This window comes from Arachis ipaensis, chromosome B9 (genome assembly GCF_059453495.1).
Source record: "Arachis ipaensis isolate K30076 ecotype BB chromosome B9, ASM5945349v1, whole genome shotgun sequence".
Lineage (NCBI taxonomy): Eukaryota > Viridiplantae > Streptophyta > Magnoliopsida > Fabales > Fabaceae > Arachis > Arachis ipaensis.
This window is the reverse complement of record NC_142444.1, coordinates 11,083,518-11,155,606: the sequence shown is the minus strand read 5'-3', so window position 1 is coordinate 11,155,606 and position 72,089 is coordinate 11,083,518. Positions and strand designations below refer to the sequence as shown.

The following is a 72,089-nucleotide window of genomic DNA, read 5'->3' as shown; positions in this document are numbered from 1 at the left end:
TGCAGACTGAGTTAGGAGCTTGTTATTTTGTACCTTTGGCTTTCTATTCCCACTTTTATTACCTTACGTTTGATAGTTATAGTTTGCCTCACACGCAAGTTGTTCCGTTTTCGGAGCGTGGCGCTTTTCATTTTGCGATTTTGTTTTACCCATTTTTCAAGCCTCCTAGTCTATTATATTCTTTCTACTATTAAAAGTATGTATTTTAATTTTTAGAAGTTGTAATACCTCGCCACCTCTATTTTACGACTTAAGCGTAAAGTTTTGGGTGGTAGGGTGTTACAAAAATCACAATAAAACTTAATAAATAAATAAAATCAAACAAAATATTTGTTTATAAATACAACTTTTATATTAAAAGAATGATAATTTAATCACAATTAAATAATTAAAATAAGTTAACTATTAATTTATTATAAAACCATCTCAACGGAAATAAATACATCACATGCTTAAAAAATTTTTTGAATTAATCCTATTAATTCACAAACTTTAAGAAAATAGGAATAAAAATTTAAACACAAAAGAGCCAAAGCTCTGATACCACTTGAAGGATTACCATGTGTTCATAACACGCAGCGGAAGAAAAGAAAGTAATTCTTAAAGATCTATTTTGTGCTTAAACTTTATTCCAATAAAATATTGATCAGATCTAAATACCTTTAGACGTTTTAGTAAAATCACTTTCTCCTTCGATGGTAAAAAGGCGCTATGCGTATCTACACCGAAATCAACCTTTACTGTCAACTCCTTGACCAATAGACATCTGATCTAAATTGAGAAACCTTTTGCAACTCTTTGCATGCCATAAAATTCTTCTCCAAGAATTAGGTTCACATACATTTATGTGTGTAGAGGCAAATGAATAAAACTCTTGTTATTCTCTCACCTTTTATTTCCTCTACTCTTGGCATACATATATATAGTATGAGATTTATTACTGATTTTAAATTTGATTCTCAATTCAAATTTAAATCATATCTTTAAATTCTAAATCTGAATCCTTTAAATTTTATGAATCATATCATAACAATTTAAAACATAAACGATTTGGATCTCATCCAAATTTATAATTCAAATTCAGAAATAGAATAACTAATTATCTCAAATCTCATTTAATATTCTCAATTATCATATTATTATTATATTCTTGGTGCTAGCAAAGAGTATAATAATATTCCATTTGAATTAATATAATTATTTATTTGATCAAATCAAAATAATAAATTAAATAATTCTATAACAAAGATTAGAACACTCGTTAGTGTGTGACTCCATAGGTTCAATACTAAGCGGGTAGTAAATTAGTCATACTAAATTTACTAATCAAGGTTGGCGTCTAGCAACACTCCTCAACAACCCGATAGTATGAAGTAATATATTTTTATTAAGAACCTCAGAAGAACAAAGTATAATTCTTTCCATCTTTCTAGCTCTTGGTTAACCCTTAGAGTATGGTTTAATTGTCAAACTCTAACTTGTTACCATTATTATAATGAACTATGAATGACTTAAGAAACTCATTTCTTCATTCATTCAATCCCCTTGGCCAAGGTTTTATTCATCTCAGTCATTATAATCATAGAGCTCAAACTCTTTACCGAGAGTTGATGGATTCCTTATTGACTAATCATTAATTCTACAAGTATTTAAATCATACCCAATATCCATTCAACTAGCACCCTAGGGTATTAGGTGTCCGGAATCAAAGTATAATAAATACATTGTTAATTACTATGACAGTTGCAGGTCAAAGGAAACTCTATTACTATGTTCATCTTGAGAATATTCTATTAACAAATATACGGTAATTATAACCATTAGGAATTCTCAAAGTGAGTCCGTTCAATGGTCATATCTCTATATGCACCATCTATATATATAATTTAATAAATGAGATCTATTAATCTTCATCTAATGAAGACCATTATATATATATTGATCTTTTTGGATTATTAATGTCCTTTTTAATAATCCTATTACCAAGAACAATTTAGATTAAATTATAAAAGATTTATCTCTCAATATTGTGATCACTATCACAATGATAAATATCTAAATTTAATCAAGAACATTTTAATATAATAACAATAACAAATTATTTGACACGTGATTGATTGGATTATGGCTATACTACTTATTTCCAACAATCTCCCACTTGCACGAGAGCCAACCATAATAGATTGGATTTTGGGCATACTATTATCACAATACTAAGGCTTAGCAATCAAAGAATTCAAGCTCAAGCTTAGTTTAACCTGCTATGACCTTCAGCTTATATACCCTGATGTTGATCAGTGGCTTAAGTTAGCTAGTGAATGTGATGTCCAGACCCTAAAGCTTTGCCTGCCTACTTTAAAAGAGGATGATCCGTGCCTATGTTATATCTTGCATCCAGGTGTCATTGAAGCAAGATCACTTAATAAGTTAGTGCTGAAGGGGAGAATCAGATTTGACAAAGAATTCCTGAATCCTTCAGTCAAGTTTTCCTCACTCTGTGTATTATCCTTGAGCTATGTCCATTTTGATGACGAAGGTGCTATCGAGCACGTTATTTCTCATTGTCTTTTAATTTAGAGGGATTACGGTAGAGAAGAGAATAATGATTAAATTTGGGGATTAAAATTTTTAATTTTAATTTAGAGACCAAATTGCACCATAAAAGTTTACTAATCCACGTTAGTTAGCCGTTACCTGGCCAGCGTGTCACAGAGGAGTCCAGATCAACTTTTCAGTGATGCCAGATGGACGGAATATGTCGGAAGGACGAATCTGAGTTCCGGAGTGCAACTTCAGGGACGAATATGGGTAACTTTTAAGTTCAGGGACTACTATGAGACTCGAGTGCAACTTTAGGGACCACTTTGAGACTTATCTCGCTAGAGAGAGGAGAGTCTCGCGAGGAGGGGGAGCTGGTACGCCTCCGCCGTTGTCGCAAGCTGCGCCACCACGCCTCTGGTCACCGGGAATCGCGCTGACATCGCTGGAAGCCGCCGTTGAAAACTCTGCAAGTTTGCCCTAGCTCAGCTTTGCTTCTGCCTATTCTGTCCTTGCCGATGGGGGATCATCGGAGTTGCTGATGCTCCATCCTCTTATTTCCTTTAGTAAGACTAAACTTGTTCTGCCTTGTCTTGCCATAAAACTCTATTATTGACGCTATCCTATCCTGTTTGATGTCCCTTTTTGTCTTTGCTTAGTTTTAAACCACCGTAGGCTTTTGGATTCGTTGCCATTGTTACTGTGGTTGTTCTATGTTATTGATACTAGGGTTGTTGTTGAGGTTGCTGCAGTGAGAAATCGAAGTTGTTGCTACTATCTCGGTCCAAATTTCATGCTCTTTCATTCCATTTTACTTCTACCTTCCTCACCTTTTATCTTGGCACTCTGGTTTAGTTTTTTTCGATCTCTTGGGATCAATTTGTGAGTAAGCTTTACATTTATAACTGTTAATTTTTTTGTTTATGCTATTCTGAGTTTCTAATTATATTTATAAAATTATTGTTGAAGAACTTTGATTTGATTAGAATAATTAATTTATTATAATTGAAAAAAATATTTTTATGAAGCTCATATCTTAGAAATTATTTTACATGAGACTATATATATGTTTGATGAAGTTTTATATTATCTTAGAATATTTGATTTTACTCGAATATATACTTTTGAAGCATTGAAGTATTTGTTAGTACTTACTGACTTTGAAATTGTGAAATGTGTTTGAAATTATTTATGATTGAAGAAGTTATGATTAGAAAAGATTTCTTATGAGAAAGTATTATTTGATTTGATTCAATACTGTATATATTTGAAAGATCGAAGATTTATTATATTTGAATTTATATGTTTTGAATTGGTTTGGGAGGCTCGTATTAGAAAACCGTAATTAACAGCGGTTATGACATTAACTTAGATGCATCTAACTTAGACTTCAGCTAGTAGGGGTGTTGCTAGCCTAACGTGTAGGCCACACGTTAGATCTGTTATTCTGTTAGGACACACAAGCGGAAAGTGCTATCCATAGGAGTGGAGCCGCCCAAGTATAGACTTTTGATTTGATTTCTGTATGAAAACTCCTTTATTGATTCACTTATTATGATCAATTACTATTTTCTAATTAAAAATCACTTCAATAATAATGTTTATATGGTCTCATGTGGATTATAAATGTATTGTCTAGTCACCGAATTACAAAACTCATTCCGTTTTCCTAAAAATATTTTTTCAGGAATAAATACTTGAATATGTGAGCCCTTCTATTCAAGAATTATGATTTGCAATGGGTATCTGTTTCTTGTTGAGTTCCTAGACGTTGTATGCTCCATATGTCATTATTAAAAATATATAAGTATTTATTTTAGAATTTGTAAATTATTCAAAATTTTTGTAACTTTCTTATTTAATTTATATTTAAGTCTGATAGGCTTGCTAGGGAACTGTTATCCTGAGTGCCGATCATGGTTCATTTTGGGCCGTGACAATTTTGCTTAAGTTGTTATTACTTAAATTTTAAGTTATCTGTTTAGGTTGTTACTTTTTTAATTTTGAGGTAAATACCAAATCGGTACTCGAAAGATTCTGGCGCTGACAAAATGGTACCTGACTTTTGTTATTGACAAAATAGTCCCTAAAAGATTTTAAAATTTGACAAGCGTGTCCCCGAGCTCGCCGGATCAAATCTCCGGTAAATACAATGCTGACATGGTCACCGTATTTTGGTGACATGGCAAACCACCCCCCAAACCCTAAGCCCTCCCTCCCAACGCAGACTCCCCCTCCATCTCCCTCCCCATCGCAGCCCTCCCCTACCCAACGCAGCCCCCTCCCCTCCCCCTCCATCCCCATCGCAGCCCCCAACACACTCTCCCCTTCTCTTTCTCTCCCCATTGCAGCCCCTTCCCTTTCCCTCTCCATCGTTCTCCCCTTCCCTCTCCCTCCCATCACAAATCATATAAAGGCACAGATAGAAGCATGCACAATAGAACACAATATCACAATTTAAATTACAATCTACCAATATCATCTGTGTTTCTTTCCAAATGTATTACACTATTCCACCAATTACATTAAAAGAAGAAGAAAAAGAAAAAATCCACCTACAAACCCCTCAAATTTCTTATCAAGATGATCATGTAAAGCACTCTTATCAATCCTTTGGTGATGGTAACTCTTGCAAACAGTAAAAAACGTTCTGCACCAACAATCCCACCAAATTCACAATGACCAACACACCCATAATAACCGTGAAAAACTGCAGAAACGAGTTCTGTGTATCAATTTATATAATAAGCAATACCAAGAAAATCACGAAGATAAAGTTACAGATGAACATCAAAAGCGTGACCTAGAGGTAAGTGATGAACAAACGCTTGAAGATTTTGGGGATTGCAGAGATGGTGGAGGAAAAAGAGACAGTTTTGTTGGTGTAGAGGAAAGCGACGGTAAAGACGGCGGCGGCAGTGGAGAGGACAGAGAAGGCGAAGAGGAAGAAAAGGTAACAGATTTTTGGGATGTTCAGGAATTGTAACTCCTCTATTGCTAGATCCATTATTCCTTTTTCTTCTTCTTCTTCTTAGATTCTTGTTCTGTTCTTCTCTAATCTGAGAGAGAGAATCGAAAGTTTTGGTTTGTAGTTGCTTTGAAAGGATGGAATTTTGAGATATTAGATTGTTATTCTTTTTTATTGCAGAAATAATGAGATAAGATGAGATGATATGAGAGGGAGGGAGAGGAAAGGGGGCTGCGATGGGAGGGAAAGAAAAAGGGAAAAGGGCTACGATGAGGGAGGGGGAGGGATTAGGGTTTAGAATAATATTTTTAATTACAAATTCCAACTCAAAATAAACTTCTCTTGTCAGCAAAAATCGGTGAACACGTAAGCATCTTATTCGCCGGAGCTATAGTCTGGCAAGCATGAGGACACGCTTGGCAAATTTTTAAAACATTCAAGTACTATTTTGTCAATAACAATAGTCAGGTACAAAAATATCAGCGTTTGAATATTTCGAGTACTGATTTGGTCATTACCTTTTTAATTTTTAAATATACTTTTTTAAGTGGTTAGATATTTAATTTTTAATGTTGTTGTATTAATTTAAAAAAAATTATTTATAAATTATTTACTTTTTTAATTTTTAAATTATAGTTATATTTTATTTTTATTATAATAATATTATTCTTTTATTTAAAAAAAACTAATAAAATATAATTTAACAAGAGTCGTTATCACACGTACGGCTTATTTGCTAAAACTAGTGTTTATCCATAAACAACTTTACCTTACTTTGTCTAGACTTAAGAGTTGCAATGGTCTCAATGTTCTAATTTTAAACAAAACGGCAATCCAAAGTTATCAACAACAAATGTCGTTTTCAAAGAGGTTTTTAATAATATTTAGGTAAGAAAAATAGTATTTTTATTTTAATAATATGTTATGATTTACACTTTTGTATAAATATTTACTGTAGATATAACTAATTTATCAATAATTTCACTTTTAGACTTGAAATAAAATGTGTAATAAGTAACATAACATCATATGCCAATTGCTTTTCGAATGAGGTTAGTAAAATACTAGGTTTTCGATAAATTTTTATTAGCCTTTTGATATAAAATTTAGTGTAAAATTGATATACTACTATTACAGTTATATACATTCTTATTTTTTTATGTCTCTTTTCTTATGATTCAAGAATATTAAAAAATTTTAAACTGTTCTATTTATATTTTACTTTGAATAAAAATAAAACAATATTTCCAGTACATTTATTATATAATAATGATAATAGTATTATACTAAACTCGAAAAATTTATAATTATAAAATATTATTTTTGATTTACTATATCAGATTAAAATGTGAATTTATATATCACACGAGTTTAACACTAATATATAATAAAGTGTCATTTTTTCGGTTTTTTAAATTTTACTGTTGTAATTATTTTTTGATATATCTTTGATACATTTTATTTAAAAAGTATCCACTAGGGATGAGCACGGGTCGGTTTGGTTCGGATTTACATTTTTTTGTACATGTACCCAAACTAAACCAAACCGATTAAGAACGGATTGGTTCGGTTCGGATAATTGGGTACTCGATAATTTTGAAATTCATAAAAAAAAACCAAATTTTTATCTTAAAAATTCAACAAGTACAATAAATACGTAACATCAATAGAAATAATCCAAACATGTTAAACACCAAATACATTAAAAACTAAACTCATTAAAATCCAAACATATTAATAATGAATAATCATTGTTTAATGGAAAAGTCATATATATATTTTTATTTTTTTTATTTAATTAATATATGATCGGATTTGCGGGTTGGTTCGGGTTCCGCACCCCCAAAATTGATATCTGAACCAATCACTAACAAAAGCCATCGGATTGGATCCGATTACCCGTTGATTTCAGAACCAATTTAATTGGTTCAGTTCGAATTCAGACGAGTAATCGTGATACGGAAATAAAAGATAAATAAGAAAATAAGGATTCAAACTGAATAAAAAGATACATTGAAATTAAAATAGGAACAAAAAAGATAATTTGAAATTGAGTACAAAGAGAATCACTCTACTTTCTACCCAATTTCTTGACGCAACAAGAAAGGGACTCCTCAACCTAACTTGTCAACGCCATAGTTTGGAAATTGAATCGAAGGGACTCCTCAACCTTCTATTCAATTCCCCGATGTAACAAGAGAGGGACTCCTCAACCTCAATTGTCCACACCATGGTTTCATCACGAAACCAAAAAGGGGTTTTCAAACCTCTAAAAATTCTATACTACGACTACAATAGCTAAGGAGGTATTTATAACCTCTTATTAGGTTAAAACAAAGAAAACCCTAAAGCCCATAAACATAAAGCCCAATCTAGTAATTAAATAAACAAAATCAAAATACATTAAATAAAATATTCTAAAAATGTAAACTAAAATATCTTCTAAATAACTCTTGAACTCTTCATATCACGAACATTTGAAGCACGTATCATTCTCTTCCTCTTCAAAAAAGATTCGTCCTCGAATCTTGTAGGTGAAAAAAAAATAATATATGAAAAGGACAATAATTATAAGGAAGATAATTTCATTTTTTTTTTGGTTTTTTTCTTCTTTTTTTTTTGTTTTTTTTTTTCACTTTATTCTTCTTCTTCTTCTTTTTTTTTTAAATAATGAAACGCAAACGAAAACAAGAACACAAGAACAAAATGAAAGACGCAATAAACACTGGACTCTTTTTTTTATGATAAAAGAAGAACAAATATAGATTAATAAGAATTAATCTAATACCTGAGCTCTGATACCAAATGATACGGAAATAAAAGATAAATAAGAAAATAAGGATTCAAACTGAATAAAAAGATACATTGAAATTAAAATAGGAACAAAAAAGATAATTTGAAATTGAGTACAAAGAGAATCACTCTACTTTCTACCCAATTTCTTGACGCAACAAGAAAAGGACTCCTCAACCTAACTTGTCAACGCCATAGTTTGGAAATTGAATCGAAGGGACTCCTCAACCTTTTATTCAATTCCCCGATGTAACAAGAGAGGGACTCCTCAACTTCAATTGTCCACACCATGGTTTCATCACGAAACCAAAAAGGGGTTTTCAAACCTCTAAAAATTCTATACTGCGACTACAATAGCTAAGGAGGTATTTATAACCTCTTATTAGGTTAAAACAAAGAAAACCCTAAAGCCCATAAACATAAGGCCCAATCTAATAATTAAATAAACAAAATCAAAATACATTAAATAAAATATTCTAAAAATGTAAACTAAAATATCTTCTAAATAACTCTTGAACTCTTCATATCACGAACATTTGAAGCACGTATCAAATCGGATACCCGCTACCCGTGCTCACCGATATATCTTGTGTATCAAGTTATGTTTAAAAAAAAGTGATGATAACTATATAATAGGAAATCGATTGAAGAAAATAATGTACAAATATTTAGAAACGTAATATTCTTGTCATATCCTTGGATAAACCTGCAACAATTAGAAAATAAAATAACTAAATAAGTCAATTTTTTAGTCAAGATTAATAATTTATGTTGAAAATGTTGAAATCTTAGTAGCACCAATAACAAAATGAAAATATTTAATAACAAAAAATTGCTAGACATAATTAAAATTTATTATATTTAATATTTATTAAGTCAAGTACCAATTAATTTTTTATGTACATATATTTTAATTATTTGACAAAATAAATTTTTATCCTTTATGTTTAACATATTAAAAAACAATTAATAAAATATAAAAATAATTTACTTAATCAATAAATTGGTCAGCGTTATCTTAATTGAAAATTGACTAAAATTGCAAAAATATAAATTAATTTGATAACTTTCGTACAAAATTATGATTTAAATAATTTTTAAGATAAGATAAGATATTATTAAAATTGAATAAATTTTCGGTTTATATTGTATTAAATAATAGGGATCATATTTAAATTTAAACGCCCCTCTCTATCTCTCTGTTAAACTCAAAAGCGCCACTCTCTTCGCGCCATCTCCCTCTTCTTTCAATCTTCGGTGACTGAAATCTGCTTTCCAGGTTGGGTTCTAAGTTCTGACACTCTAGCGGTTATTATCCTTGTTAATTAACTAATACTGCCATTAAATTAGTTGTGATTATGTATCGTTTTCTAGCACTGAATATATTGAACTCATTGATCAGGATACAGTATACAATTGCTTAGTGCTTAACAGAAATTTTACTAATTCCAATATGTATTGGCACTTCTGCAAATAAGGAAAGGTTTCTTTTAAACAATATTAAAATATTGGACAGAGAACGTAGCTTTAAAGTTTGGAGTTTTCAAATTTGACTTTGCTTTAGCTCAAATCTTTAAAGTTTTAATTTTTCAAATATCATGCCTAAATGTGTAGAATGTTAAGAACAATTGTAGGTTGTGGATTACTAGGATTTCTTTTTAATGTTCCCTAGACTCACTATTCGGTAATGAATTCAAAAAGTTTAGGTGATGGGAGCAAAAAGCAAATAATGTATAGCACTATATACTTATAGTAAAATTACCACATCATTGATCTTATTTGTTCTGTATGTGTTTTTGCATCCAAATTACTAGTGTTTGAGATGATTGAGTTATTCTTTTTCTGATATTCTTCTACTTGCTTTGAAGGACACAATAATGGATGAAAAAATGGACCACATATCCAGTTTACCAGAAACCATACTTCATGACATTCTCTCAAGATTGCCAAAGAAAGATGCTATCAAAACTAGTGTTTTGTCCAAGACATGGAGAGAAATATTGTATACCTTTCCCATTTTGTCTATTTGTAATCGAGAATCTATTAGGAGGTCTTCCAAGAGGAAGAAAGATCAACAAATTAAGACATTCCTTGATTATGGCAAGCAAAGATTGCTGAGGTTCAGTGACCCAGGCTTAGCAATCAAAGAATTCAAGCTCAAGCTTAGTTTAACCTGCTATGACCTTCAGCTTATATACCCTGATGTTGATCAGTGGCTTAAGTTAGCTAGTGAATGTGATGTCCAGACCCTAAAGCTTTGCCTGCCTACTTTAAAAGAGGATGATCCGTGCCTATGTTATATCTTGCATCCAGGTGTCATTGAAGCAAGATCACTTAATAAGTTAGTGCTGAAGGGGAGAATCAGATTTGACAAAGAATTCCTGAATCCTTCATTCAAGTTTTCCTCACTGTGTGTATTATCCTTGAGCTATGTTCTTTTTGATGATGAAGGTGCTATCGAGCATGTTATTTCTCATTGTCCTTTAATTGAGCATATAACCTTGAAATGGTGTTATGTACACAACCCCCAAGGTGCCGGAGATATGCGAATTTCTTTTATGAAATCAGTAAGCATGCATGGTCTACAAAATCTCAAGGGAGTTGATATTCAGGGAGTACAAAAAGTTTATATTGATGCTCCAAATATTGAGAAAATATATTATGGTGCTGGCAGTTATGAGCCCTCCAAGATGAATTTTGATAGTTGTGGAAATTTGAGAGCTTTGACCTTAATGAATATGAAGATTGAATTTCTTTTTACATATATATGGTTTCTTCATCTATCTTCCAAATTTCCTTTCCTTGAGAGTTTGGAATTGGATGAATGCTCCATGTATGAGAACATTAATATTTCAAGTTCTCAACTCAAGGCTTTGATGTTATCTAATTGCTCTACCATGCATAAGCTTGAAATTGACACTCCAAATCTATCATCATTTCGATACTATTATGCTGGTGATGACTTACCTTCCATATCTTTTATAAGCTGTTCTAATCAACTGGAAGTAAATGTTCGGCTCAATATGACTCATCCACGTCTTTACCAGTTGGGGAAATTTGTCGAACAATTTAAACCACAAAAGTTATTGACATCACTCTCCCTCTCCATCCATCCCTGCATCCCTTCTGATGAGAGTTTTTATGATGATCAATATCGTGTAAGTATAAATTGCTACTTATATTCTGTTAGTCTACCTATTTTCTTAATATGGTATTTATATGCCTTGGATTATGCAGTATTGGGAAGACCCATATTCATTGCCACCTACATTGCCTGTGCCAAGCATCAAACACTTGGTCATTCTCTCTGTTCGGGAAGATAAATCTAAGTATTCACTTCTAGTGAATCGTTTGTTCTATGGTTGGTGCCCAGAAACTATTTCATTGAGCTTGAACCCGTCTTATTGCACCGAAGCATTCATTGAGGTACGACATTGTCTCCCAAGTTTCTATTTTATTTCCTCCCTGTGCTTTTCATCAGTTCAAAGTGTTATCTGTGGAGCTTCTAACTCTTATTTGTTATTTGTTTAAACAACAACAGTTTTTTTACTGGTGGCTACTCGAAACCAAAAAGCCAAAGGGCAAGTTTTGCTCCTATTGTTATTCCAAGTCTAAGTGTTGGTTGCATGGCTTGAAGGATGTCAAGGTCACAAGCTCAGTCAAGAATGATGTGAATGTTGTTGATTTCGTTCATCTCAAATCTCTCTTATGTGGATTGTCAAGTTCTGATAATGCAAATATTAGTTTTAGTTTAAAGTAGTAATTATGTTTTTGTTAGTTAGTAACTCATTTACATTGCTTTCTTTAATGTTTTATCTTCCATAGAGGAGGAAGTTTTGAATGTGTGAAGGTTTCTATAATAACAAACTCAATTTTGTTTTTAAATATAATTTTTCTTTTCTTATTTTTTGCTATTATGAGCTTACTACTTGATATTCATACAGAGAGCATTAAAAAGCATTTGCCCAATGGAGACAATAATCATTTCTCATGAGTTCTAAGTTCTCTTGTATGAGCAAAAATTTATGAACGGCTTGCTGCATTCATACTCATAATAATAAATGTAAAATTTACTATGTTCATCATTTTCACTTCTAACTCGGAAAGTGAGACTGAAAATATATGGAATAATACAACAGGATGAGGAGGATTGGAATCATTTGTAAAGATCATTGGAGAAGGTGGCGGATAAAAGGGATTATGGGATAAATAAACATGAAAGATAATTCCTATCAAATTTTTTAGTGCAATTCATAAAATTAAACTCCCAAAAAGATTAAACAATGTGTAATAGTGATATGAATTTTGGGGAGTACAGCAATTTACTAATAAACTTGTGAGACAAATAATAGAATACAGATAATAACAACATGTGTTAATATACTCTTTTGGGGCACATTGTCTTCATAAATAAAGGTCATAAACTCATAATGAAAGTAGCATTAGTCTCTCTTATTTTGGCAATCCACCCAGAAATCGCTTATGAAATTCAAAAGACTCTTGTGGTTTATATTCTGGAACTGTATGTCCCTGTGCCAATGTAATCAATTAATATAATGATTTAAAGGAATCCAAAAGTAGTTTAATTTTTATTTTTACAGTAATACAAATAGACATTGTTGTCAAACTCTCGAATTTAGGTAGTGGAATCGAGTTAACTCGGACATAAACTCGTTTTTGAATAGACTAGGGTAGACTCGGATGAACTCGTATAAACTCGGTCAAAATCGCGAGTTTGAGAGGGAGTTTGCGAGTTTGCTTTGGGTGCCGATTTTGGCCAAAAATGACGTCATTTGGGCCAAAAAAAAAAGAATAACGTTATATGTTATGCTAACTCAGTAACACGTAACCCTAAATGACTAAATCCCTAATCACTCTTCTCTCAGTTTTCTCCCTCTCTATCGTTTTCTCACTCTTCAATCTTTGTCGCCATTCACTGTCAGTTGCTTGCGTTCCAGAACAGTCGCACGTCGCTCTCTACTCTGTCCCAGAACAGTCGTACGTCGCTCTCTACTCTCTTCTCACAGTGCTCTGCTTCTTACCATAGCTAGGTTTTGCTTCGATGCACGAGGAGCCTCTGCCATCCACCACGCTGGTTCGTTCGTCTCATTGCCACTGTTTATCGTGTCCTCTGCGACTTTGCAGTTCGTTGTGCTACCGTGGTTTGTTCGTGCACCATTCGTTCATTCATCCACCGTTCGTGCATAACTCCGCTGCGCTGTCGTTGTTGGCTCGTGCATCTTACCTCTATTGTGCTTTGCTGTTGCTTACCATTTTTCATTCTTTGCGTCTGCATCGTGACTCCATTTCTGCACTACACGAGCACAATTGTGCTGCATTTCTACTCGGTTTTATGCTGGTTCTTTGTCAGCCATCCCAGACTCGCAGCTAGCTGTTGTGCTTTTGTTCCATTCAAGTTTTTTTTTTCCTAAATTTTATTGCTTGTCTTTTATGTAGTTTGAAAATTTAGACAGTTCGTAAATTGCAGTGCTTTGATTATGGTTTAACTTCAATGTTCATGGTTGTTATTTAGGGATAACATAAAAAATTAACAGTTAAGAACAACTTATAGTTGATAACTAAATTAGGGACATAGTGTTTATTTAGGAACAATCTTGGTAATTTTATTATTTGATATTCTTGATTTAGGTACCAAATGTTTAAGAATGTTGCTTAATGAAAATGATAAATGAAGATTTTGACGAAGACGATGAAGATGTTATTGATGTAATGGAAGATAAAGATATTGGAGGATTTTAATTTAATTTTATTAGAAGTTTAGAACTTTTAGTTGTGTACGTTGTATATTGTACTAATTGTATAAATATAATTGTAAAGGATTTGAACTTGTGTTCTAAAATACTTGTTATAATGTATGCTACTATTTTAGTTTAGTAGTTTATTATGTGCTTTAAAATTGATACGAATTTACGAGTTAACTCACGAGTCGAGTCTAGGTTAGCTCCACGAGTTTACTTAGATTCTCGAGTTTGACAACCTTGCAAATAGAGAATTTTTATGCTGATGTGACGCTTTTTACATTGAGTTTGGAAATTTATTTGCTTAGGTATCATCATTATAAATTTTTAAAATTTTATTTATAAATTATAAATTATTATTTATTTAGGTTATTACTTTTTAAATTTTTAAATCAACTTTTTTAGATTGTTAGGTATTTAGTTTTTAATATTGTTGAACTAATTATTTGTTTAGGTATCATCACTATAAATTTTTTAAAATTATAAATTATTATTTGCTCAGATTGTTATTTTTTAATTTTAAGTTATTTGTTTAGGTTGTTATTTTTTAAATTTTAAATTATTTACTTAAGTTATTATTTTTTAAATTTTAAATTATTTACTGATTATTCTTTTAAATTATAAATTATTATTTGTTTAGATTGTTACTTTTTAATTTTAAGGCATTTTCTTAAGTTATTTTGTTTAAATTATTATTATTTAAATTTTAAGTTATCTGCTTAGGTCGTTACTTTTTTAATTTTTAAATATACTTTTTTAAGTGGTTAGATATTTAATTTTTAATGTTGTTGAATTAATTTAAAAAATTTATTTATAAATTATTTACTTTTTAAATTTTTAAATTATGGTTATATTTTATTCTTATTATAATAATATTACTCTTTTATTTAAAGAAAAAAGCTAATAAAATATAATTTAACAAGAGTCATTATCACATGTAAGGCTTATTTGCTAAAATTAGTGTTCACCTATGGACAACTTTTACCTTATTTTGTCCAGAGTTAAGATTTGCAATGGTCTCAAGGTTCTAATGTTAAACAAAACGGAAATCCAAAGTCATCAACAACAAATATTGTGTTCAGAGAGGTTTTTAATAATATTTAGGTAAGAAAAATAGTATTTTTATTTTAATAACGTGTTATGATTTACACTTTTGTATAAATATTTACTGTAGATATAACTAATTTATCAATAACTCTACTTTTAGACTTGAAATGAAATGTGTAATAAGAAACATAACATCATATGCCAATTGCTTTTTTATTGAGATTAGTAAAATATTAGGTTTTCGATAAATTTTTTGATGAGTTTGGAAAACTCTAAATTAATATTTGTGATGACTAAATATTATTAATATGATAAATTGCAAAATTATTTTTGTTCATGTGTTAATTAAAATTTTTGCTATGCAAATTTTGATATTGGGCCGAACAGCAAGCCCAATGAGAATCATATGTTCAGTCTTGATGCAAAAAAAGAGAAATATACATTTTATGAATGGCTGAAATTTTTACTCCAAAGTTGGGCCAATTTTAATCATTACTATTAGCCCAAATTAATTTTTGCAAGCTTGCTTGATCCGAAAATAAAATAGAAAAAAAGCAAGGATTGCTTCCAACGGATCCCACTTTCAATTTGTGATAGATTTCAAATTCAATTAACTTGAATTAGCTTGCTGTCACAGCCCAAAATGAGCCATGACTGGCGCTCAGAAAAAAGAGTTCCCTAGCAAGCCTAACAGATTCGAATATAAGATAAATAAAAATGTTACAAATAATTTTTGATAAATTAAACTTTCTAGAATGAATAATTACATAATTGAACAAAAATAAAATAAATAAATATAGATGGATCCTGCCTGTGACATATGGAGCAGATGACGCCTAAGAACTCAACAAGGAATAGAACCCATTACAGATCATTACTCTTGAATAGAAAGGCTCACATAATCAAATACTTTTTCTTGAAAAATATTTTTTTTAAAAAAAGGGGTGAGTTTTTGCAACTCAGTGACTAGACAGTACATCTATAATTCACATGAGACCATCTAAACATTATTATGAAAATAATTTTAGTTAGAAAATAATAATTTATATGAATAAGTGAATCAATAAGAGAGTTCTCATACAGAAATCAAATCAAATAGTCCACACTTGGGCGGCTCCACCTCTAAGGTTAGCCCTTTCCTCTAGCATGTCCGTACGGAATAACAGATCCAACGTGTGGCCTACACGTTAGGCTAGCAACGCCCCTGCTAGCTGAGGTCCGAGCCAGATGCATCTAGGTTAACGTCATAACCGCCGTTAACTACGGTTTTCTAATACGAGCCTCCCAAACCAATTCAAAACATATAATTTCAAATACAACCAATCTTTGATCTTTCAAATATATACAGTATCAAATCAAATCAAATAATACTCTCTTATCAAAAATCATTTTCAATCATATGAAATGTCAAATATACTTTACAAATTCATAGTATACGAGTGAGTATTCACAATACTTTAATGTTTCAAAAATACATCTTCAATAAAATCGAATATTCTAAAATAATACAAAACTTCATCAAACATGTATATAGTCTCATGTGCAGATTAAAAATTCGAATTTCACAAAAAATAATACATAGTTCTAATAAATCCATTATTAAAATCAAATTCAAATCCTTTGGTAATAACTTGCAAGTATAGTCATAAATTCAAGTAGTATATATCAAAATAATTATAAATGTAAAGACAAATAATTATAAATGTAAAGCCTACTCACAACTTGGTCCTGAAGGACCGAAAAGACCAAATCCGGAGTGCCAAATTAAAAGATGAGGATGGTTGGAATAGGATAGATTGAAAGAACACAGTGATGGCAACAACTCAGACTAATCCCGCAGCAACATTGCAATAATCACAGCTATAGCGGCTGAAACAGAACAGAACGGAAACAAGGTAGAATAAATGGAATAGTAGCAGAGCAAAAGTGAAAACGAGACAAGTTAAAGGAAATGACCTAGAACAGAATAAAGGCACTTCAACAGTAATGGCAACATAAGCTCCGGTAGGATGCTTAAACCGGAAGCAGAGGCAACTTTACCAGCAGCCGCGTGCAACTTGACGGTGACCTCCTTCCCTAGCAACGACAACAGCAGCGACAACATGCACCACCGGTACCCCTTTTCCCGGTGATAAGCTCTGCCACGTTCTCATTTCCCCTTCGCAAAGTCCCTCTCTCTCTCTCTCTCTCTCTCCGGCCTCCTCGGTGGCATAGTGGTTTGATGACGGCAAAGCTAGCTTCAACGGTGGCGGCTAGGCTCCGGCAGTGACGGCGACGAAACCTCCCTCCTCTTTCGTCACGGCTCTCTCTTCCCCGTGCGTTCTCTTCTCTCTCCTCGGGCTCCCCTCAGCCACGGCGACAGTCTTCCTCGCGCAGCCACCATGACGACAGCAACAACAGTGTGGCCCTAACCGGCGTCGTCCTCCTTCCCCCTCTTCTTCCTTTCTTCTCCCCCTCCGTTTCCCCTCTCTGTTTTCCCTTCTTTCCTTCTCAGTTGTGTGTGTTAGAAGAGGTTTGATATGGACAAAAATTAGGGTTAGGGTTGGGAAGAAGGAATAAGGGTAATTTAGGAATTTTGATAAAATTAGAGGGTACGGTAGTAAAAAAAACTTGGGACATTACACTTGCATTGAAAACATGAAAGAGAAAGAGAAAAGTGATTTGATGACTTTAATGATGCTACACGTTACTCAGCAAACAAAGGAAGTAGAAACTTAATTCACTTTCATTCTCTCTCTTAGTTTCATTGAAAATAATTTTAATTTCTCTCTCTTCTCTCTCATCTCTCTTCTTCATTCGGTCACTTCACAGAGAAAGCATGAAAACTTTTGCAAGCTATCAGAGTGATGAAGAAGAAGCTAGAAGCAAGCTAAAGACCATTGTAATGATGGCAAGAAAAAGAAAACAAAAAAGTATGCTGTGGCTGAGATCTTCACCAAAAATGGGTAAGATTTGGTGAAGTAAGCTCATGCTCTCCATACCAAAAATGAAAGAAGATGATCTCGGTCAGAGGAAAAAGATCTCAGAGGCATGACTCGTCTCTGCTTTGTGTTCATTCATCACAGAAGGTAGCTAAGGAGGCTACGTGAAGGACGAAGCAAAAGTGGAGCAGGAGACGAGTTGTCATGCATCAAGAAACATCAAGGGCTAGGAATCCTTCTTGGAGTGCAAGTCAAGATGGAAGGCTCGGATTGGTGAAACTTGGTGTAAAGAAAAAACACAGAGGTAATTGCATGTTAGGTTTTACATTCAGTTTCCTCTCCTCTCTCTCTGGCCGAACCGGTTCTGGTTAGAAGAAGAAGAAGTTTAGCTTGGTTCAACAGTTTCAACTGTGGAGGCTTCCCCTTCTATAAATAAGGGAGAACAGCCAGGGCTAGGGGTGGCAACGGGGCGGGTAGGGGCGGGTTTTTGCTCTACCCGACCCCACCCCGCCCTACAGAAAACCCGCATCAAACCCGCCCCGCCCTACCCGCGGGTTGTAAAATGTTAAACCCTAACCCGCCCCTGCGGGTACCCGCCCCTGCGGGTACCCGCCCCTATAATTATTAAATCCAACAAATAAAATTAAATTTTAAAAATTATATAACCACTATTTACATACATAATATAAATTAAAGTAAAAACTTATATATGATATAATATTATTAATCATTTTACTAATTATTTTATATATGTTACGTATATTATATATTAAAAATATATATATTTACATATATATTATATATACCGGGGCGGGTAGGGGCGGGTTCAACCTAAACCCGACCCCGCCCCGCCCCGCCCAAGAACCCGCTCCATTAAAACCCGCCCCGGTGTGGGGGCGGGTAATTACCCGCCCCGAGCGGGTAGGGGCGGGGTGGGTATCCGCGGGTTCGGGTAGTGTTGCCACCCCTAGCCAGGGCTTGAAGTAAGGATAAAAGAGTGTAAAGCACAGAGTTCTCATAACTACCCAAGCTAACAGAAGTTCTTCTCCTTCAATGTTATTCATTTTGTATTTTTCTGTTTAATTTTGTCTGAGGTTTGTAAGAGAAAGCCATAGAGCGAAAAAAGGCAGAGAGTGCAAAATTTAAAAAAAAAAAGTCATAGATGTCCTTAGAGGTCCTTTGTACATCTGTGTTGTGTATCATGATTCTGTGGGAATCCCCTTGCAAGTTGGGTAAGCACTTAGCAGTTGAAAGCTTGGCAGTGACCAAGTCAAGTTCAGTATTGGGAATTAGATTCTGGACTTGTCCCGGATAAGAAGGGTAGTTCTTAAGGAGAATTGGTATTTGTAATCAAAGATGATTATAGTAAAATTCCATCATTGTTGTGATGGAGACTGGATGTAGGCTGCACTGCACTTAGTAGCTGAACCAGGATATATCTTGGTGTAATTCTCTCTATCTTCTACTCCATTTCTGTTTCTGCTGCATAGGAGACAAAATTGAAAATTATCTCCTAACTAGTCACGAGACAAAACGAAAAAGTCTCTTGACTAGGCACGAGACAAAAACTAGAAATTTCTCCTCAAGTGTTATAAAGGACAGCAAGAGTTACTAAGTGAAAAAGGGGCTAAGATTCAACCCCATCTTCTCTTAGCCACTGACAAACCATCATTTTTATTAGCCTTTTAATATAAAATTTAGTGTAAAATTGATATACTATTATTATAGTTATATACATTCTTATTTTTTTATGTCTCTTTTCTTATGATTCAAGAATATTAAAAATTTTAAACTGTTCTATTTATATTTTACTTTGAATAAAGATAAAATAACATATTCAGTACGTTTATTATATAATAATGATAATAGTATTATATTAAACTCAAATAATTTATAATTATAAAATATTATTTTTAATTTATTATATTAGATTAAAATATAAATTTGTATATCACACGTGTTTAACACTAATACAAAATAAACTGAATAAAGTGTCATTTTTTCGATTTTTTAATTTTTACTGTTGTAATTATTTTTGATATATATCTTTGATACATTTTATTTAAAAAGTATTCAGATATATCTTGTGTATCTAGTTATGTATAAAAAAAAAAGTGATGGTAACTATATAATAGGAAATCGATTGAAGGAAATAATGTACAAATATTTAGAAACGTAATATTCTTATCATATCCTTGGATAAACCTGCAACAATTAGGAAATAAAATAACTAAATAAGTCATTTTTTAGTCAAGATTAATAATTTATATTGAAAATGTTAAAATCTTAGTAGCACCAATAACAAAATAAAAATATTTGATAACAAAAAATAGTTAAACATAATTAAAATTTATTATATTTAATATTTATTAAGTCAAGTACTAATTAATTTTTTATGTACATATATCATAATTATTTGACAAAATAAATTTTTATCCTTTATGTTTAACATATTAAAAAAAATTAATAAAATGCAAAAATTATTTATTTAATCAATAAATTGGTCAGCGTTATCTTAATTGAAAATTACAAAAATATAAATTAACTTGATAACTTTTGTACAAAATTATAATTTAAATAATTTTAAAGATAAGATAAGATATTATTAAGATTGAATAAATTTTCGGTTTATATTGGATAAGATATTATTAACTTGATAACTAAATAAGTCATTTAAATTTAAACATCCCCCTTCTCTCTCTCCCCCTTAAACTCAAAACCGCCACTCTCTTCGCGCCATCTCCCTCTTCTTTCAATCTTCGGTGACTGAAATCTGCTTTCCAGGTTCGGTTCTAAGTTCTAACAATCTAGCGGTTATTATCATTGTTAATTAACTAATACTGCCATTAAATTAGTTGTGATTATGTATCGTTTTCTAGCAATGAATATATTGAACTCGTTGATCAGGATACAGTATACAATTGCTTAGTGCTTAACAGAAATTTTACTAATTCTAATATTTATTGGCACTTCTGCAAATAAGGAAAGGTTTCTTTTAAATAATCTTAAAATATTGGACAGACGGACAGAGAACGTAGCTTTAAAGTTTAGAGTTTTCAAATTTGACTTTGCTTTAGCTCAAATCCTTAAAGTTTCAATTTTTCAAATATCATGCCTAAATGTGTAGAATGTTAAGAACAATTGTAGGTTGTGGATTACTAGGATTTCTTTTTAATGTTCCCTAGACTCACTATTCGGTAATGAATTCAAAAAGTTTAGCTGATAGGAGCAAAAGCAATACATAAATATAACACATAAGTTATATAAAATTTGATGATTGAAACTTTCTTTTTCTTTGGTTCCTAGTGTGTGGTCAAACTTAATAAACAATGGTCGCAAATAATGTATAGCACTATATACTTATAGTAAAATTACCACATCATTGATCTTATTTGTTCTGTATGTGTTTTTGCATCCAAATTACTAGTGTTTGGGCAGATGGTGGTCAATGATGATTCTTGTGGGTTCTGCTTTGTTAGTTACTGTTGCAAAAACGAAGGGAAAAGAACAAATTTTATAAATTATTTTTTTGATTATCATAATTTGAGATGATTGAGTTATTCTTTTTTTGATATTCTTCTACTTGCTTTGAAGGACACAATAATGATTGAAAAAATGGACCAGATATCCAGTTTACCAGAAATCATACTTCATGACATTCTCTCAAGACTGCCAAAGCAAGATGCTATCAATACTAGTCTTTTGTCTAAGACATGGAGAGAAATATTCTGTACCTTTCCCATTTTGTCTATTTGTGACCGAGAATCTATTAGCTGGTCTTCCAAGCGGAAGAAAGATCGACAAATTAAGAGATTCCTTGATTATGGCAAGCAAAGATTGCTGAGGTTCAGTGAACAAGGCTTAGCAATCAAAGAATTCACGCTCAAGCTTAGTTTAACCTGCTTTGACCTTCAGCTTATATACCCTGATGTTGATCAGTGGCTTAAGTTAGCCAGTGAATGTGATCTCCAGACCCTAAAGCTTTGCCTGCCTACTTTAAAAAAGGATGATCCGTGCCTATGTTATATCTTGCATCCAGGTGTCATTGAAGCAAGATCACTTAATAAGTTAGTGCTGAAGGGGAGAATCAGATTTGACAAAGAATTCCTGAATCCTTCAGTCAAGTTTTCCTCACTCTGTGTATTATCCTTGAGCTATGTCCTTTTTGATGATGAAGGTGCTATCGAGCATGTTATTTCTCATTCTCCTTTAATTGAGCGTATAACCTTGAAGAGGTGTTATGTATACAACCCCCAAGGTGCCGGAGATATGCAAATTTCTCTTATGAAATCAGTAAGCATGCATGGTCTACAAAATCTCAAGGGAGTTGATATTCAGGGAGTACAAAATGTTTATATTGATGCTCCAAATATTGAGAAACTATATTATGTTGCTGACAGTTATGGGCCCCCCAAGATGAATTTTGATAGTTGTGGAAATTTGAGAGCTTTGACCTTAATGAATATGAACATTAAATTTACTTTTACAGCCACATGGTTTCTTCATCTGTCTTCCAAATTTCCTTTCCTTGAGAGTTTGGAATTGGTTGACTGCTGCATGTTTAAGAACATTAAGATCTCAAGTTCTCAACTCAAGGCTTTGGTGTTATGTTGCTCTACCATGGAGAAGATTGAAATTGACACTCCAAATCTATTATCATTTCGATACTATTATACTGGTGATAACTTACCTTCCATATCTTTTCTAAGCTGTTCTAATCGACTGGAAGTAAATGTTCGGCTCAATATGATTCAACCACGTCTTTACCAGTTGATGAAATTTGTCAAACAATTTAAATACTCACAAAAGTTCTCATCACTCTCCCTCTCCATCCATCCCTGCTTCCCTTCTGATAGTTTTTATGATGATGAATACTATGTAAGTATAAATTGGTACTTATATTCTGTTAGTTTACCTATTTTCTTAATATGGTTGTTATATGCCTTGGATTATGCAGTATTGGGAAGACCCATATTCATGGCCTGTGGCAAGCATCAAACACTTGGTCATACGCTCTGTTCGGAAAGTTAAATCTAAGTATTTGCTTCTTGTGGATCGCTTGTTCTATAGTTTGTGCCGGAAACTATTTCCTTGATTGCACCAAAGCATTCATTGAGGTACAACATTGTCTCCAAAGTTTCTATTTTATTTCCTCCCTGTGCTTTTCATCAATTCAAAGTGTTATCTATGGAGCTTCCAACTCTTATTTGTTATTTGTTTAAACAACAACAGTTTTTCTACTGGATGCTAATGGAAACCAAAATGGCAAAGGGCAAGTTTTGCTCCTATTGTTATCCCAAGTCTAAGTGTTGGTTGCATGGCTTGTAGGATGTCAAGGTCACAAGCTCAGTCAAGAATAATGTGAATGTTGTTGATTTTGTTCATCTCTAACAAGAAAATAGAGATAGAATTAAAGGAAATGATAAATATGTATTGAAGTTGTTTTTACATGATACAAGAGTTACGTTATTTATAGAGAGATATTACCAATTAACTTCATAAATATTCATTTACTAATTACGAACTCTCAACTACTTATCATTACTTTAATAGTCTCAAATCTCTCTTAGGTGGATTGTCAAGCTCTGATAATGTAAATATTAGTTTTAGATTAAAGTAGTAATTATCTTTTTGTTAGTTAGTAACTCATTTACATTGCTTTAAATGTTTTATCTTCCATAGAGGAGGAAGTTTTGAATGTGTGAAGGTTTCTATAATAACAAACTTAATTTTGTTTTTAAATATAATTTTTCTTTTCTTATTTTTTGCTATTATGAGCTTACTACTTGATATTCATACAGAGAGCATTAAAAAACATTTGCCCAATGGAGAAAAGAATCATTTCTCATGAGTTTTAAGTTCTCTTGTATGAGTAAAAAGTTATGAACGGCTTGCTGCATTCATACTCATAATAATAAATGTAAAATTTACTATGTTCATCATTTTCACTTCTAACTCGGAAAGTGAGACTGAAAATATATGGAATAATACAACAGGATGAGGAAGATTGGAATCATTTGTAAAGATCATTGGGGAAGGTGGCGGATAAAAGGGATTATGGGATAAATAAACATGAAAGATAATCCCTATCAAATTCTTTAGTACAATTCATAAAATTAAGCTCCCAAAAAGATTAAACAATGTGTAATAGTGATATGAATTTTGGTGAGTATAGCAATTTACTAATAAACTTGTGAGACAAATAATAGAATACAGATAATAACATGTGTTAATATACTCTTTTGGGGCACATTGTCTTCATAAAGAAAGGTTATAAACTCAACCAAAGTAGCATCAGTCCCCTCTCATATTGGCAATCCACCCAGAAAGCGTTTATGAAACTCAAAAGACTCTTCTGGTTTATATTCTAAAATGGGTAAATAGTCAATTTCGTTCTTTAAATTAGTTCTTAAACAATTTTTTTAGTCAAATTTATCCTTAAAAAAATTTTAAATTAATCGTGTTAGTCTTTATGTTATTTTTTTTGTACGGTGCCAAAATTTGTTAATGTGGCACACTAAATGATATTACAAACACACACATAGGGTCTTAATTGACTATTAGCATGATAAGTTTATGAAATTAGATCAGATTAAAACCAAATTGAGGGAAGAACTTGAGGCATTAAAATCTCTCAATTTGGAGTTTATTTTATCTAATTTCATAAACTTATCATGTTAGTCGCCAATTAGGACTACTAGGTGTGTGTTGTAGTGTTACTTAAGGTGTCACATTAACAAATTTTATCACTACAAAGACTAAAATAATTAATTTAAAATCTTTGAATGATAAATTTGATTAAAAAAATCTAATTTAAAAAATAAGTGATCTTTCCAAAACCAATTTAACTATTTGGTCATTCTAAAACTGTATGTCCGGTTCCATGTGCCAATGTAATCAATTAATATAAAAATTTAAAGGATCCAAATGTAATTTAATATACAATAAAGTGTCATTTTTCTAATTTTTTAATGTTGTATTTTTTTTATATATCATTGGATACATTGTATTTAAAAAGTATCCAGATATATGTGTGTCACTTTTTATTTTTAATATGGAAGTAAAAGTGGTGTTGGACTTGGATATGGGAAATACAGGTGTTTTACAGCCATGTGGTGTCAGTAGAACAGAATTTGGACCATGCGAGTTTTCTATTAGTAAACGAACAGTCCGAATTGCGTTTGATATTCTATTTCATAAAAAAATTGACAACAACAAACAACTAGGAGGTCCGTTTTCTAGCTTCCGAAATTCATATTTGCCCAACCACAAGTCGGACCATGCGATTTTTTAAGCAAAATTTTAAAATCAAACAACTCGCATGGTCCGATTTGTGTACTCTGAATTTTTTTAAATTTTTTAACACAAATCGGACCTCCGATTTGTGTACTCTGAATTTTTTTCAACTTTTTAAATACAAATCAGAGGGTCCGATTTGTGTACTCTTACAATTTTAAAAAAATAAAAAATTACCATGTTAAAGTATATCACTCGTTTTGTTTCTATATCAAAATTTTTTAGCATGTGTGTATCTAGTTATGTATAAAAAAAAAAAAAAGTGATGGTGACTATATTAATAACAGTAAATCTATTGACAGATTCTTGTCCAATTAGGAAATGAAATAAGTCCAATCTAGTCAAGATTGATAATTTATGTTGAAAATAATAAAATATTGAAATCTTAATGGGACTCATATCAAAAAATGTGCCTAGCCAAATTTAGGGGTTTACACATATAGGATCGAATTGAATATAGTTTATAATTTTATTTGATTCACATTGTACTTATAGGATCGGACACACGATATCTATATTTTTTATGTCGGATCAGAATTATATTTATGGATCGAATATCGAGTATATCTATATAATTAAAAAAAACTGTTTTAAGGTCTTTTTTTATTGTTTTTACAAAAAAATGTCCAAAAACATCTATTTTTTCTCCACTTTAAATTTATTTATTCCTAAAATATTATCAATAAAAGTTCTCTTAAATAACAAAAAAATTAATAATAATACAAAATCTAAATTTAATTATTCTAAGTTGAAATACAACATAAAAAATAAAAAACAAGATATCATAAAATATGCTACTTATATGAGATGTGCTGATATGCGGATCAAATTTGCGGATATCACTGTCAAATTCGCTATCCGATGACTCTGCGGACAATGGCGGATTTATAAGGGGTCTAAGGTAGCCATGGTCCCTCCTTCCAATTTTTTTTTTTATAAATTAATACTATTAGTTTATTATTTTATATATATTATAGATTAAATATATTTAGTATATTAACACACTAAAAAAATTTACATGTTAGTAACTTAATATGTATAAATTATAATGTGTATTATAATATATTAGTAGCAATTAACAAATAGGTTTAAAAAAATAAAAACATATAAAAAATATAAATTTGTATTAATGTAAAAAAGTAACAACTATTAAAAAAATTTTTATTTTGACTCTTTCTATGACAATAGTAATAATTGAATAGACTTTTTAAACAATAAAAATTATTAAAATAAGACTTTAAAACAAGATAAAAGATGTATTTTTAGCAGATTATATGATTATATATGTTAAAAAAAATGCTTTAAAATTTATTTCAGATGATAAATTGATAATTTTAGTTATATAAAATATCGCAGAACCAATTTAAAAATACCAAAATCCTAAAGTATGTAGTTGAATGTTAATTTCTATATAATATAATTATTAATTTTGACCTATATACTATAAATTATATTTTATTAATTTTTTGTTATGTTATATTTTAATTTATTTTGTATTTAATTTAGCCTTCTTCTTATAAAATTTTTAGATTTGTTATTATCTGCAAATCAGATAATATTCATAAAATTCGAATTAAATGTAAATAATTATCATAAATATACAGATATTATCCAATCTATTTGCACCTCTAACCATGCTATTCAGCCTTAATAGTTGGAAGTATGTACCTGCAACTTGACCATTTGATGACCAAGGCCTCCATTCGTCTGCTTCATTCCCAATAAATCGAACAAAACCCCTCAGTGCTTTTATTAAGTTTTAAAAATACTTTTTTAAAAGAAAAATGCAAATACAATACATGATATTTTTTGGTCGAATACAATACGAGGATGTTTATATTTTTTAGAGTAAAGTATTGTTTTTGTCTTTCAACATTTGGGATAAGTTTTAAAGTTGTCTCTAACGTTTTAATCGTCTTATTTAAGTTCCTAACGTTTTAAAATTGACTCAATGTTGTCCTACCATTAAGGAATTCGTTAACAGAATTGACGGGCGGAAGAAGATTGAGACGATGTTGAAACGTTAGGAACTTAAATAGGACGAAAACGTTAGGACAAAAACGATACATAGAAATAAATTTTAATTTTATCCTTCAATAATATCAATTTTTTACTATACATAATATTCAATTATTTTTTAATCACATCTAAGTAAATTATAATTAATCACGTTATTTTCATTCTAAATAAATTAATTTTTTTTATAATTTTACTCTTAAAGTAATGTAATTTTTTTATAAATAAATAAATTTTACACTTTCATTCTAAATAATGTAATTCTACTTTCATTACTTAATCACATTACTTATAATTTTTTTTTATAATTTTACACTTTCATTCTAAATAAATTAATTTTTTTATAATTTTACACTTAAAATAATCTAATTTTTTTTATAAATAAATAACTTTTACACTTTCATTCTAAATAATGTAATTTTACGTTCATTACTTAATCACATTACTTATATTTTTTTATAATTTTACACTTTCATTCTAAATAAATTAATTTTTTTATAATTTTACTCTTAAAATAATGTAATTTTTTATAAATAAATAAATTTTACACTTCATTCTAAATAATGTAATTTTACTTTCATTATTTAATCACATTACTTACAATTTTTTTTATAATTTTACCATTAAAGTAATGTAATTTTTTTATAAATAAATAACTTTTACACTTTCATTCTAAATAATGTAATTTTACTTTTATTACTTAATCACATTACTTGTATTTTTTTTATAATTTTACACTTTCATTCTAAATAAATTAATTTTTTTATAATTTTACTCTTAAAGTAATGTAATTTTTTTTATAAATAAATAAATTTTACTCTTTCATTCTAAATAATGTAATTTTACTTTCATTACTTAATCACATTACTTATATTTTTTTTTATAATTTTACACTTTCATTCTAATCATATTACATTATTTATTTAGAATGAAAGTAATGTGATTAAGTGTAATTTACTTAGATGTGATTAAAAAATAATTGAATACTATGTACAGTAAAAAATTGATACTATTAAAAGAAAAAATTAAAATTTATTTTTATGTATCGTTTTTGTCCCTAACGTTTTCGTTCTATTTAAGTCCCTAACGTTTTAAAAACATCTCATTTTTATCCCGCCATCAATTCTGTTAACGGATCCCTAACGGCAGGACAACATTGAGTCAATTTTGAAACGTTAGGAACTTAAATAGGACGATTAAAATATTAAGGACAACTTTAGGACTTACCCCAAACGTTAAGGATAAAACGATACTTTACTCTGCTTTTTAAAAGTATAAGGCCCAGTTTGGGTAACTAACTTAATTAAGCTCCTTTTGATAAAATAACTTAAACAATAAATGACTCTGTTAAAAGTAACTTATAAATAAGTTATTTTGTGTTTGGATTTTTAACTCTAAAAGTGCTTATTTTAAAGAAATATAATGAAAAGTAGAAGTATTATGAGAGAAGTCATTTTTTTTAACTTCTCTATAAGCTCCAAAATAGCTTCTTAGAAAGTTGTAATTTGGCTTTGAAAATTGCACCTGACATTAATACTACTACTTTTCATAAGTCAAAAGTTAAAAAAAGTTACTTCTAGAGTTTCCCAAACGGGCCCTTTATCAAACTATAACTCTGACTTTAAGCTTCTTCAGATATTATTTTGACTATAAAAAGAAATTAGTTGAAATTTTTTTTATTTATGATTTAGAATTTTAATAATTGGATAATAATAAGAATTTTATATGCTTTAAGTTGAATAATTAAATTTTTAACTTTATTTTATGATTATAAAAGAAATTAATTTTTATTACCTCTAATTTTTAAATTAGAGTATTTATTTAAAAATAAATTTTAAGTTGATAATCAAATAGTATTTTTATAGATATTATTATTGGATTAAAATTTGATTTTCAATTACTCTATTATCCTAATTTTATTAAAATTATTAAATTATCCAAAATTCTTTATTTTATATAAAAAAAAAGGATTGTACGTTTTGTTTTTCCTCTTAACTGGATTCACGTAACAAAAAAAATAATATATAGATTCTAAGTTTCGAACTAATAATGTTATTTGCTCATAAACTATATTCAAATCCCAACAATACATACATATACGTTGTTAAATGACCATTGTAACCATAAAGATATTAGAGTAAAAGACAAATAGGTCCCTAACTTTTTAAGACGCGGACATTTTCGTCCTTCAAGCTTTTCGATCCCCCACATTTTAAAATGGCGGACAATTATACCCCTTCGTCCGTTTTGGGCCAAAAACGACAATAGAGCCAGCTGACATGGAGGGGTAGAGAATGACGTGTCCGTTACACTTGCTGAAGTAGATTGAGACGAATTTTTAGTGGACAAATTCGTCCCTTAAGTGCAAAACGACGTCGTAAACATGAGTGAGCCCTATTTCATCAAAATGCCATGCCCGCTGCTTGTGCGATCGTCCATGGCGAGTGAGGGGGGTTCTTCATGCACAAGACCTGGAAACACTTTGGGAGGTGTGGCTTATGCTAAGCCCCTTAGTCGCCATAGTCTCTGTCGTCGCTACGCCATCTCAGTCGCCGCTCGCTTTTCCTCTCTATCTCTCTTTGTGCCTCTCTGGTTCGCTTCTTTCTTCCTCTTAACTTGTCGTAGGTGTTTTCTTTTTGGTTATGGTTTCTCTTGATCTTATCGTAGTGTTCACGGGGATGATAAATTGATGCGTTTGGTCAATGTATTTTTTCTTTACATGACTGTCTTTAACATGCTTGATGAAATGCCCCAATAACAAGTAGATTCTTTCTGTCGTGTGTTTTGGTCCTTTGCTACTAAATTGTACCATTAGTTGAAAGATGTATTTACTTATTCTCTCTCGGTTGTTCATGGTGATTATTGTGTGATTTTCTAGTCTTGATTTTTTTTATACTTTCTTCTATTGCTTATGTAATGTAACTTTTATGATTCTTAGTTGCTTGATTTTATTTTCATAAAATGATTTTGTACTCTATTTTTAATTTGAACTCTTAAATATAAATTTGAAATGAATACATGGATCCATTCTTACGTGTTTTAGTATTTATGAATGTTCAACTTGGTTGTTTCTTAGAAATTCGGAGTTTGTACCTTAGGTTTGTTCCTTCATCCTTTAGAGTTGAGTGGCATGATCTGTTCTATTTTCCTCTTGGATGGTCAAAGGCACTTTTTGCAATGATTCAACTCACTTATTCAGTTCTTGGTGGCTTGCATTGATTATTGTATAGACTTTTCTTTTGTTATATGAGTGGGTGAATTAATAAGAGTAATGTTTTATTATGAGGTTGAAAAAAGAGGATTCAGAATTGGGATTAGATCCTAAATTGTATGTTCACATTTAACTTGTGAATAATTATTTCTGTGCTAATTTCAGCAATAAGGGAAGAATAATTATTTTGCACTTAAGGAACGAATTTGTCCACTAAAAATTCGTCCCAATCCACTTCAACAAGTGTAACGGACACGTCATTCTCTACCCTTCTATGTCAGCTGGCTCCGTTGTCTTTTTTGGCCCAAAACAGACGGAGGGGTATAATTGTCCACCGTTTTAAAATGTGAGGGATCGAAATGTATTTTCCAATTTTGAGGGACGAAAATGTCCACGTTTTAAAAGGTCAGGGACCTATTTGTCTTTTACTCAAGATATTATTATCATAGCTCAAAAAAAGCAAAGGCCAGTAACCTAATCTCCACCTGCCTCACCGCCAAACCCCCCAACCCTATTCCCCACTCAACGGCACTCGAACACAAAAAAAAAAACACACACACACACACACGTCGTGAATCAGGGAAGAGAGGGAGTTGCACGGCGAGGGAGAAGAAGGAAGGAGGAAGCCGCGCTATCGTTCCGCCCCGGCTCGCCAGCCAGCCCTGCCACTGCGCCAGCTCCTCACCGCCGTGCTGCATCACCGTCTGTGGGGAGTCGCCGCCGCTGCTGACGGAGAAGGGAAGAGATCCGAGAAGAAGAGAGAGCACTGACGGGAGAGGAAGACTGCGTAGCTTGCCACCGCCTCACCACGGCCGCCGTTCCTGCGCCGTCGTGTCGTGAGCAGAGAGAAAGAGAGGAGATCCGAGAGAAGGAGAGGAAGAGAAGCTGCGCCACCTCCTCGCGCTAGTCACCGTCACTGTCGGTAATGAAGCTCGTCGCCAATCCGTAATGAAGCCCGTCGCCAATCCGTGCTTCTGTCTCTGTCAGAACCGTACGCCGCCGCTGGAAGGACCTTCATCGCTGTTGTTGACGCAAATGAGAGAGAAGGAAGACCGAGGAAGGAAGGGGCTGTTCCCTTGCCGAGCCACAGCCACCGCCGTCAAAGCTCTTGTCGCCGTCGTCACTGTCGGGCCACCACCGGAGGAGGTCTGTGCTGCTGGAGCTCAACGGAAGCCGCTTGAGGTTGCTGTCACTCCTCCTGGTTCTGTTTGAATCGTGTCATCGCATCTCTAGATGTCGGGAACGGAGTCATGGCCGCCAGGATCACCGCTTGAGTCGCTGCTTTTCAGTCACTGTTTCTTTTTAGTTGCGGTAAGCGTTTTCATTCTTGAAATCCCTTTTGTCATTATTCTGTTATCTTAGCTGAGGTTTTACGACGTTATTTGTTATATGATTGAGTTTCGGTTATTATATACTGTGATTAGAGTTGCTGTGGTTGCTGCAGAAGTGGGTTGGAGTTGAGGTTGCGGCTGCCGAGGTTACAAGCCGAGAAGAAGGAGTTTTGACGCGCTATATAACTTTTGAGTTTCGACGAGTTGAGGTAGGGATTTTCTTAAAATTTATTTTATCTTATAGAGTTGTTATAAATAGATATTAATGTGAGAAACATATGTCTGTGATTATGATTGTCTTATAAATGTGATTGTTTGCTAGACTGAATGACTGATTGCTTGATTGTTTGAGTAGTGTGTGATTCTTGAAAAGAAATTAGTTTGAAAAGTTATTTAGTTGATTATTATGAAAAGTGGATTTTCTTGGTTTTGAAGTTATTTTGATAATGTAAATGATAAATGAGGCTTTGGAAATAATTTGAGATATGAAAATGAATCAATTTTGGAAGCGGTTTAATTTTGAAAAAGATTTATTATTGGAAATGGTTGGATTTGGAAATAATTTGATATTAGAACTGGTTGAATTTTAGAAAATGATTGAGATTTGGAAATGGTTGAGAAAGGGTTTGAGGAATGTTTGGATGAGACTCGAAAAGGGTGGCAGAGTCCGAGTTTTAGAGGAGATGTTGTCGAAATTTTATAAAATTAGAAGTTTCGTTTGAAGTAATTATTTAAAAAGATTTGGTTTTAAACATTATGTGTTTTAAGATTGATTTATTTAGCAAAGAAAGAATTATGTTTTGAATTGGGATTATTGATGAACGAAATGGAAAGAAGGATGATGAGGATTGACTTTGAAATATGATTTTTGAATGAATTTGGAAATGAGATATGGATTGACGAATGATGATGATATTGAAAATGACTTAGATATTAATGAATGTTGAATGAATTATTCATATGGCTTATAAATTTGAATTATTTGAGACACGAGTTTCCTTGGGTAGACGCAGTGGCTTGCCACTACTTGCTCCAGGTTGAGACTCGATACTTTGTTGACCTTACGACGTAAGGATGACCGAGCACTTATAAATTACCGGGAATAATACCCCCATTGAGCGATTTGATATATATATATATATATATATATATATATATATATATATATATATGAGAAAAAGCTATGCATAGACTCATAGGAATGTGCGTCGGGGGACAGTCCAAGGGTTTAGCAAACCGGACTTGTCGGGTTGGCTGTATAACCGACAGATGAACTCATTAGCCATAGGACAGGCATGCGTCATATGCATTTGTATGCTTTGCTTGGGTTTGAATTTGTTTTGGTTTGCCTAATTGTTAAACTGTTATTAACTGCTACTTGAACTATTTGCTGTAACTACTACCTAATCTGTGCTTTCTTTGTCTGTTTTGCCCGTGTTTGTCCTGGTGTGCTACTTTTGAGAATGAGCTTTGGTGCTGAATTGATGATTGTGTTGATTGATTGCGTGGTTGGTTTCTGATTAAGATTTTCTTATAAGAAAAGAAAGATTTTGGATTTCTGGATATTTAAATATTGATTTTCGAAAAGGGTTTTTGGATGCCTAGTTGTTGGTTTTTTTTTAAAAAGATTCAAAGGACAAACAATAATCACTGAGCTTAAAAATAGATTTCTCTCTAAATATCTTATTATGAAAATTTTAAAACACTGTGGTGGGACCGTGTGATTAGGTTCTCACCCCTACAGCTTTATCTTTTCAGGAGACGAATGACGAGGCTTATGAAGGATTTTATTGCGTTTTGTTTATTCGATGTTATTGTTCTAGTTGTTAGTTACTTTTTCCCTCGCCTTTATCTTTACGAGTTTTTATAAGAGGGATAGAAATTTGATTATCTAATGCTTGTAAAATTATTAATATATATATATATATATATATATATATATATATATATATATATATATATTGTAAGTATTGATATTTGTATGAATGTATGTTATCTTTTAAAAGTATTTTGGGCGGTAATACGATTTAAGTTTTAAACAGGCTCATATTTTAGTATTAAATATTATAAGAGTGGTCGTAATACCCGAGCGATCAGAGTGGCGCAGCTGGAAGCGTGACATTTTGATAGTTAGGGTGTTACACATTCCGACTTCCATCAAGCCACTCCACACCAGCTCAACACCATAACGGCCAACCGTTCATTTGGAACATGGGGCGTCGACCTCGTCGGCCCCTTCCCCACGGCACTCGGACAACTCCGATACCTTATCGTCGCCATCGAATAGTACACCAAATGGATCGAGGCCGAACCTTTGGCTTCCATCACAGCAACCCAATGTCGAAGGTTTTTTTGGAGACACATAATAACCCGGTTCGGGATCCCCGAGGTCGTCATCTCAGATAACGAAACTCAATTCACTGACAAAAAGTTTAGAAAATTCTTGGAAGGACTGCATGTATCCCACCGTTTCAGTTTGGTGGAACACCCCAAACAAATGGCCAGGTGGAGTCAGCGAACAAGATAATTGTCAAGAGACTCAAGAAACGGCTAGATGAAGCCAAAGGACTCTGGGCCGACGAGCTCGGATCAATTATCTGGTCATATAGGACCACTCCCCAGACCTCCACAGGAGAAACTCCATTCTGTTTAACATACGGCATGGAGGCCATCATCCCAGTAGAGATCGGAGACCCCAGCCTAAGAAGAACGGTCGGGGGCAACGACGAGGACGCAGAACGGTACCTCACGGGCGAAGTCAGGAACATAGCCCATCTATGAGAACTGGCTCTAAAACAAAAAACAGGATAAAATACAACGACGGCGTAATCCGAAGAGACTTCTCACTCGACATCCTCGTCCTACGAAGAAACGATATTGGAGCTCCCACTCCCGGGGAAGGGAAGCTCACCCCAACTGGGAGGGCTTATACCAGGTCAAGGGAGTGATCGACAAGGGAGCCTACAAACTTGAGCGTCTCGACGGGACCGAGGTACCGAGAACATAGAATGCCACCAACCTGCGACAGTACTACACTTAAGATAGACTTTTGAAGTTTTAAGTTACCCTTCCCTTGTACTTCTTTATTTCATTAATTAATTAAGTGTTTTTCTCGAGTACTCTTTCCCGCCCACATGGGAGGGTTTTAACGAGGCTCGATATTTTAAATAAAGTTTATTTTACCTCCTCCTCTCTATTTCGGAAAACGATAAACCCCTTCCAAAAACGACAAGGAGCGAACGGCCACCACCGGGGACTGATCACCCCCGGGGCCCAAAAACGGATATCCACACAACACGGTTAAACGGCCTAACGATGGCCTACCCCTCCCAAGCATTATGAGTCACACAAAACGACTCAAGAATAAACGACTTGGTCATAATACAAACCTTTAATTAGCAAGATAAATGGCCCGAACGGCCTAAGACACAAATTCGTTAAAGTACCTAAGTCACAAAACACGGCCAAACAGCCAGACACCAGCAAAAAGTCACAAAACACGGCCAAACAGCCAAAACACCAACAAAAAACTACAAGTTCTCAGATCGGTACGAATACAACCAAAAGATACATTAAAAGCCTACTAAAGGTCGACGATCTGGCCATCTTGGACGGTCTTATACGCCCCCATCATGGACACATCGGCTTCCGGCGCAAGAACCCGAGCCTAAGCCCTCATCGTCTCCTCGGTAGCCGAGATAGCCTCCTTTACATCAGCCAACAGCTCCGCCTTCTCCTTCCTCAGCCCCTCAGCCTCGGCCTTCAAGGCGGCCGCCTCAACATTCAAAGTACCCACCTTGGCAAGGAGTACGGCAGCCTGAGACTCGGCATCAGAGGCCCTCTTTCGTTCACCCCCTCAACTGAGACAAAAGTGAGGTCTCAACTTTGGATAAGCGCAGCAACTCGTCACCCGCATCCTCAGAGGCCTTCACTGCCTTCTCCCTTGCCGTCTCCGACACCTCGAGCTGCTCCTTCATCTTGGCCACCTCGGCATGGGACTGACGCAGTTTCTTGTCCAAGAGACCCACCTGGGCCATCACGGGCTTAGCCTTTCGAACAATAACAGCAGAGCGGAGGAGGGCACGATATACCGACTTCGCCTGAAAGGCCACATCGCACTCACTAAAAAATTCTTCAGTGTCGGGCATCAGGTATTGGTCAATGAAGGCCGGAGCATCGAAACTCCGGTCCATCACGGAAGGTACAACACCCTCCTCCTCCTCCTCCAAAGTCTCGCCACTAACCTCCTCCTACCTCCTCCACTTCCGGGAAGCCTCAACAGCCGAGACAACAACAACTTCTTCCTCCCCAGCCGAAACCATTGGGACCGAAGTAACATGACCGCCACCCCCAACCGCAGCCGAGGCCAACTCCTGGGAAACATCCCGGGAATCCCCAGCAGGACGGGATGAAGGGGTGGAAGGAGAAGCCGCTGACGAATCCTCCCGATCCATAGCAGCCTTCAACCTCGCTAAAGTCGTCAAACCGCCAGCCATCTCAACTGAAAAAAGGAAAAAGAAACATGGAAGTGTCCAACTCGGCAGCCAAAAAAAAAAAATACACACCAACAAAAGTCCGGCAAGCGACCGGGTCCCCCCATCAAAAACCAGAGGACACCAGTGATGTCCCGATCCTCCGGGGACAAGAACTCTTGAGTAAACCGCGTCAGAATCGACGGCCCCCGCGCTGAAGTTCCAGTACGTCGGGAACCGACGCTCCTCTTCCAACGTCAACCAGAAGGGATGATGCCCCCTAGCAGGACGCACCTTGAAATACCCCCCCTTGAAGCCATGGAAGGAATCCTCATATAAACTGAAAACACAATGATGAGGCTGGGCCTTAAATGACATATACCCCCTTCTTATACTTTCCCTCTTTGGTAGCAAGGTGCATAAGAAAAGAAAAAGGAAAACATTTATTGAAGCGGGGAGCTCCAGGCACTCGCACACAAGCTCGAAAGTTCGTATCGCCGCCCAACTATTCGGATGCAGCTGAGACAGCGCCACAGAGCATCGGCTTAACAACTGCTAAACAAAAGGCAAAAAAGGAAGCCGCACGTCAAGCCGAGTAAACATTGCCTGATACACCCACATCCAGTCCGGAATGGTCGGCGAGTCAAGGTTGGTATAGCAAACCCTCTCGTTGACCCCGGGGAGGGCGAGCTCGTACTGGCGCTCAACGTCACCACCCCCACAAACAGCCCCCTGATCACGGAGCCGCTGAAGGTACGCTCCATCATCTACAGCGGCCTTCCCCAAACATCACTAGTCACCCAAGAATAAAGGGAGGGAACACCCCCGGCCGGGATCACCAGAGCACCCACACCATCAGTCCTCCGCCGAGACATACCTAAAACAGAGATGAGCACCACCATCAGCCCAACCACGCGGCAAAAAATGGCGAAGAAAACAGAAACAACGCTACTACCTACCACAAACTACACCTAACACAGTGGTGCTCATCCCCCCAAAGATAAAACCCACCACCCTATCCGAAGTAATACACCAAAAAGTAACAAACAAAAATAAACAGAAACACAAGAAGCAAGCAACACAGATTACAAGGGTAAAGGAAAAAGAGCACCAACCTGATGAATTGAGCGTGAATTCGGAAAGCGCTAAAACAAGAAGTAAGAGCACAAAAGCAACGAACAAAAGACACAGAAAGCACCAGAATGAGGAAGAAGAAAGAAGGTTCACAGGACAAACAAAAACAAAAAGAACTAAGAAATGAAACGAACGAGGGAAGGAAGGAAAAAACCAAAACGGTTTCGAATGGAAAAAGGACAAAAATACCCCAAAAAATAAACAAAGCACGAAGGGGGTAAAAATAGAAAGCAGCCCAAGCGTCCCCTCACAATAAATGCTCTCTCTAAAAGCGCAACTGACAGCACGCCTCAAAAAACGAAACGGGCGCAGGAATACGAAAAGTTTACATCAACCAACGACACGAACTCCAAAGGTGATGAACCTTAGCTAAACCCCAAACTTGGTCCCAAAGCGCCAACCCCCCGCGTGAGCAGGCCCATCGACCGAAATCCTCGTACCGAAAAACTGAGAAAAACCACGAACGGCAGAAACCATATCCTCCAACGACGGAGACCAACCTCGCTCGCTCTCCCGCTGCAGGGGTAACTGTTACAGATTCGGTCCACGAATTCCACACCTGGAACGATCTCTGAACCCGGTTATCCGGGTCTGAACCGCATCGCCCTTCTTAAAGGCCCGGAACCGGCCCACTAGAGAGCTCCTAACCAACAATCAAATTCAAATACCTCCCTTATCTTAACCAGATAAGATAAGATAAGATAATTACTATCACCTATATAAAGGGGAGTCCCAAGCCCCTTAGTTATGTCATTCACTCCACATACCATATACTTCTCAGATCCATTCTGACTTGAGCGTCGGAGTATCTTTGTAGGTACCACCCACCATCGCTCCAGCCAGACGATCCGACATCCGCCTCGACCCGCAAGTTTCCGATCCATCTCTCAACCCGTACCGGAGCGTTCCAGTTCAGTGTTCAAAGAGGTTTTTAATAATATTTAGGTAAGAAAAATAGTAATTTTGTTTTAATAACATGTTATGATTTACACTTTTGTATAAATATTTACTGTAGATATAACTAATTTATCAATAACTCTACTTTTAGACTTGAAATGAAATGTGTAATAGGGAGCATAACATCATATGCCAATTGCTTTTCTAATGAGATTAGTAAAATACTAGGTTTTCGATAAATTTTTATTAGTCTTTTGATATAAAGTTTAATGTAAAATTGATATACTACTATTACAGTTATATACATTCTTTTTTTTTATGTCTCTTTTCTTATGATTCAAGAATATTAAAGACTTTAAACTGTTCTATTTGTATTTTACTTTGAATAAAGATTAAACAACATATTCAGTAGATTTATTATATAATAATAATAATAATAATAATATTATACTAAACTTGAAAATTTTATAATTATAAAATATTATTTTTGATTTACTATATCAAATTAAAATATAAATTTGTATATCACATGGATTTAACACTAATACATAATAAAGTGTCATTTTTTCAGTTTTTTAATTTTACTGTTGTAATTATTTTTTTATATATCTTCGATACATTTTATTTAAAAAGTATCCAGATATATCTTGTGTATCTAGTTATGTATAAAAAAAAGTGATGGCAACTATATAATAGGAAATCGATTGAAGGAAATAATGTACAAATATTTAGAAACGTAATATTCTTGTCATATCCTTGGATCCTGCAACAATTAGGAAATAAAATAACTAAATAAGTCATATTTTAGTCAAGATTAATAATTTATGTTGAAAATGTTGAAATCTTAGTAGCACCAATATTGGATTTGGAAAATAAAAGCATGACTGTTGGAGAGTAGATCATTAAAGCACAATATTAGTTTTTACTTTTAAGGTTGACATTTTCTTTACGATGTCAAGGAATTCATTGTTATCCATTTGTTACGATGGTGAAATAGTGTATGACGAAGAAGGTTCTATAGCTTTTAGATCCGGACAACCGATATTCACTTATATGACACCAGAGCTTTACAGTTTAACAGCTTTGAAGAATTTGATATTGCATTCTGTTGGGCAGCAAGAGGAAAAAAGGGTGAAAAAGATTTACTATAGATATCCGACCGAAGTAGATGGCAGTTTGTTTTATAAAAGGTATGTTACACTCGTATTGTCTCTGTTACTATTATTTTATGAGATAACGGTTGTGAGAAATATGTTTGTTGTGTTGAATTAGGTACCGTTTGCGCGAGGACGAGGACGTACGGCTCATACGGTCATGGCACAACCGATGGACAAATGTTCATCCGTTGGAATTATTCGTGTATCTCGTTGAGGTGGGTGGCCGAGGATCATCTGCAGATACTGTCGATAATAGTCCGTTGAGTGGAGCTGTTAGACGAACTATCAGAAGAACTATGGTGGACCTAAATATGCCACCTGAGGGGAGTCAGGAGGGATCTAATGTTGAAGCTTGTAATGTTGACTTGATGGACAATGGGGTTTAAAGTCATGATGGTTCTGCTATTAGAGATCTGATGATGGATTAATATAAAGTTAACCCCGATGACGTAGACGATGCCGATGAAGAACCAGTTGAAATTCCCGATGATGGTGATGAGGAAGAAGAGATGAACTACTACAGTGACACTCAGATCGCTCTTACACAGTCGCCATCTCTCGATCATATGACCGGCCGGATCATTTCACGAGGTTGAATCTCGATGCAATGACTTCGGATTGGTCGTTTTCCCAGGGAGGCCCTGAAAAGGATCCAAACAATGAGTTTAAGATTGGACAACAATTTAAAGACAAGGAAGAAGTGATATTGGTAGTTAAGCAGTACAGCATTAGGAGGGCTATGGATTACAAAATAGTAGAGAGTGACCAGTTGAGGTACAATGCACAATGTATCCCGTTCGGCACCGTTGTAATTGGAGTATACTCATATCATATCGCTGGAAGCAAGAAAAGTGGGAGGTTAGGAGATACAAGGAGACTCATTCTTGCATGCAAACTTCGATGGGACAAGACCATAGTAAGTTGGATTCGAAGGTGATTGCGCAATACATCCTCACGATGGAGAGCCTCCTCACCACCCTGCCTTCTGCGCCCAGCACCGCGCCTACCTCTCCCCCTGGCTCTCCCCCGCCCCCTACCTCTCTCACCTCCTACTGCTGGCCTCATCTCTAGAAGGTGACCGTCATCCGGCTGATGCAGATCTAGAGCAAGTGGATGGTGCGTGGGCAGATCCTTTGGCACAACTCCAGCCGCCATTAGGTGCTGGTCACCTAGGCTAAATAACTGTGTGCGCCCACTGAAGGTACCAAGTCATGTATGCGAGCGACGGACGCATGTCTATATGATGGTGTATAGGCAGATGATGGTGGACCCGAGCATCCCACAACTCATGCCAGCGATCAAGAAGCTGTGGGAACCACTCTCCACGGCCAAACCGACCATCCAACCTGTGCATGTCGTCTATGTTCAGTGGCCTGGTCGGAATGTGCTGCAGGCCATCGAATTGACGTACGACTCGGTCCACCTGATGCCACTCGACGATAGCAAAGCAAAGCAGCGGACATACAACCGCCGATGACGCCTCCGCCTCAGCTATCGCAGGTGGAACTATACCAATCAGCTGTGGGTCAGCATACGGCGTCCACTCAACCTGTTCGCAAAACAAATATAAATGACGACATTCAAATTTTAAATAAAACACTAATTAAAAGTACATTAAACTTAACTACGTAAAACTTGAATATTCTGCACTTACATTCAACGTCCCAATCCCGTTCAAGGTACATCTGTAATGCCTAAGCCTGCTCTTGCCCGTGGCATTGTCCGGTCAGTACTGAACCCACCTACAATGCCAACCACAATATTATTTTATCCCTCAATATAATTAACTTAGTAATAATAACATAAAAGATTATTATAAGTATCTATAATACCTCTCTAGTAGGGAAAATCGACGAGTATCAAAGCCGTCAGGCCGTATCAGCGGAATGCGGTGATAAGCCCAGGACAACAGCAAGCTGACGCACCCTCCCAAATTGCACTGGCCATGTTTCGTGGCCCAACACATCTGGCGATACAGCCATGCCAGGACCGCTGAACCCCACAATAACCGACCACACCTCTCAAGGTCCTCCAGTAGTGGGAGCCACCTGATGTGCACCTGAGAGTCAGAGGCATCCGGGAACATGATACCCCCTATCAGCTGCATGATGTACCCTCTCGTGTACCTCATCAGGCGCTCCTCTGTAGCGTCCTACTCCAACTCTCCACAAACTGTGTTCTAGAACCACGTGAGCTTCACCGTCCACTTCGTCTGTGACTAACGGTCATCTGGGCCCAGAACAACCCCGAGTAGCTGCTCACATATCTCCTCAATCATGCGTCCCTGATGGTGCTGCTCCCACCCACCGATGCACCCACTCACAGGATCACTGTCAATCCTAAGCCCCAGCTGATAGGCTACGTACTGCAGGGTGATAGTCATCTCTCCGCACGGTAGGTGAAACGTGTGGGACTCAGGTCTCCACCTCTCTATCAAAGCCAAAGCAAGCGGCTAATCGTGCTCGAACTCGACCATATAGGCCACATACTCAAACCCAACTCGTCTGAGATATGGCTTAATCTGCTCCGGTGGCTGTGCCATCAAATTTCGCCTAGTGCACAATACCCGAGGGGCCTACCAAACGGAAACAAAAAACACAAAAAACGGAAAAGGTTAACACATAAAATTAGAGTTTCACTGCTAATTAATTATAACAAAAAAAAAAGTTTAAAAAGTGTACTACTTTATCAAGCCTGCCAGCAATGTGCTCAGCGTGATCCAGTCTATACATCTCACTCTCGTAACCCAACAGCTGCTCCTCCATCTAAATACAATCCAGTAAAATAAAATCATAAACACTAAACTCACCTTTTATGTTAACAAAATTATTAAATAAAAAAATATTTAATTATTTGACTCGGCTTATAAATTTAATAATTCTTATTCTTTCCCAACTAACTGAATTCTAAATTTTTCAAATCAAAATTTTTCTCATCCAACTTAACTTGATTAATTCTTCTGCTAATTACCTTCTGAGTCACAACTTAAACTAATTATTCTAACTAAACTAACTAACAATTTATTTTGCTATACTAATTACCAAGTTATAGACAATAAACAACAGCTATACTTAAAAATAATTACATAACAAAGTTTAACTAACATAAAGAATAATTAACAGTAAATCTAACTAACATGTCATCAGTAACTCTGTAACTCTAACTAACAAACAACCTATAACTACTAAATTATTTTAACTAACATGTCAACAGTTTCGTTAACTAAGCTAAAAAAACTAACTCTAAGTAAGCAAAAAATTTAACTGTAATTAAACTATTATTTACTGACCTGAAACTAAGAATGTCGTCTGCAATGAACTTTACGTGCGTCCAAAAGACAGGATAAAAGAGGAAGATAGTGAATTTTTAAGAGAGATTGTACAAGAATAGGACAAACACAAATGGTCCCACTACGTTTATATAATATGCCGAACTCTACATAGAGTTCGCCGGGGGTGCGGCGAACTCTATATAAATTATGAGGCCTGCTACACATACAAGTCTTTTTGACTTACAAGTCTTACAAGTTGGCACAAGCCCAACAAAAAACACACATTACACTTCTACATTCAAGAGTAAATAAACGCACGTTATTCAACCACTTCCTGTTTCCAAAGTGCGCTACTTACCATGCATTATAAACGACTCTTCTTTTTCTTCCTCCATGAAAACGAGTTTCTTGCCAAATTTGAAGATAATGGAACTTTAGAAATACACCCAAACGATTACAGAAATACACTCAAACGATTACAGAAATACACCCAAAGGATTACAGGAATACACCCAAACGGTTACAGGAATTCACCCAAACGGTTACAGGAATTCACCCAAATGATTACAGAAATACACCCAAAGGATTACAAAAACTACACCCAAAGGATTTAAGAAATACACCCAAAATTCGTTGAAGTACACCTTATGCATAATTCAGAACTCTTTCTCTTTCTCCTCCTCATCTTCTGCTGCTTCTTCTTCTTCAAAAACAATTTCAGAGCTTGATGTCAAAAAACAATGGAAATCGAGAATAATGAAAAAAGAAAACAGAGAGAAAAGCACGTAAATGAAGAAGGAGAAAGAGAAGGCAAGAAACGAAAGAAAAGAAGAAGAAGAAGAAGAAGAAGAAGAAGAGGAAGAAGAACGTGCAGCAAGAAGAAGAAGAAGGTGCAGTGAAAACGTGCAGTAATGGTTGAAGAAGGAGAAAGAGAAGGCAAGAAACGAAAGAAGAAGAAGAGAAAGAGGAAGAAGAACGTGCAGCAAGAAGAAGAAGAAGAAGGTGCAGTGAAAACGTGCAGTAATGGTTGAAGAAGGAGAAAGAGAAGGCAAGAAACGAAAGAAAAGAAGAAGAAGAAGAGGAAGAAGAAGGTACACTTGTAAAGACTTGTATAAAAAAACGCTTGTATGTGGAAAATTTCTCATAAATTATAGAGTTCGTCGGGGGTACGGCGAACTTCTCCTAATTACCAAAAAAAAAATCGCATCCTGGTAATTAATGCTAGAAAATGGGATTTGGGGAATTAATTATTTTTTTATTTTATTTGACAAAAAAATCATAAAATCTTAGTAGCACCAATAACAAAATAAAAATATTTGATAACAAAAAATAGCTAAACATAATTAAAATTTATTTTATTTAATATTTATTAAGTCAAGTACCAATTAATTTTTTATTACATATATCATAATTATTTGACAAAATAAATTTTTATCCTTTATGTTTAACATATTAAAAAACAATTAATAAAATGCAAAAGTAATTTACTTAATCAATAAATAGGTCAGCGTTATCTTAATTGAAAATGGACTAAAATTACAAAAATACAAATTTTTTTTTTACTAAAGATAAGAGACTCGAACCTGCAACCTCTTAATTGAGTATGGAGAGACTATGCCATTTGAGCTATAACTCATTGGCTGCAAAAATATAAATTAACTTGATAACTTACTAAATTATAATTTAAATCATTTTTAAGATAAGATAAGATATTATTAAGATTGAATAAATTTTCGGTTTATATTGTATTAAATAATAGGGATCATATTTAAATTTAATCACCCCTTTCTCATTTGCGCGTTTATGTATCTCTCTTAAACTCAAACCCCACTCTCTTCGCGCCATCTCCCTCTTCTTTCAATCTTCGGTGACTGAAATCTGCGTTCCAGGTTCGGTTCTAAGTTCTAACACTCTAGCGGTTATTATCATTGTTAATTAACTAATACTGCCATTAAATTAGCTGTGATTAGGTATCGTTTTCTAGCACTGAATATACTGAACTCATTGATCAGTATACAATTGCTTAGTGCTTAACAGTAATTTTACTAATTCTAATCTTTATTGGCACTTCTGCAAATAACGAAAGGTTTCTTTTAAATAATCTTAAAATATTGGACAGAGAACGTAGCTTTAAAGTTTAGAGTTTTCAAATTTGACTTTGCTTTAGCTCAAATCCTTAAAGTTTCAATTTTTCAAATATCATGCCTAAATGTGTAGAATGTTAAGAACAATTGTAGGTTGTGGATTACTAGGATTTCTTTTTAATGATCCCTAGACTCACTATTCGGTAATGAATTCAAAAAGTTTAGCTGATAGGAGCAAAAGCAATACATAAATATAACACATAAGTTATATAAAATTTGATGATTGAAACTTTCTTTTTCTTTGGTTCCTAGTGTGTGGTCAAACTTAATAAACAATGGACGCAAATAATGTATAGCACTATATACTTATAGTAAAATTGCCACATCATTGATCTTATTTGTTCTGTATGTGTTTTTGCATCCAAATTACTAGTGTTTGGATCGATGGTGGTCAAAGATGATTCTTGTGGGTTCTGCTTTGTTAATTACTGTTGCGCGAAGGGAAAAGAACAAATTTTAGAAATTATTTTTTTGATTATCATAATTTGAGATGATTGAGTTATTCTTTTTTTGATATTCTTCTACTTGCTTTGAAGGACACAATAATGATTGAAAAAATGGACCAGATATCCAGTTTACCAGAAATCATACTTCATGACATTCTCTCAAGACTGCCAAAGCAAGATGCTATCAAGACTAGTGTTTTGTCTAAGACATGGAGAGAAATATTCTGTACCTTTCCCATTTTGTCTATTTGTGACCGAGAATCTATTAGCAGGTCTTCCAAGCGGAAGAAAGATCGACAAATTAAGACATTCCTTGATTATGGCAAGCAAAGATTGCTGAGGTTCAGTGAACAAGGCTTAGCAATCAAAGAATTCAAGCTCAAGCTTAGTTTAACCTGCTATGACCTTCAGCTTATATACCCTGATGTTGATCAGTGGCTTAAGTTAGCTAGTGAATGTGATGTCCAGACCCTAAAGCTTTGCCTGCCTACTTTAAAAGAGGATGATCCGTGCCTATGTTATATCTTGCATCCAGGTGTCATTGAAGCAAGATCACTTAATAAGTTAGTGCTGAAGGGGAGAATCAGATTTGACAAAGAATTCCTGAATCCTTCAGTCAAGTTTTCCTCACTCCGTGTATTATCCTTGAGCTATGTCCTTTTTGATGACGAAGGTGCTATCGAGCATGTTATTTCTCATTGTCCTTTAATTGAGCACATAACCTTGAAGTGGTGTTATGTATACAACCCCCAAGGTGCCCGAGATAAGCAAATTTCTCTTATGAAATCAGTAAGCATGCATGGTCTACAAAAGCTCAAGGGAGTTGATATTCAGGGAGTACAAAATGTTTATATTGATGCTCCAAATATTGAGAAAATATATTATGATGCTGACAGTGATGAGCCCTGCAAGATGAATTTTGATAGTTGTAGAAATTTGAGAGCTTTGACCTTAATGAATGTGAAGAATGAATTTAGTTTTACTTTTACAGCCACATGGTTTCTTCATCTGTCTTCCAAATTTCCTTTCCTTGAGAGTTTGGAATTGGTTGACTGCTCCGTGTTTGAGAACATTAAGATCTCAAGTTCTCAACTCAAGGCTTTGGTGTTATGTGATTGCTCTACTATGGAGAAGCTTGAAATTGACACTCCAAATCTATTATCATTTCGATACTATTATGCTGGTGACGACTTACCTTCCATATCTTTTCTAAGCTGTTCTAGTCAACTGGAAGTAAATGTTCGGCTCAATATGATTCATCCACGTCTTTACCAGTTGAAGAAATTTGTCAAACAATTTAAAAACCCACAAAAGTTCTCATCACTCTCCCTCTCCATCCATCCTTGCATCCCTTCTGATGAGAGTTTTTATGATGATGAATATTATGTAAGTATAAATTGCTACTTATATTCTGTTAGTTTACCTATTTTCTTAATATGGTTTTTATATGCCTTGGATTATGCAGTATTGGGAAGATCCATATTCATTGCCACCTACATTGTCTGTGCCAAGCATCAAACACTTGGTCATACGCTCTATTCGGGAAGTTAAATCTAAGTATTCGCTTCTTGTGAATCGCTTGTTCTATAGTTTGTGCCAGAAACTATTTCATTGATTGCACCAAAGCATTCATTGAGGTACAACATTGTCTCCAAAGTTTCTATTTTATTTCCTCCCTGTGCTTTTCATCAATTCAAAGTGTTATCTATGGAGCTTCCAACTCTTATTTGTTATTTGTTTAAACAACAACAGTTTTTCTACTGGATGCTAATGGAAACCAAAAAGGCAAAGGGCAAGTTTTGCTCCTATTGTTATCCCAAGTCTAAGTGTTGGTTGCATGGCTTGTAGGATGTCAAGGTCACAAGCTCAGTCAAGATTGATGTGAATGTTGTTGATTTTGTTCATCTCTAACAAGAAAATAGAGATAGAATTAAAGGAAATGATAAATACGTATCGAAGTTGTTGTTTTTACATGATACAAGAGTTATGCTATTTATAGAGAGATATTACTAACTAACTTCATAAATATTCATCTATTAACTACGAACTCTCAACTACTTATCATTACTTTAATAGTCTCAAATCTCTCTTAGGTGGATTGTCAAGTTCTGATAATGCAAATATTAGTTTTAGATTAAAGTAGTAATTATCTTTTTGTTAGTTAGTAACTCATTTACATTGCTTTCTTTAATGTTTTATCTTCCATAGAGAAGGAAGTTTTGAATGTGTGAAGGTTTCTATAATCACAAACTCAATTTTGTTTTTAAATATAATTTTTCTTTTCTTACTTTTTGCTATTATGTGCTTACTTACTTGATATTCATACAGAGAGCATTAAAAAGCATTTGCCCAATGGAGAAAATAATAATTTCTCGAGTTTTAAGTTCTCTTGTATGAGTAAAAAGTTATGAACGGCTTGCTGCATTCATACTCATAATAATAAATGTAAAATTTACTATGTTCATCATTTTCACTTCTAACTCGGAAAGTGAGACTAAAAATATATGGAATAATACAACAGGATGAGGAAGATTGGAATCATTTGTAAAGATCATTGGGGAAGGTGGCGGATAAAAGGGATTATGGGATAAATAAACATGAAGGATAATCCCTATCAAATTCTTTAGTACAATTCATAAAATTAAGCTCCCAAAAAGATTAAACAATGTTTAATAGTGATATGAATTTTGGGGAGTATAGCAATTTACTGATAAACTTGTGAGACAAATAATAGAATACAGATAATAACAACATGTGTTAATATACTCTTTTGGGGCACATTGTCTTCATAAATAAAGGTCATAAACTCATAATGATAGTAGCATTAGTCCCTCTCATATTGGCAATCCACCCAGAAAGCGTTTATGAAACTCAAAAACTCTTCTGGTTTATATTCTAGAATTGGTAGATAGTCAATTTTGTTTCTGAAGGATTTCGTTCTTTAAATTAGTTCCTAAACGATTTTTTTAATCAAATTTATTCTCTAAAAGTTTTAAATTAATCGTATTAGTCCTTATGTTATTTTTTGGTTGACGGTGCCAAAATTTGTTAATGTGGCACGCTAAATGATATTACAAACACACACATAGGGTCTTAATTGACTATTAGCATGATAAATTTGTGAAATTAGATCAGATTAAAATCAAATTGAAGGAAGAACTTGAGGTATTGGAATATCTCAATTTGGAGTTTATTTTATCTAATTTCATAAACTTATCATGTTAGTCGCCCAATTAGGACTACTAGGTGTGTATTGTAGTGTTACTTAAATTGTTACATTAACAAATTTTGTCGCTAGAAGGACTAAAATTATTAATTTAAAATATTTGAATGATAAATTTGATTAAAAAAATTTAATTTAAAAAATAAGTGATCTTTTCAAAACTAATTTAACTATTCTAAAACTGTATGTCTGGCTCCATGTGCCAATGTAATCAATTAATATAAAAATTTAAAGGATTCAAATGTAATTTAATATACAATAAAGTGTCATTTTTCCGGTTTTTTACTGTTGTAATTATTTTTTGATATATCATTTGATACATTGTATTTAAAAAGTATCCAGATATATGTGTATCTAGTTATGTATAAAAAAAAATGATGGTGACTATATAACAGGAATCGATTGAGAGATTCTTGTCATATGCTTGGATAAACCTGCAATCAATTAGAAAATGAAATAAGTCCAATCTAGTCAAGATTGATAATTTATGTTGAAAATAATAAAATATTGAAATCTTACTTGGACCAATACCAAAAAATGTGCCTAGCCATGCTTAAGAGTACACACAGATCGAATCGAATATAGTCTATAATTTTATTTGATTCGTACTGTATTTATCGAATTAAATACGATATCTGTTCATACTTGTAGATCAAATATCGGGTATATCCGTATAATTCAGAAAAAATTGTTTTAAAGTCTTTTTTAAATATTTTTACAAAAATATATCTCCAAAAAATTCATTTTTTTACCTGTTTAAATTTATTTACTCCTAAAATATTATTAATAAAAGTTCTCTTGAATAACAAAAAAATTAATAATCACACAAGATCTAAATTTAATTATTCTAAATTAAAATATAACATAAAAAATAAAAAACAAAATTTCAAAAACTATGCTACTTATATGAGACGTGCGAATATGCGAATCGAATTCGCAGATATCACTGTTAAATCCGTTATCCGATACTACTATAGTACAAATCGGATATAATCTAATTCGATAGCTCTGTAAATTAGATAATATCCACAAAATTCGAATTAGATACAAATAATTACAACAAATATTCAGATATTATTCGATTTATGTGCACCCCTAATCATGCTATTAGCCTTTCATAAATAATAATACTTGGATACTTAAAGAAGAACATGTTACAAAATTTCAAGCAAGTTCCTTCCATCTAACTGATTTAAAAATTTGAGATTAACGAAGATTAGATGGAAGTATGTACCTGCAACTTGACCATTCGATGACCAAGGCCTCCATTCGTCTACTTCATTCCCAATAAATCGAACAAAACCCCTCAGCGCTTTTATTAAGTTTAAAAAAAAATTTTTTTTTTTAAAAATGCAAATACAATACATGATATTTTTTTAGAAAATTATATGGTACAGATCTAAATCTGTACAGATTTAAAGATTTGTTTACTTAAACCACACTTTCTAAAGCCACACTTTTCACTTAAAATCGTAGCTCTTCACAAAGAAAAACGTCACCTGATGGAAAAAAGTAAATTAGAAGATTTAAGAGAAGAAATAATTAAGTTATCAAAATTAATAGATCAAAAATTAATGATTTTAACTAATGTTAATTGTAATGATACCGAATTCTTAAAATCAATACAAAATGATTTTTCTCAAAATCTTTATTTTACTATAAGTTTTATTGAAGGACTTCAAAAACCTGAAAAAACTTATTTTTCACACGGAATTTCTAAGAAATGTTACCATGGAAATGATTCCCCACATCTTTATCATACTTTTAACCCACAATTAAATTCTATAGTAGATATGCTTGAAGAAATATTAGTATCTATAAAATTTCAAAGAAATAAGGAAAAAGAAAATCCCAAAGAAGAAAAATTTCAAAATATAATCAACATAACAGATTTAAAAGTAAAACCACCACTAAAATTATGAATATTGAAGAAAAATTAGAAGAAGTTACAATGCTTTTTAAACAATTAAAAATGGCTCAAGAAAATAATATTATGGAACAGGGATTTCAGATAGAAGAAGAATTAGTAAATTCTGAAAATATAGAAAATGAAGAACACATCCTAGATTATTCAAGTGACGAAGAACCAGCAATTCCAATACAAGTAAAAAATGAAGCTGGAACATCTAGGGATAATCAATCTTAATTTAAATGGGAAACAGGTTTTGATAATTATGCTTTTAAAAAAGGATTTATAAATAAAGATTCAAAATATACAAAAACACCATCAAAATACGTTCCTAAAATCCAGGAAATGGAAGGAGAAAGAATGCTCGATTTAGACTGTAAAAAGAATGAAAAAGAAATTTTTGAAAACTGGTTAAATTCCTTCTTATTAGAAGCCTTTACTAATCCAAAACTTAATGAATTATCTGGAAGAGATATTTGGAATTACATAGGGTTTCATACTAAAGGAGCTATAAGAGATTATATGACATCAATAGAAAACCAAATAATAGAAGAATTAGCAACAAAAACAACAGCTTATGATAAGATATTATATATAATGATGATTCTATATAAAGAATTTTTTGGAAAAAATATTATAGATCATAAACAAGAAGTCTATAATAAAGAATATCAAGAAGCAAAAAATCATTTAGCTAACATTCAGATATATGATCTATGTAATGTGGAGTCTTATATATGTGAATATAGAATACATTATTACAAATTAAAAGAAGAAGATAAAAATCATTATCTTAGTATGTATATAACAAAACTTCCATATCCTGCTAATGAATTTATTATGAGAAGATTTATAAGAGAAATAAATAGAGGAACAATTGAAAATAATTTTGGTGGAGCAACCTCTGCAATAAGAGAGGAAATAAAAGAACGTTGTATGCAAGAAGCAACTCAAAAAAGATTTGCAAATATAATTAGAATTTGCTGTCAGGATAATGAAGAGATACCTCAAAAATATGGTCTTAATAAAAATTTTCAAAGAAAAAGAAAATATCAATTTAGAAAAAGAAAATACTATCCAAACTAGAGAAAAAAGAGGTATTTTAGAAAAAGAAATAACAATAAAAACAAAAGACAAAAAAGTGATTATTGCCCGAATAAAAAAGAAAATTGTAAGTGTTGGTATTGCCAAGAAGAAGGACACTATGCAAATGAATGTCCGAAAAAGAAGGATAAAAAGGATCTTACTAAACAAATAGAAATTGCTAAGTCCTGTTTCATGGAACCATTAGAAGAATCTGATGATAACTTAGACTATATTTTTGAATATGTCTCGGAAACAGACTCAGAGACTGAGTAATAATGCTACATTTATTACTATAAAAATAACAGAAAAGTTTATAAATGCTTTCATAGATTCTGGAGCAACGCAATGCTTTGCTAGTTCAAACATAAAACTTGATTGGAAAAAATTAAAGAAACCATTAAGAGTTAGAATAGCTGACAAATCAATACATAAAATTAACCAAAAAGCAGAGATGGTTGAAATTTTTATTCAAAATTATAGGTTCATTGTTCCATCTATATATATGTTAGACTCTGGAATGGATTTTATCATAGGAAATAATTTTTTAAAGCTATATCATCCATTCATTCAAGAATTAACATATATAGTTTTAAAAGCACCACACGATTCTTCAATAAATCAAAAATCAAAACGTATAAAAATACCAACTACCACTATAGATAAGATCTTAAAATTTAAAATATTTTCTATATTAGAGACATGTTATTTAAATTTATACTTTCAGATAAATATCCCAAAAAATAGTCTTGAAATAAAGATAGAAGAACTTTTGGATGAAATTTGTGCTGAAAATCCTTTAGATGTTAAAAATACAAATAACGAATTAGTAAGTATTAAATTAAAAGATCCTACAAAAGAGATAAATGTTCCAAATAAAATTCCTTATTCCGCAAGAGATAGAGAAGAGTTTTCATTAGAATGTAGAGATCTTTTGGAAAAAGGAATTATAAGATTAAGTAAAAGTCCTCATGCGGCTCCAGCCTTTTATGTCGAAAACAATAATGAAATTAAAAGGAGAAAACGAAGAATGGTTATTAACTATAAGAAGATGAATGAAGCAACTATTGGTGATGCTCATAAACTTCCAAGAAAAGATTCTATTTTAGAAAAAATCAAAGGAGCAACTTGGTTTTCATCTCTTAATGCAAAATCAGGATATTGGCAGCTTCGTTTAGACGAAGAAACAAAGAAATTAACTGCTTTTACTTGCCCAACAAAAGAATCAACAAGTGTGTTACTCTATGAATGGAATGTATTACCATTCGGATTAAAACAAGCCCCAGGTATTTACCAAAGATTTATGGAAGAAAATCTAAAAGAGTTAAATGAATTTGTTTTAGTGTATATTGATGATATACTAATTTTTACAAAACAGGATAGAGAAGATCATCTTCAAAAATTATTAATAGTTTTAGAAAGATGTAAAGAAAAAGGATTAGTTCTTAGCAAAAAGAAAACAAGAATAGCAAAACAAGAAATAGAATTTCTTAGATTAATTCTATCTACTCAAGGAAAGCTAAAACTTCAACCAAATGTCCTAGAAAAGGTAAATTTATTTCCTAATAAAATAGAAGATAGAAAATAATTACAAAGATTTTTAGGATGTATAAATTATATTTCTGATCAAGGATTTTTAAAGAATATAACAGAATACACTAAAAGCTTATTTCCAAAAATAAGTACTAAAAAAGAATGGAAATGGGATGAAAAAGATAGTATGCAAATTCAAAGGATTAAAGAATTATGTGAAAAACTTCCAGAACTTTATATTCCAGAAGAAAATGACTACTTAATAGTAGAAACAGATGCTTCAGACATAACCTGATCAGGATGTCTAAAAACTAAGAAAGCTATAAAAAGTTTGGAACAAGGAAAAGAATCACTAGATTCTAAAGATTCCCTAAAGGAATTACTTTGCAGGTATATTTCAGGGACTTTTACTCCAACAGAACAGAGATATACCACTCATGAAAAGGAAACTCTAGCAGCAATTAAATCTCTTAAGAAATGGAAAATTGATTTACTACCAAGAGAATTTACATTAAGGACAGATTCAAGCTACCTAACAGGTTTCATACGATATAATTTAAAAGTTGATTATAATCATGGACGATTGGTAAGATGGCAATTATTTTTGTTACAATATCCAATAAAAATTGAATACATTAAGGGTGACAAAAATGTTATTGCAGATACATTAACAAGAGAATGGAGTTCGTCTACAACGCATTAGATCAAGAAATTCAAAAATATGAGCAAGAGCTCGAAAAATGCAAGCATTGTCAGCAAATAAGGACACAGATCCAATCCCTCAAGAAGGCCATCGAAGCAATGAAATCAACACAACAAGCAGAAACATCAGAGTTCAGCCAGCTAAGCATGGTGGACAAATCAGGTGAAGAAAAAATTTCAGAAAATAAAACAATTGCTGAAATCATTAAAAAATCCACCCAAGATAAAAAATATTATGTAATTTATAATGGCCCCATGAAAGGAGTATATGATGCCTGGAAAAAAGTAGCACCATTCACACACCAGTCAAAGATAATTCATAAAGGAGGGTTCCTAACACTGGAAGAGGCAAAGAAATCCTTCAAGGAATATGAAGCTCTCCATCCAGAGCAAACCCTAAAAAGAGCAGATAAAGCTCCAATTCAAACCCAGAGAACATGGATAATAAGAAACATTCATACAAGGGCTGAAATCAAGGAAAAGAAAAGGGTCTGTAGATCTAATCTCAGAGAAACCCTTAACATAGTCCTGAATTGGACTGAAGAAAAAAGGGCAATTTTGGAATATTATCCTGTTGTCAAAGAACAGCTAACAAAGCTGGTTATATTTCCAGATGCTTCCCCATCTGACACCTATCAGTTTTTCCAGTATGGATTAATTGATACAATCTTAATTTTTAATGATCTAAAAATTATTAGTGAGTTTCCTGCAGGATTCGTTGATGCAGTAAAGAGATTTAAAAATATGATTGACAATGTAAATCCAAGGGATATATCCCTAAAATTTACAAACAGTCAACCTATTTTTAATGAAGAAGAAGAATGCTTGGTTCCAGCACACCAAGTAATATTCATGTCCGTCTTCCCAGGAAATTTTCAACCAATTGATCAAATTCAAGATTTAACAATTTACAGTCATGAAGGAAGGCTAGCCAGCACATTAGCAAGGGTCTTTGAAAGAACTCAAAAAATAACGAAGGAATCTCATACAAGGATTAATTATAAAAGTAGAAATACTCTGCTTGTGTCCAGTAAAAGAAATGAAATTGAAGAAAGAGAGATGAGACTCTTGGTAGAATTTGAATCAGCATTCTACAACTTATCTGGACTTTTAGAAAAGCTCCCTGAAGGGATAAAGAGGAATCTCTGCTATTTGATAAAAGACAGAGAAGACCACAAGTGCCAGCTATGTGCCTCAGAGTTATCTGAAGAAAGCAATAATGAAACGGAATCAACTCACATGATGAAGGAAGAAGACAATACATCTGACGGTCACATGATAAAAGAAGAGGACAGCACATCTGAAGCATCTCTCAACATTATTGCATAGTGACGTAAGCACTTAGGTCATAGAGCACCAACAATGTAGCTGGTGAAAGAGAACAAACAATGACGTAAGCAATGACGTCATAAGAAGGGTAAGGATGGGAATTGTCCATCAAACCCAACTATTATAAATAGGCTGCTTAGGCAATTGTAAAGGCATCAGACAATAGGAAGCAGGAGGCTAAGAGTACTCATATGCTAGGAGAGCAAGGAGGAAGCTGCCGAGGCGATTCTATAGTCTGAGGAAGAATCCCCTTAGGGAAAAATAGTTCTAAACTCCCCTCTGGAGTTAGTATCTACAATCTCCCCTCTGGAGATAAAAACCCCTTGTGTAAAATATACTGAATAAAGGAAGTTTTTCTCCAGAAAGGTACATCTTCATTCTAGTCTTTCAATTATGAATTATTTAGAAAGTTTAGAATTAACAGAAGAATCTGATTATTATAGATTAACTGCTTTATTAGATAATGAAAAGCAGGCTGTTCTAAAAACAGAATTAAATCTCAAATCAAATGAAAATTTTAATAAACAAAATCTTTTAAAAGAAGTTTTTAACAGAAAAAATATAATATACTATGGAAAAATTCAACTTGAAGCTCCTATAAAAATAAAATCTGCCAATGGAGAACTTGAAATAGCTTTGATAAATAATGAAGAATTGAGTAAACAGATTGAGAAAATTAAGGATCAACAAAAAAGATCTAAAATTGGATGGATTCATATTAGTACTATACAAGTCTTAATTAAATCTACATATATGAAAGGAATTAATTCACCAATAAGTTTAGCAATCTGTGACAAAAGAATTACTGATGACCCAATAGATCAAATAATTGGAATTGTTCATGGAAATTTGGCAAACGTAAATGTTAAATTTAATGCCTATCTTGGATATGCTATACCTTTATCAACTGAAAATCTTGGAAGATCTGTAAATTTGGCTTATAAATTTCATAGAAAGAATCTAATGGAACAAGATGATGAACCATTTTCAATTACATATGCAATAAATTATGCTTTAACAAATAGCCATCATAGTATAATATTTAAAAATAGAGAAAGAATTTATGTCGATGAATTATTCCAGAAAATTGTAAAAACAGAAATACCAAAATATAAAGCTATTGAAAACTCAGTTCTATTACTAAAAGAACCATCAGGAAAATTGGTTTCATCAAATTTTCAAATAAGAGAATCTAAAATTAATAGTCCCTTAAGTTTATCTAAGTTAAAGATTAAAGAAGAAGATTCTGAAATAAAAGAATTAACAAAAAATGTCGAAAAATTAAATGAAACCCTAAATACTAAATTATGACAATAAATAAAGAAGAAATATATGTAACTTATCAAGATAAGAAACAAGAGCTCTTTGAAAGAGAAAATCGTTTGAATTATTTACAGTTCTCTGAAATAAATCAAAGAGCATTTAAAACTCTAAAAATAATCTATGACAAGTTAAAAAGAGAAGTTGAAGAGTTAGAAAAATTAATAGAATCTCTAGAAAAAAGTGATGAAGCAATGATAGAATTTGCAGAAATTCTAAAATAAATAATGAAGCATACAAAGATTGAAAGACCAGAAAATAAAATAAAAAGAAAAAGAGCGAAAAAATTAAAAAGTAAAATAAAGGAGTATAAAAAGGAATTAAATAATCTTCAGATCGAAATTGATGACCTTATAATAAAAAGGATAGAAATAAGAATAAATATAAACAAGTTGGAGTTAAACTTAAAAAATTTATAAATGCCTGGAAAACCATATTATGACTTAAAAGAATTAAAGCTGTTAAAAGAAAAAATGGAGAATGAGGTTGAAAAATTAAAAAGATATTTAGAAACAACGGAAAGTGTAGAAATAAAAGAAGTTTTTGAAGATTTGAAAAAATATATTAAAGAAAAAGACAAACAGATAAAAAATTTTATAAACAATAATCCATGCAAAAACGAATATTATAAACTAAAACAAGATTAAAAAAACTATAGAAATGAAATCAGAATTATAAATACTAGTAATAATAAAAATTTTCAACATCTTCAAATCTATACACATTATAAACATAAAAGAGTTAAAAATTGGTATCAGAGTCAAGTTAACGATTAAGGGTAACACTTTCTCTTTAAGCAACACTTTTAGTGATACGCTTTTAAACTAAATAAAAACAAAAATCTGTAAATCTGTACCAAAATGCATCTGTACACTAGATGGACCCTATTTTTTTTTTATCGAATTTTATACTTTTTAAAAGTATAATAAGTTTTCATAGTATTTTATCAAACTAAGCTTAGCTAGTTAACTCTGACTTTACGCTTCTTCAAATATTATTTTGACTATAAAAAGAAATTAGTTGAAACCAATTTTGTTCGTTATAAAATTAAAAATCAAATAAAAGAAACCTGTAATTCATCAAAATGTTCTTTTGAAATATATGATCTCTGATTTGTAACATAAAAAAGCAATAATTTTATATTTATATATAAATATATAATAATTAATTTGATAATTTTTGTTGGTGACTTAAATAAACTAAATAAAAAAAAACAAAACAAATAAAACAAAGGGGCAATGACCCCTCTAATTTTAATTTTTTAAATGTAAATTATATGTAAATTTCAGTTTAGTCTCCTTAAAATTTTATTTTAGTCATATTTTATTATGTAAATATTTTTAGTCTCCCTCTAATATTTTATCTAGCTCCGCCCCTTGCCATAATATCTGCTACAGTGTTTGCATCTCTCATAATCAAACGAAAGTCAACACGCCAATCCCAATGCATGATATCTCTTATTTTGAGCATCAAGCCATCAATGGATCAATAAACCTAAAACTATTTTAGTGATTAATAACAAAATTAAACGCTTTCATATATATACATACAATATTTTTTAATATACACATAATATTTTTTAAAAAATAATTATATTATATATTAAAATTAGTCACCAATTAATTATTCATATAAAATATATTAAAATATAAAAATATTAAATTATATAAGATAATACATATAAATATACATAAATTAGCTCATTTTTTTTTTTACATTTAGTACTTTTTTTAAAACATAATAGTATGTATGACTCAATCTAAATAGATTTTGACAAACAAAATTACTATATATGCAATAAAAATCAACTATGTATGTATTTTTGTGTGTATAATATATATTATTTTATGTATTTTTAAGGGCAATTTACGTTTTTAAATTGTTTGAACCCCAATTTTAGGTAAATACATTGTTTCAAAAACGGATACGTAAATACATTGTTTCACTATTTTATATAAACCGCTACTGCCAGTAGCGGTTTACAATTGCACAGAAACCGCTAGTACCAGCCGCGGATTATGTGTATTTTTGGTTGGTCATAAACCGCTGCTGCCAGCAGCGGTTTATGTAGGTTGGTGTGCGTGCTTAAACCGCTGGTGCCTATAGCGGTTTATGTTTAGTATGTGTCAATGGGCTCCCTATATAAACCATGAAAATGTAGAGAGGTAGAGTTTTATTCACAAATGGATGGGGAGGATAGTATTAAAAAAATACAATACTCAAAGTATTAAATTATATAAATCAAGACTATTTTTTTTATTCTCATCTCTTTTACAATTTATAAATAATAAAATAATTTATTTTTAGCCAAAATTTCACTAAATCATATATTTATAAATAATAAAATAATTTATTTTTAGCCAAAAGTTCACTAAATCATATATTTTTCTCCTTAACAATCACTTCATTCTCTTTTATTTATATCAACCATACAAGAGATACTAGGAGAGTTTGAAACATGGGTTGTGTTCTTTGCTGCTGATTTGCATTTGAGATTTAGCTAAATGAATTTTTTTATTTGTGCAACTTTGTTGTTTTATGCCAAAAAATAAAAACTATTTGTATTTTATAGTTGATTGATTGGATAAATAATAGTGATAGCATCATAATTTTGATGAATAAAAAAAAATATAAATATGTATGTAATAATTTTTTATTTGTATTTATTATTAAAATGAAACTAAATAGCAAATCAAAGAGGGAGTATTCACAGAGTACTAAAATATATAAACTAAGACTAATTTTTTTTTATCTTCATCCCTTCTAAAATTCATGAATGATAAAATAATTTTTTAGTAAAAAATAGTGAATTTTTTTTATTTGATTTGCTATTTTTAGTGAAAAAATTCACTATTTTTACTAAAAATAAATTATTTTATCATTCATGAGTTTTAGAAGGGATGAATATAAAAAAAAAATAGTCTTAGTTTATATATTTTAGTACTCTGTCAATACTCACTCTTTGATTTGCTATTTAGTCTCATTTTAATAAGAAATACAAATAAAAAATTATTATATGCATATTTATATTTTTTATTTTATTCATCAAAATTATGATGTTATCACTATTATTTATCCAATCAATCAACTATAAAATACAAATAGTTTTTATTTTTTGGCATAAAACAACAAAGTTGCACAAATAAAAAAATTCATTTAGCTAAATCTCAAATGCAAATCAGCAGCAAAGAACACAACCCATGTTTTAAACTCTCCTAGTATCTCTTGTATGGTTGATATAAATAAAAGAGAATAAAGTGATTGTTAAGGAGAAAAATATATGATTTAGTGAACTTTTGGCTAAAAATAAATTATTTTATTATTTATAAATTGTAAAAGAGATGAGAATAAAAAAAATAGTCTTGATTTATATAATTTAATACCTTGAGTATTGTAATTTTTTAATACTATCCTCCTCATCCATTTGTGAATAAAACTCTACCTCTCTACATTTGGCCCCTCCATGGTTTATATAAAGAGCTCATTGACACATACTAAACGTAAACCGCTATAGGCACCAGCGGTTTACGCACGCACACCAACCTACATAAACCGCTGCTGGTAGCAGCGGTTTATGACCAACCAAAAATACACATAATCCGCGGCTGGTACTAGCGGTTTATGACCAACCAAAAATACACATAATCCGCGGCTGGTACTAGCGGTTTCTGTGCACTTGTAAACCGCTACTGGCAGTAGCGGTTTATATAAAATAGTGAAACAATGTATTTATGTACGTTTTTAAAACAATGTATTTACGTAAAATTGGGGTTCAAACAATTTAAAAACGTAAATTGCCCTATTTTTAATATATATTTTATACAAATAATTAATTTTTTATGTACATATATCATAATTATTTGACAAAATAATTTTTTATCCTTTATGTTTAATTAAAAAACAATTAATAAAATATAAAAAATAATTTACTTAACCAATAAATTAGCGAGCATTATCTTAACTGAAAATTGACTAAAATTACAAAAATATAAATTAACTTGATAACTTTCGTACAAAATTATAATTTAAATAATTTTTAAGATAAGATAAGATATTATTAAGATTGAATAAATTTTCGGTTTATATTGTATTAAATAATAGGGATCATATTTAAATTTAAACACCCCTCTCTGTCTCTCTGTTAAACTCAAAACCGCCACTCCCTTCGCGCCATCTCCCTCTTCTTTCAATCTTCGGTGACTGAAATCTGCGTTCCAGGTTCGGTTCTAAGTTCTAACAATCTAGCGGTTATTATCATTGTTAATTAACCAATACTGCCATTAAATTAGCTGTGATTATGTATCGTTTTCTGCACGTGTGGAGCTTCTTGTGATTCTAACCCTAATTTGAGTATTCAAAGCTTTAATTTATTCGGCATGGGGAGACAGATTGCTGATTAGTCTCTCTGATACTTCTTTCTAACGCTGAATGTATTGAACTCATTGATCAGTATACGATTGCTTAGTGCTTACTATAGAGAGAGTAGGGACACACAAAATCAACCCAAATGTAAAAATTCTCAACAGAAATTTTACTAATTCCAATATTTATTAGCACTTCTGCATATACTGAAAGGTTTCTTGGCAAATAATCTTCAAATATTGCACAGAGAACATAGAGTTAGAGGTTTTCGACTTTGCTTTAGCTCAAATCCTTAAAATCTCATATTTTTTAAAAATCATGCTTCTTCCTACATCTTCTATTAATGGATTAAACAAAATTAGGTGATGGGAGCATTGCAAAAGCAATACATAAATATAACAAAGAAGTTTTATATATTGTAATGATTGAACTTTGATTCTTTTTGTTCTTACTGTGTGGTCAAACTTAATATATAATGGGCACAAATAATGTATAACATTATATACTTAATACATCCTTCATCTTATTTACTTTTTGCATCCTAATTAGTGGCGTCTCAGCGCATGGTAATCGATGATGATTCTTGTGGGTTTTGCTTTGTTAATTAGTGTTGCAAAAAACAAAGGGGAAAAAATTCATTAACTATTTTCTTTTTCTAAAAGAGTCTCTATATTACAAGGAACATTGTAGTCCTTAAGTCAAATGTCAACACTCAACACTCAGTGATGACCATTTAAGATATCCCCACGTTGTTCTTGTTCGGCTCTGTTTCTTTCATGTCTCACAAAGGCTGAGACACAGATACAAAGACATAAATATTGAGACAGACACACATACACAAAGACGGTTAAAAAATATTGTGTTTGGCAATTATAATGGATAGAGTATACATTATTTTAAAAAGTCTATTTTATCCTTGATATATGAAAAAAATTCATTAACTGCATTTTTATCCTTTTATCTTCTTCCATCAACCTGATTCGTATTTCTAACAAAACTAATTTATAATTCCATTTTCATAATCCAGAGTAAATTCAAACAACAAAACAAAATTTTACATAGATATATATTAGTAGGGTTTGTGTCAAGAAGATTAAAGAAAGCAGAGAAAAAAAAGAAGAGAAATAAAATTATGAATTGCAAAGATGAATGTAAAAATAAAATTATGAATTTTAAAAATAAATGTACTCTACTTCAGTAACTTGTACTCAGCCAATATACTCATGAAATGGATCCTCTCCATTTTTTTAACACTTGGAGAGAATAAAGTGTGATCTCTCATCTTTAATTCTATAAGTGGGACCAAAAATAAATAGGAAAAAGAGAGCAATGAAGGGTGAGATTAAAGAATTTGGATCCTCTAAAGTTTGAATTTTACTTTAGAGAGTAAAGTGTGATCTTCTACCCTTGAATAGTTTCTCTTTCATATTTATTATTGGTCCCACCTATGAAATCAACGGTGAGAGATCACACTTTACTCTCTAAAGTAAAATTCAAACTTTAGAGGATCCAAATCCGAGATTAAACACTTGACAGCATCCAGTTTTTTTTCCATTGGAGAGTTCCACTCTCATAGGAAAGGATGAAGGTGAATAATAACAAAGATGAAGAAGAGAAAAGGGAGCCCTGGAGAAGGAAAGTGCATGGAGAAAAAAGAGAAAAATGAGGCAAGAGTAAAATAGTATAAAAATATAATTTCATTTATGTCTTAAGTCAAAAATGTGTGTCTTACCTTTTTGAAGAGACACAAATTACATGTATTTTATGGATATTTATGTGTAACCGTATTTCTCTTAATTTTGTGTCTTAATAACCAAACACTGAACATGTATATCCATGTCTATGTCTTTGTGTCTTGTCTTGTCTTCAAAAGCAAACCTACCTTTGATAACTTCATCAGTAAAAAACTCTACCTCATGAACCTTATTGATTAACATGAAAAGTGGTATTTTTGACTACCATAATTTGACATGGTTTGAGTTATTTGTTTCTGATATTCTTCTACTTGCTTTGAAGGACACAATAATGGATGAAAAAATGGACCATATATCCGGCTTACCAGAAACCTTACTTCATGACATTCTCTCAAGACTGCCAAAGAAAGATGCTATCAAGACTAGTGTTTTGTCTAAGACATGGAGAGAAACATTGTATACCTTTCCCATTTTGTCTATTTGTGACCGAGGATCTATTAGGAAGTTTTCCAAGCGGAAGGAAGATCAACCAATTAAGGCATTCCTTGATCATGGCAAGCAAAGATTGGTGAGGTTCAGTGACCAAGGCTTAGCAATCAAAGAATTCAAGCTCAAGCTTAGTTTAACCTGCTATGACCTTCAGCTTATATACCCTGATGTTGATCAGTGGCTTAAGTTAGCTAGTGAATGTGATGTCCAGACCCTAAAGCTTTGCCTGCCTACTTTAAAAGAGGATGATCCGTGCCTATGTTATATCTTGCATCCAGGTGTCATTGAAGCAAGATCACTTAATAAGTTAGTGCTTAAGGGGAGAATCAGATTTGACAAAGAATTCCTGAATCCTTCAGTCAAGTTTTCCTCACTCTGTGTATTATCCTTGAGCTATGTCCTTTTTGATGACGAAGGTGCTATCGAGCATGTTATTTCTCATTGTCCTTTAATTGAGCAGATAACCTTGAAGTGGTGTTACGTATACAATCCTTCAAGAACAAAATTTTCCTTTATGAAATCCTTAGGCATACATGGTCTGCAAAAGCTCAAGGGAGTTGATATTCAAGGCGTAGAAGAAGTTTATATTGATGCTCCAAATATTGAGAAAATATATTATGGTGCTGTCAGTGATGAGCCCTCTAAGATAAGTTTTGATAGTTGCAGAAATTTGAGAGCTTTGACCTTGATGAATATGAAGATTGAATTTATTATTACAAACGAGTGGTTTCTTCATCTGTTTTCTAAATTTCCTTTCCTTGAGAGTTTGGAATTGATTGAATGTTTCATGTTTGATATCATTAATATTTCAAGTGGTCAACTCAAGGCTTTGGTGTTGTCTAATTGTTCTACCATGGTGAAGCTAGAAATTGACACTCCAAATCTGTCATCATTTCGGTACTATTTTGCTGGTGACGACTTACCTTCCATATCTTTTCGACAATGTTCTAGTCAACTGCAAGTAAATGTTCATCTCCACATGTTTCCTCCATTTCTTTACCAGTTGGGGAAATTTGTCAAACAATTTAAACCACAAAAATTCTTGACATGGCTCTCGCTCTCTATACGTCCTGATGATGATCATTATCATGTAAGTATAAATAGCTACTTATATTCTGCTCGTTTGCCTATTTTCTTAATATGGTTTTAATATGCCTTGGATTATGCAGGATTGGGAAGAGGAAGATGACCCATATTCATTCCCAGCTACATTCCCTGTGCCAATCATCAAACACTTGGTCATACGGTCTGTTCGGGGAATTCAATCTAATAAGTATGGGCTTCTTGTGAATCGCTTGTTCCATAGTTGGTACCCAGAAACAATTTCATTGAGCTTGAACCCTTCTCATTGCAGTAAAGCATTCATCGAGGTACAACATTATCTCCAAAATTTCTACGTTATTTCCCCCCCTTTACATCTTGCCATCTTGGTGATATTCGTTTTTGCTTTTCATCAGTTCAAAATGTTATCTGTGGTGCTTCTAACTCTCATTTGTTCTTTGTCAAAAAAAAAAAAAAAAAAAAAAAAAAAAAAAAAAAAAAAAACAGTTTTTATACTTGATGCCAATGAAAACGAAAAAACGGTCTTTATACTTGATGCCAATGGAAATGAAGGAAAAGGGTAAGTCTTGCTCCTACTGTCATCACAAGTCTAAGTGTTGGTTGCATGGCTTCAAGGATGTCAAGGTCACAAGCTCAGTCAAAAATGATGTGAATGTTGTTGATTTTGCTCATCTCAAATCTATTTTAGATAGATTGTCAAGTTCAGATAATAGAAATATTAGTTTTAGATTAAAATAGTAATTTTCCTCTTGTTAGTTAAAACAGGAATAGAAAATAATATTTTGTCCTGATTTTCACTTCTAACTTGAACAAGAAGAATGTGCTAGTTTTTTTTAAATAATTTTTATTTATTTTTTGTTTAGCTCTTATTCAAACATATAAAAGGAAAAGTATCGATCTTCTAAGCATGAAAGGATAATCACTATCAAATTCTTTAGTACAATTCATAAAACTAAGCTCTCAGAAGGATTAAACAATGTGTAATAATGATATGAATTTTGGGGAGTGTAGCTATTTAGTAATAAACATGGGAGATAAATAATAGAATACAGATAATAACCTCTTGTGTTCATATACTTTTTTTGTGGCATATTGTCTTCATAAATAAAGGTCATCAATGTAGCATGAGGCCCTCTCATATTGGCAATCCAGTCAGAAAGCGTTTATAAAATTCCAAGGACTCTTGTGGTTTATATTCAGGAACTGTATGTCCAGCTCCCTGTGCCGATGTAATCAATTAGTATCAAAATCTAAAGGGATCCAAAAGTAATTTAATATACAACAAGTGTGATTCTTTCCAGTTTCTTTTCTCTGCCATTATTACTTTTTGATGTATCATTGGATACATTATATTTGAAAAGTATCTGGATATAACCATGTATGCAGTCATGTATCAAAAATTGGTGACTATATAATAGAAAATTGAAGGGAGTAATGTACAGACCTTTATGGTTAGAAAGGTAAGATTCTTGTCATATCCTTGGATAAACCTGCAACCAATTATGAATTTAGTCAACCGTTAGTCAAGATTGGTAATTTATGAGGAAGAACATTTCCGGAATCCGGAGGATTTATGATGAAAATGTTGCAATCTTAGTAGGGATACCAGAAAGTGTACCTAGCTATGCTTTCATAAATCATAATCTTAGATAATTAAAAGAAGAACATGTTTATCTAGGACTACTTGAGAAGCAGCCACAAAATCTAACAAGTTCCTTCCATCTAACTGATTCAAACATTTGAGGTTAACTAAGATTAGAGGGAAATGTATGTACCCTGCAACTTGACCATTGGTTGACCAAGGCCTCCATTCATCAACGATTTTGTATCCAAGAGATCTTGTCCATGCTTCACTCCCAGTAAATGGAACACACATATCATGATCACCGCTGCCAAAGAACATAAAAGTTCTCTTCTCAACTAACAACTAAAGAGACCCAATTCAATCATAGAATACAGCAACTAAAGCAACAAGTTTGATGGGAAAAAGTTGAGATATATTAACATTTTCTGGTAATTAGTGGTGAATGTCGCGGCACTGTGCTGTGTCTGTAGAAAACTCCTTGAGGAGGGTAGAAATTCCTTACTTGTGAAGCTAGATAGCTTCTCTATTTTGCAAATTGCAATAGGATTACATTCTTTCTCTATATTATTATATTTTCACCATAAAAACAGATTAATACAAGGGATGATTACTCCCTTAACCTTGGTAAATATATATGCTTTTTACAGGGGAACCTTATTCCCCTCCCACCATTTAACCAACCACACAATGAACTGCACCTAAACGATAATAAATAGTAATGATATGTTTTTGCCGAGATAAATGTAGAAATGCTGTTGAGTTGGTAACTCGCCTGTATATAAGTGCTCGATATCCTTTAGAAGTTAGGTTCTCGTGGTATTTGATCATGCTCCCGGCATCATGGTTGAAGAAAATTGCGTCGGTGCACAAAACCCAACTGTTGACCAAACTTTCCTATTTCATCAGAAATATCTCAATTTAGTTCATCCATGTCAACAACCAAAAATACAAGTGTATCATATTGAAACCTCACCTCTGCAGTGTGAATTGCTTTTCTGACCGCTTCATTGTTCAACCATGCAGTTGCGACCCGATCATCCTTAAAATAATATTAGATCTTGGTATTAAGACAATGAAATCAGCTAAATGAATGATCACTATTTTTCTCAAAGTTGATATGATTGAAACAAGAGGTGTGAAGAAAGAAAATACTGTGAACTGTTTCTTTTGACCAGGAAATGTTTTGTTAATTTCTTCTAAATTGAATTATAACAAATGGAGAAGATCCAAACAAAATTTTATGCAGTAACTGTGCCTTGATGTTATTAAGAAATGAACTAGAACATCAAATCCCTTCACACCATGATTTGAACCCAAAGCTTTGGTTTTCTAAGCACCATTATGTGTCAGTAGAGTTAGCATATTGCTTTTAAAACAAAATGTACTCCAATCTAGTTTTAGTTTTTATCTGATCATCAAACTTGAAAGACAAGCATGATTTACATTATGTAACATTTCAAACATCATCGAAGACACTTTTAATAGTGAATTTTATTTTAGCATTTAGCAAATTCTATATTTCAGGACTTTTTAAAATCATTTTGTAATTTAGTTATTAGAATATATTTTTGTGTTATTCGTTCAGAGACTTAAACAAGTAGACATTACTTATTCAACAATCAACCAATGAAAATTGACAGTAAAGCCTAAAGGCAGATAAAGAAGCATACAGTGCATGGAACATTATTGTTGTTGCTCAGTTCTGGCCAAGTTGGTACAATTCCTGCTCTCACAGGCGCTCTTAGGGGCCAAGCACGGCCAAACATTCTTTTCCTCACGGGAAGAGGTCTCTCGGTCTCACCCAACTTCCGGAAGCTAGATGGCAGCCTAATATAGGTTTCTTTATTAAACTCCTCTTCCTCTGTGGCATGATAGCATGGTTCTAGAATGTCATATATGTTTACCCCATCAATTATCTGAAATAGAAAGAATCATCAGCAAGTCCTGAATTCATCTTAGGCTCATTTACTGCGAGTGCTGTGATATATTTAAATTACCTGATCAACTTTTGAAAGCTTGCTTGAGCAATTGTCATTGAGTGGATTATAGAAATTCCCATTGCACTCAGCATTAACCTCCTGTAGCAAGTACCATTGAAAAGACAACAAATCCATATCAATTAAGAATGCATACTTTACAAGGAAATTTCATACTTGACCTCGTTCTAAGATTGAGTATTGAAAAAGAAATAAACTAATTCAAATTAATCATGTCAAGAGAAAATTGAAATTTGTTTGAAAATGCCTAAAATATGGATTTAGAAAATTACAAATTTCATTTAAAACAATAATTTAATGGTCTATTAAGATAATAAATCGATGATGATTCACTTGGATGAACTTCATCAAAGGATTTTATTTTCACCTGATAGAGATCATCAGAGATAAGTCCCATCCCATGCACAAATGGTACAAGAGCATTGCCATCAAATTGCTCATCACAAACACCATTTCCAACCATGTATCCCTGCATGCAACTAATTCAGCTAACAACCACAGCCTCAAAAAGATATATTGATCACTTATACTTTAAAAGACCTTGAAATTCAGCTTAGGCTTCACACCAGCATCGATTCCTGTGGATCAAGAAAATGCACATTAATTGTGATCAATAACGCATTAACTCAACAATTTGAGGACATAACTTATCATACCTTTTGCTACTTCATAGGCAAGTGTAGGAACATAAACACCAGCATATGACTCTCCAGTAATGAAGAAAGTGTTGGAAAGGAACTCAGGATATAGCTCAAACCACTAGTTGGTCAATAAAAAGGTAGATAAGTTAGAAATTTGGGAAGAAATATTCGAATTAACTCAGATATTTTGTCAAAATTACCCAGTTGTTTCTTATCTACCTTAAGGAGAAAGGCATGTGAATCAATGGCAGTCTTTATGTCTCCAGTGTCGTAATCAGTCTGGTTCTTGGAGTATGAAAATCCCACACCAGCAGGAGAATCCAGATATATAATATTGGAAACCTATAATGCAGAACAGAATCATATTTAAAGTAATCATAAGTAGGAAGTAAGACAATACACAATAAATAATTGGTGAATTACACAGGCATATCAGGACAACAACAAACTACAGTGACAACAAAAATGGGATTAGTTATATAGATAAAAACAATGTTATGGTGCCCTATCATAAATTATCTTTACATTTAATTAACATCTAAATGTTTTCTTATAGTTTCACCTGTTCTATTTTTAGGCTCCCTCCACCTGTAGCTATTGGACTACAACTACCCTCCATCTGGTCCACTCTCCCTATACCCTGTCAGGGCCTCTTCAAACCTTCTCCACACATATTTAAACTATCTAAGACGAAATTCTACCATCCCTTCTGCAATTGGTGCTATCCCGCCTTTCTCTCTAATGTGTCTATTCCTGATACTATCTTGTTTAGTGTCTATTCATCCATTACAAGAATGCTAGTCTCAGTAATGTTGAACTTAAGTTCCTGTTGACTTTTTTTTTTTCGATAACTAAGTTCCTGTTGACTTTTCACTGCTAAATATTTAGTCTTTTTCATCTGATGAATTATGCAAATAATGCACCAAGATATCCTGGGAAGGAAATCACCCTTCCCTGTATATTGAGACAAAAGATCCTCTTCCAGGTTTTAATATAGCTTAAAAGTTTCAGACCTTTGACCAGCTGTAAGGATTGAGGTGCAAGGTGGGAAGACCTCCTGCGGTCTTTGCAGGTTCAAAATTAAACGGACCTGAAAGACAATCAATTGCTCTGTGATTTATAATTTATAATTTATGAATAATAAATATTGAATTTGGTAAAATTGAGCACAGTTAGTCATCAACAAAGGATTTTTAGACTCTGGTCATGTAAAAACTATTTCTACTGTTCGAAAGTCCATACTCCAGATGAAAATACACACAGAAAAAATTATTCAATTTATGGATAACCATCAAGATTTCACAACCAAAGGTTGTTAATGAAATTATTTAGGCCATTATTTCAGCTGAAATCTACTTAGTAATAAGACATTGAGCTGATTATTCTGTCATTTTCAGAATCGAAACGTCATGTAGGATGAATACAAAATACATCCATATGTGTTCAACAAAACAGTGAAATGCGGTTGTTACAAAGTTGACGACCTATGTAAACCTTACATCAATTTTATCAGCCAGAATTCAGACAAAATGTGGGAATTTCTGAGGATGAAACCTGCTTTTACAATAATATAATTTAACATATACAAAAGGCCTTGTAGGTGGAAGTGATTGCCTACAGATCATTTGCCACTGAATTTAATAACCAATCACAGAATAAACTTGTCACAATCATGATTCAAAACTTAACACACAAGAAATACCACAAAAGCAGAAGAAACCATTCCTTCAAAGTTTGAAGCCATCAAAGTCATATAATATCATATCTTATATTTGATATTAGCTTTCAAGTAATATAATATAAAAAGAGTTAAGCTCTTTTGACTGCACATAGCTATGTAAAATGTAATATTGAACATGTATCAAGATCAAATCCGAAATAAAACCAAAAAAACAAAAAGAAAATATTGGACACGTCCAAAAAATGCATCAAAATGAAAACAGGAAATTATACAGTCTGTGTCTTGAGTTACCATGCTCATATATGAAGCCATCAAAGCTAGAGCATCCTGGGCCGCCGTTCAGCCACAGAACCACCGGGTCCTCGGCCGGTTTACCTTCCGAAACAACAAAATAGTAATACAAGTTCCTCCCATGGTTTTCATCCACAGTCACATACCTTCATTGTCACAAAAAATTGCAACAAAAAATAAAAATAAATAAAAATCAGGCACAAATTCAGTAGTTCCCCTCACTCGGTCAACGGGCAATAACACTTAAAAACCCCATCATCACAAAATTGTAAAACACTATCTACCAATAAAATCACCAACAAAAAAGGGTCAAAATTTTAGTAGATACTGCTATCATTTGACACTTTCATGCAAATTTATTAGCTGACAATGTGAAATTAAGTCTCAGTGGATCAGTACTGAACTCAAGGTTACAATTAATACAGCAGAAATGAGAATTAACTAATATTAAAAAAAATTAGTTTCTAGAAAAATTAAAATCGAAAAAGAGCTAATAGAGTTACAGAATCATATACCCTGCATAATGCTTTGAAGGCAAAGTGCCATTAAAACCAGGAATTTGAGTTATTAGGGCACTTTCAGGAGCTGATTGGGTCAAAACAAAGCTAAGAAAAATGTGAAGTGAGACCAAAGAGAAAATGCTACATTTATCACCCATCCTATTGGAGCAAATAACAAGAAAGATAAAATGAAAAATAAAAATATAAAAATAAAAATATGTATTTAGATTTTAGAGGAGCAAGAGCAAGATTGTTGGAGGGGATATTTATAGTGCACAGAAAAAGTTGTTAAAGAATAAGTGCAAACACAGTGATGATGGCAGCATTGAGGTCCCACGTTTTTCGCAAGTAGCAGAGTTAGTTAACTTAAAAGCAAGGTTTGTTTTGTTTCAGAGAATACAGAAACTAATTTCAGATTAATTAAGGATAATAGTTGCGTTTGTGCTCTGATTACCAAAATCAGCAACCACCTTATGTTTATGTATAGATATAGCTATAGATATTGTTTAATTTATTTTTAATGTTTGTTTTATATTTAATACGTATTTTAAATTAATAAATATTTTAATGTATATTTAATAATACTTCTGTAAGTGAAATGAAATTAATAATAAATTTATTATGAGATTTACTAATTGTGGTGGTGTTGACTGTTGAATAAGATAAGAAAAACTGAAAAAGTAGTGTGTGTAAGAGAGATTAGGCAATGGATCTGAATACGTAGAAGGTAGAACTTAATTAGAAGAAACGTTATGGGGTGGTCCTTCTCGGAAAGAGAGTCTTATTAAATATCTAAAGCGTTTTGCAGTGATGAGACTGAGAGTATCAGTAATCAGTACAGAAGAGCCATCCAATAAGGCAATAAAGTGATTAAATGCTAGTGTGCTACTCTTCACTCTTCAGTGAAGGCGCAACCTTACACTTGCTCACATACTATTCGTTTATACCAAATTTTCTACCTATTATGTCACCAAAAAAAAAATCTACCCATTATGTCTACTAAATCCCATAGACTTTTATCATTTTAGTTTTTTAAATTTAAAATTATTTATATTAGTCTTTAAGAATCTAATTTTAGACATTATGTTAATTTTTAGCTTTTTATAGTATTAAATTAGCGAACTAAATATAAAATTGGTTTTAACTTGTCATGTTAGAACTAACTCATTATTTCGCTAGTTGATTCTATGTCAAAAGATTCAGGGATCAATACAATATTTGGAACTGAATCTCAAAGATTAATATAATAAATTTTGAATCTAAGAGACTAAAATAATAAAAATTATA

At 32.8% G+C, this 72,089-nt stretch overlaps 5 protein-coding genes and 1 pseudogene across 10 annotated transcripts; 4 read left to right on the top strand and 2 right to left on the bottom strand.

The window, feature by feature from the left end:
- The first annotated feature begins 10,176 nt into the window (after positions 1-10,176).
- On the top strand, positions 10,177-12,059 carry LOC107614982 (putative F-box/FBD/LRR-repeat protein At1g66290). Of its 2 annotated transcripts, none has more exons than XM_016317104.2 (3): positions 10,177-11,457; positions 11,537-11,725; positions 11,841-12,059. In XM_016317104.2, exons 1-3 carry the CDS (start codon positions 10,177-10,179, stop codon positions 12,057-12,059), a joined length of 1,689 nt encoding a protein of 562 aa, XP_016172590.2. The 2 variants fall into 2 exon arrangements, with proteins under 2 accessions (XP_016172590.2, XP_088354113.1); XM_088497987.1 differs by having other exon boundaries at positions 11,802-12,059.
- A 9,582-nt stretch (positions 12,060-21,641) lies between these two features.
- LOC107614980 (FBD-associated F-box protein At5g56370-like) lies at positions 21,642-23,121 on the top strand. Its single transcript, XM_016317103.1, has 2 exons — positions 21,642-22,904; positions 22,984-23,121. The coding sequence occupies exons 1-2, from the start codon at positions 21,642-21,644 to the stop codon at positions 23,119-23,121; spliced, it is 1,401 nt and encodes a 466-aa protein (XP_016172589.1).
- Positions 23,122-35,463: 12,342 nt separating this feature from the next.
- On the bottom strand, positions 35,464-36,073 carry LOC148543726 (uncharacterized; annotated as a pseudogene).
- A 9,439-nt stretch (positions 36,074-45,512) lies between these two features.
- On the top strand, positions 45,513-47,016 carry LOC107614979 (putative F-box protein At3g44060). The gene is made up of 2 exons (XM_016317102.3): positions 45,513-46,787; positions 46,867-47,016. The coding sequence occupies exons 1-2, from the start codon at positions 45,513-45,515 to the stop codon at positions 47,014-47,016; spliced, it is 1,425 nt and encodes a 474-aa protein (XP_016172588.3).
- A 13,611-nt stretch (positions 47,017-60,627) lies between these two features.
- LOC107614977 (putative F-box/FBD/LRR-repeat protein At1g66290) lies at positions 60,628-64,968 on the top strand. Of its 5 annotated transcripts, XM_088498351.1 has the most exons (4): positions 60,628-60,718; positions 62,879-64,135; positions 64,215-64,415; positions 64,594-64,968. In XM_088498351.1, the coding sequence occupies exons 2-4, from the start codon at positions 62,888-62,890 to the stop codon at positions 64,843-64,845; spliced, it is 1,701 nt and encodes a 566-aa protein (XP_088354477.1). In that variant the 5' UTR covers positions 60,628-60,718; positions 62,879-62,887; the 3' UTR covers positions 64,846-64,968. The 5 variants fall into 5 exon arrangements, with proteins under 5 accessions (XP_088354477.1, XP_088354476.1, XP_088354478.1 ...); XM_088498350.1 differs by having other exon boundaries at positions 64,215-64,800; XM_088498352.1 differs by lacking the exon at positions 60,628-60,718 and adding an exon at positions 62,328-62,529 and having other exon boundaries at positions 64,215-64,800.
- Positions 64,969-65,006: 38 nt separating this feature from the next.
- On the bottom strand, positions 65,007-71,310 carry LOC107618114 (serine carboxypeptidase-like 20). The gene is made up of 14 exons (XM_016320054.3): positions 70,818-71,310; positions 70,303-70,448; positions 69,344-69,420; positions 68,550-68,672; positions 68,346-68,448; positions 68,230-68,267; positions 68,057-68,158; positions 67,690-67,770; positions 67,363-67,608; positions 66,666-66,731; positions 66,465-66,586; positions 65,883-65,996; positions 65,552-65,597; positions 65,007-65,326 (listed from the first exon to the last, which is right to left on the bottom strand). Exons 1-14 carry the CDS (start codon positions 70,958-70,960, stop codon positions 65,243-65,245), a joined length of 1,491 nt encoding a protein of 496 aa, XP_016175540.1. The 5' UTR covers positions 70,961-71,310; the 3' UTR covers positions 65,007-65,242.
- Between the last annotated feature and the right edge of the window lie 779 nt (positions 71,311-72,089).

What these genes read in the sequence shown, in the direction of transcription:
- LOC107614982 (XM_088497987.1), top strand. Translation starts at nt 10,177, where the DNA reads ATGGATGAAAAAATGGACCACATATCCAGTTTACCAGAAACCATACTT. An exon ending in TTTATGATGATCAATATCGT is followed by an intron (nt 11,458 to 11,536) that starts GTAAGTATAAAT and finishes TGGATTATGCAG; the next exon opens with TATTGGGAAGACCCATATTC. An exon ending in GCACCGAAGCATTCATTGAG is followed by an intron (nt 11,726 to 11,801) that starts GTACGACATTGT and finishes TTATCTGTGGAG; the next exon opens with CTTCTAACTCTTATTTGTTA.
- LOC107614980 (XM_016317103.1), top strand. Translation starts at nt 21,642, where the DNA reads ATGGACCAGATATCCAGTTTACCAGAAATCATACTTCATGACATTCTC. An exon ending in TTTATGATGATGAATACTAT is followed by an intron (nt 22,905 to 22,983) that starts GTAAGTATAAAT and finishes TGGATTATGCAG; the next exon opens with TATTGGGAAGACCCATATTC.
- LOC107614979 (XM_016317102.3), top strand. Translation starts at nt 45,513, where the DNA reads ATGGACCAGATATCCAGTTTACCAGAAATCATACTTCATGACATTCTC. An exon ending in TTTATGATGATGAATATTAT is followed by an intron (nt 46,788 to 46,866) that starts GTAAGTATAAAT and finishes TGGATTATGCAG; the next exon opens with TATTGGGAAGATCCATATTC.
- LOC107614977 (XM_088498348.1), top strand. Translation starts at nt 62,798, where the DNA reads ATGAAAAGTGGTATTTTTGACTACCATAATTTGACATGGTTTGAGTTA. An exon ending in CTGATGATGATCATTATCAT is followed by an intron (nt 64,136 to 64,214) that starts GTAAGTATAAAT and finishes TGGATTATGCAG; the next exon opens with GATTGGGAAGAGGAAGATGA.
- LOC107618114 (XM_016320054.3), bottom strand. Translation starts at nt 70,960, where the DNA reads ATGGGTGATAAATGTAGCATTTTCTCTTTGGTCTCACTTCACATTTTT. An exon ending in TCTCTGATGATCTCTATCAG is followed by an intron (nt 67,771 to 68,056) that starts GTGAAAATAAAA and finishes TACTTGCTACAG; the next exon opens with GAGGTTAATGCTGAGTGCAA. An exon ending in TTACCTTTCTAACCATAAAG is followed by an intron (nt 65,327 to 65,551) that starts GTCTGTACATTA and finishes ACATCGGCACAG; the next exon opens with GGAGCTGGACATACAGTTCC.